This window comes from Anabrus simplex, chromosome 7 (genome assembly GCF_040414725.1).
Source record: "Anabrus simplex isolate iqAnaSimp1 chromosome 7, ASM4041472v1, whole genome shotgun sequence".
Classification (NCBI taxonomy): Eukaryota; Metazoa; Arthropoda; class Insecta; order Orthoptera; family Tettigoniidae; genus Anabrus; species Anabrus simplex.
Window position 1 is genome coordinate 118,883,301 of NC_090271.1, and position 60,948 is coordinate 118,944,248.

Genomic DNA, 60,948 nt, shown 5'->3' on the forward strand with positions numbered 1-60,948 from the left:
ATATAGGGAACCATTGACTTTTTTTTTGTTAGTGGCTTTACGTCGCACCGACACAGAATAGGTCTTATGGCAACGATGGGATAGGAAAGGCCTAGTAGTTGGAAGGAAGCGGCCGTGGCCTTAATTGAGGTACAGTCCCAGCATTTGCCTGGTATGAAAATGGGAAACCACGGAAAACCATCTTCAGGGCTGCGGCAGTGGGATTCGAACCCACTATCTCCCGGATGCAAGCTCACAGCCTCAAGTCTCTAACCGCACGGCCAACTCGCCCAGTGGAACCACTGACTAACATTATGGGGTGTCTCACTGCAGCAAACCCTCGCATAAGGAAGTGTGTTTTCCTAACGAAACTTCGATGCCTCGATTGAGCAAAAGTTCTTTCTTATTCAAACTTCGAGTTTTTGCTTTGCTCAATGTGCTCAAACGCTCTCGTACCAGATGTTGAGATATTAGCGAAGAAAAAATGAAAAAAGATGTTAAAATGTAAACGCAGGTTCCCCTGGTCGGCTGTTTTCCTCAGTGAGAGTACCGGTGTCCGCCTCTGTGGTGTAGTGGTTAGCGTGATTAGCTGCCACCCCCGGAGGTCCGGGTTCGATTCCCGGCTCTGCCACGAAATTTGAAAAGTGGTACGAGGGCTGGAACGGGGTCCACTCAGCCTCGGGAGGTCAACTGAGTAGAGGTGGGTTCGATTCCCACCTCAGCCATCCTCGAAGTGGTTTTCCGTGGTTTCCCACTTCACCTCCAGGCGAATGCCGGGATGGTACCTAACTTAAGGCCGCGGCCGCTTCCTTCCCTCATCCTTACCTATCCCTTCCAATCTTCCCATCCCCCTACAAGGCCCCTGTTCACCATAGCAGGTGAGGCCGCCTGGGCGAGGTACTGGTCATACTCCCCAGTTGTATCCCCCGACCAAGAGTCTGAAGCTCCAGGACACTGCCCTTGAGGCGGTAGAGGTGGGATCCCTCGCTGAGTCCGAGGGAAAAGCCGAACCTGGAGGGTAAACAGATGATGATGATGATGATGATGATGATGAGAGTACCGGTATCTGTATTGAAAATGTAATCATTAGTTCTGTCGTTATTTCTTCATTTCTTTAGCGACAACAGTATATTAATTACGCTAAAACGACGGTTGATAACAGGTAACTGTCACTCATTGTCCTTTAGGCGATGATATTTGTTTTCTCTAAGCTGGACATTGGAATTTATCGACGGTAGTTACGCACGTAATATCATACAAATAAACAAGAATGTATAAATACGAGTATTATAGATTTTGCATTATTCACACCTGTCCATTAAAAGCACCACACAGTGCCACGGTCCATTGTACTACAGCTTCAGCTTTAATGGTATAACACCGTGGCTAATCGGTTCGTGTCCCGTTGGTGGAAAAGAATCACTATTACAATGTTGATTGGCAGTAGGAATAGTGCTATATATAATCATTGGACTCCAAATCTCTCCGTAGTGTTCATATGGAGTGAGAGAATATGACACGTCGTTGGTGATACATGGCCAAAGAGAAGGCGCAACATTCTAAGTGACCCGCCCCAACCCTTCAGCGTGGGGTATGAAAACTTGCATTCGGATTCGATGGTGATTCGTCGGTCGGTTGGGGAAGTTAATCCTTGAGCAGACCCCTTGGTGTTATTCGACAGCAGAAGGCCATGTGCCGACACCAGGTTTCACCATCAGCAGCCCTAAGAAAGGTCTTCCATGGCTTTCCATTTTCAAACCGGGAAAATGCCAGTACATTTCACATTTCTAGTCCCTTCACTGCCCGGCGTCACCGAAAACCTGTGTGAGTTAGTGCGACAGTAAACCACATCCAACTCGTTTGGTTTGGTTTGACGAAGTTCTGTTGCTAAGATTGTACTGAGTGAGTTGCTGCGCGCGCGACACGGTTTAATGTAGTTACAGATTCGAACCCCACCATCGGCAGCCCCAAACGGTTTTGTGTGGTTTACTATTTTAGGTAGGCCTATCTTAATTGGGATCACAGTGGCTTCCTTCTCACTCTTAGACCTTTCCATTACTAGCTCTGCCAAAAGTCTACCATGTCAGTGCGATGTTAAACAGTTGACAAATAAATAAATAAATAAATAAATAAATAAATAAATAAATAAATAAATAAATAAATAAATAAATAAATAAATAAATTTGTCGAAGTACCTACAGCGGCTAATAGAATACGTCTGTGCAACAAGGAAGTAGAATATTGTGTTCCGAACTTAGTCATTCTATTCTGCTGTGGGTGGGGGCGGTAGAATAACACCCACGGTATCCCCTGCCTGTCGTAAGAAGTATCTTAAAGGGGCCCCAGAGGCTCTCAACTTGATAGCGTGGGTTGGCAACCACGGGGCGCTAAGCTGAGTCCTGGCATTGCTTCCACTTACTTGTGCCAAGTTCCTCACTTCCATCTGGTCTATCCGATCTCTCTTGATCAACTCTTGTTCTTTTCCGACCCCGACGGTATTAGGTTTCCGAGGCCTAGGGAATCTTTCATTTTCACTTCCTTCGTGTCCCTTGTCTTTCTTTATCCGAGCCCTTCATTTTTCGAAGTGTCGGGTCCCTTCCAATTTTCCCTCTGACTAGAGTGAATAGAGGATGGTTGCCTATTTGTACTTCATCCTTAAACAACAATCTCCAGCGCCACCTTCCACTTACTTGTGCCAGGCTTCTTACTTAAGCCTCTCCTATCCGACCTCCCTTGATCAACCCTTGTTCTTTTCCGACCCCGACGGTATTAGATGTCGAGACCTAGAGAATCTTTCATATCCATGCCCTTCATGGCCCTTGTCTTTATTTGGCTTATACTTTAATTTTTCAAAGTGTCGGACACCTTCCATTTTCTCCTCCTCTGATCAGTATGAATACAGGATGGTTGCCGAGTTGTACTTCCTATTAAAACAACAATCACCACCACCACCATCAGTCATTCTACCAATGAGACGGAAAAATGAAATTGTTAACCCATAATTTGTCCACTACCGGGCGAGTTGGCCGTGCGTGTAGAGGCGCGCGGCTGTGAGCTTGCATCCGGGAGATAGTAGGTTCGAATCCCACTATCGCCAGCCCTGAAGATGGTTTTCCGTGGTTTCCCATTTTCACACCAGGCAAATGCTGGGGCTGTACCTTAATTAAGGCCACGGCCGCTTTCTTCCAACTCCTAGGCCTTTCCTATCCATAAGACCTATCTGTGTCGGTGCGACGTAAAGCTCCGAGCAAAAAAAAATTGTCCACTACTCCATTGCTACGATATGAAATTGCCGTCCTTAATTACACACGGTTGTTTCACGAGAAATTTCATTATTGACTTAATATTATATTGGCACTCCTGAAGCCAAATACATAAACTTTATTCAAGTTTGCCATTTCGATTTTTAACATCGTTATTGAAGTTTTCTTTCCTCGGGCTGGGTGACTCAGATGGTAGTTCAAGTTGGCGGGATTGATTATGGCTCAGCCCAGTAGTATTGAAAGTTTATGGAATACGCCGTCCTCGTGTCGCTAAATTTATCATATGTTAAAAGAATTTCTACAGGACAAAATTCTGTCAGCCCAGCTTCTCTGAAAACAGTAAAATTAGCCAGTGGGACTAAAACCTTTAACATTATTGTTATTATCATCTCTCTATTTAGATAAGGCCAACTAAGGACCACGATATTTAACTTTTTTGCTGGGAATGGGTTTTGAGGTTTGCCAAGTACGTGCCCATTCTCTGGCTATGTTTCTCCTTCCTCTCCTTTATCCAGAGGGCGCCAGTCTTCTTACTAGGCGGATTGTCCTGGGATCTCTTCTTGTCTCATAATACTTCTGAGTAAACGGTCTCTGATGTCACTTGGAACTATTCCTAGTTCCTGAAGATCTTTATCCACTTCCGTTAACCACGGGGACTTAATCTTTCTCTTCTGCCGGTAGGATAGAATACAATTTATCATCCTGGCAGAATTCATCCTTGATATGTGCCCATAGACGGTCAGAAGTCTCTTCCTGGCCACGTCCGTGATATTTTCTATGTAGTTAAAGAACTCCTGATTGTGTCGCCTCCTGTATTCACCCTCTATTTTGACTGATCCTATTAGCTTCATGAGAATCTGCCTTTCTTTGACCTTTAGTTTTCAGCTAGACTTTTCCTATTAAGGATCAGACACTCGGAGGCAAACAGGGCTTCTGCTCAGATGACAGCAGGGTAGTGTCTCAGTTTAGTGTTGCGGGAGAGACACATTTTGTTGTACGTGTTCTTGGTCGGATGGTATGCCAACTCCGGCTTATTAATTCGGGTTGTTAAGGCTACACGTTCTGACAGATTATTATTGAAGTTATCTTGATATACTTCTCCTTCAAGAGCACGGAAATGCATTTATCTTACGTAGAAGATACGTATCAATTCAGATTATATGCTGAAAATATATCACTCTATCGAGTCTGGCGACAATATTGTCAAAGTAAATAACAAATTGTTAACTGCAAAATGTCTTATTTATCAGATTTAAAGTGTAAAAGAACACATCGTTTTTGCTTGTTTCAACAGATTTTTTGAAAGGGACCGTTTAAAAATCTCAGAATAAAAGATCAAGGAAGAAGAAAATAAAAATGAATTGTAGCATTTATATTCACAAGTATTTTTACCTCCTCCATGTATATCCTCCTAACTGAAAATAGAATAATATATTTTTAAAATGTTCTAAATAAACCGGCACGTCAACGAACCATAACTTAAGATATGATGAAAATCTCAAACAGGAAATATCTTATAGTTGTAATTTCCATGGGGTCAATTCTTGTTCTCTTCCGACCCCGTGGGCATTAGGTTTGCGAAGCCTAGAGAGATGTTCATTTTCACGCTCTTCGTGGTCTCTCCTTTTTTTTTGCCAATATCTTCATACTCTGAACTGTCGGATTCCTTCCTTCTTCTCGTCTGATCAGAGCGAATGGTGTCCGGCTCCAAAGCTAAATGGTTAGCGTGCTGGCCTTTGGTCACAGGGGTCTCGGGTTCGATTCCCGGCAGGGTCGGGAATTTTAACCATCATTGGTTAATTTCACTGGCACTGGGGCTGGGTGTATGTGTCGTCTTCATCATCATTTCATCCTCATCACGACGCGCAGGTCACCTACGGGTGTCAAATCGAAAGACCTGCATCTGGCGAGCCGAACATGTCCTCGGACACTCCCGGCACTAAAAGCCATACGCCATTTCATTTCAGAGGGAATGGTTATGTACCTAAATGAATGAATGAATGAATGAATTAATTAATTAATTAATAGGAGTACGCCCATCCCCTAGTTCCGGAATTAAGGGAGAGAGCAGTCTTTTATTGCAATTTGTTCAATTTTGATACATGCCTTACATTTTACATTTTCCTCTTATATTTGTTTAAATTTACTAAATATAATTTGTTACGTCCTAGACGTTAACAATGCTATATTGTCTAAGACAACATGTATCTTAAACTTAAAGCAAAAATGATAATTATTAAACATACAGTCCTTCTCTGTGGTGTAGTGGTTAGCGTGATTAGCTGCCACCCCCGGAGGCCCGGGTTCGATTCCCGGCTCTGCCACGAAATTTGAAAAGTGGTATGAGGGCTGGAACGGGGTCCACTCAGCCTCGGGAGGTCAACTGAGTAGAGGTGGGTTCGATTCCCACCTCAGCCATCCTGGAAGTGGTTTTCCGTGGTTTCCCACTTCTCCACCAGGCGAATGCCGGGATGGTACCTAACATAAGGCCACGGCTTCCTTCCCTCTTCCTTGCCTATCCCTTCCAATCTTCCCATCCCTCCACAAGGCCCCTGTTCAGCATAGCAGGTGAGGCCGCCTGGGCGAGGTACTGGTATTCTCCCCAGTTGTATCCCCGACCAAGAGTCTGAAGCTCCAGGACACTGCCCTTGAGGCGGTAGAGGTGGGATCCCTCGCTGTGTCCGAGGGAAAAGCCGAACCTGGAGGGTAAACAGATGATGATGATGATGATTAAACATACAATGTAACTACTCACCTCGCAGCAAACTAACAACAAAACACACACTTCTACTACACAGCGCCAACGGCCGTAGCCGTGTTGAAATACCGGATCCCGTGAGATCTCCGAAGTTAAGCAACATTGGGCGTGGTCAGGAGTTGGATGGGTTGCCACGCGCTGTTGGTGAGGGGTAAGGGAATGGAGGAGCGGAAAGGAACTGGCCACCCTACCGCACGTAAACTCCGGCTCAGGAACACCTCTGCGGAGGTTTGGACCTGCCTTCGGGCAGAATAACACGTACGTACGTACTACTTCACAGCAGAAGTAATTTAAATAATTGTAAATACCCACCTTTCAACAGATACTACATATTATCTAAAAACTTTTCAGGCAAGACACGAAAGCGCCTTCACAGGCATTTAAAGAGCCTTTTCAGGTGTAACATACTATTCCAATGCTTGCTTAAATGTCACCATGTATCTTACATTTACTATTTTTGACGCAAGTATTTGTTTAACAGTAACATACTTTTAGTTAGTGCTAATCTCTTTTCATTTCCTTCTGCCACATACTTCTTACAATACAAAAAACTCTGCTGTTCTTCCTGGAGTGATCCATTCTTTATTTAACAATTTAGCTATTGTATAAAATTCCTTCTCTCTTTCTACTTTTAATTTATATTCATCACTAAAATATTTAGTTCTCAGTGCATCAGTTCCCCTACATACTCTCAATAGGTGAGCCTCTTTCATTATTCCTCCACAGAATAAACAATGGTTTTCATTATAGTTCTCTCTGAAACCCTTATTTTTATATATCCCCATTAGCCACCACACCACATCCCTTAGTTCTCTATTTGGGAGTCTTTCTTTCCTTATTGACATATTTTGAATAATTCCACAAAATTCTGATAATGTTCTTTTGTATGTACCTGTACTTTTCCATAAAATAATAATTACTGAGCGAGTTGGCTACGCAGTTCGAGGAGCGTAACTGTTAGCTTGCATTTGGTAGACAGTGGGTTCGAACCGCACTGTCGGCAGCCCTGAAGATGGTTTTCCGTGGTTCCCCATTTTCACACCAGGCAAATGATGGACTACGGTCGCTTCTTTCCAGTACTATCCCAAAAACTTCTCTGAGTCAGTGCGACATAAAACAAAAAATTAGCTTAATTACCACCACTTCCCATCCATTTCAGTCGGTACTGAATCCACTATCTTGGGTTCTGACGAACTAACTGAACGCACCAACGAGTTCGATATTATTATTATTATTATTATTATTATTATTATTATTATTATTATTATTATTATTATTATTATTACCTAGAGGGCGGGCTGGTGCATTGATTTAGCCATTTCAACCTAAGTGTCCCAGGTTAAATTCCTGGTGACTTCGGGTGGAATTTTCACTTGAGTCAGTGTGTCGTGGCAGAAAAGCTATCCAGCCTTAGGCGTCAAGTCCTACATTTCTCCTGTACCGACCTCATACGAACATGGGAAGGTGATAAAAATGAATTGGTACTCAGAAATAAGAAATCTGTATATATCCAATTTGTAACACACTTGTGTTTTTGAAAATTACAACACCATAAAGAAGTCATGAGAACAAATTCAAAAGTATTCTTCATAGTACCAGTACTAATAGTGATATGCACGATTAAAGTTTCAGACTAATACACATGAAAATATCAGTATTTTGTGAAACTTCTTCGAGCCACAATGAAATCTACTAAATTATACGCTGTGGCCTTGAATCAAAGAGGCCTTGGTTGTTTCCCTGGGAAATTGGTTGCTTTTATGCGAGTCCACACTTCACTGATGCTGGCTACCGGAGGACTTTGACAGGTTAGTTCTCCATGGACCACACCTCATACATGAAAAATAAGCGTCATGTCTGACAAACTACTACTACTACTACTACTACTACTACTACTACTACTACTACTACTACTACTACTACTACTACTGCTAATAATAATAATAATAATAATAATACTATTAAACCATTTCCTAGATGGTAAGGCCGTCCCTCAGGCCAGGGAGATTTGTTACGGTGAAGGAGATATCCGTCTCCCAAATACAGAGGCGTAGAGCCACGGTAGAGTCGTGGCCATCCGTCCTCTGTTCGGTTGGCCGGTCGGAGTGCAGAGCTGTCGGACCACAGACCAGCCGAGACCCACTCTGCATCTGCCGACCGTCTGGCAAACCAGCAGAGCACAGAATCCATATATACTGCTCTTCAAAGAAAGCTTGAACATTCCTGATGAAATGTTTCCGGTCGTTGTCTTGTAGCAATATAGTGTCAGGAGTGCGCTGAAGGAATAATATGACTTCTGCACCTACTATTTCCCTGATGTACGGGTTGCTAGTTTACGTAGCAGCCGAGATCGTGAACGATACTCATAGGTGCCTAACGCCATAACACCTGTATCACGCTGGACAGTGTGCATACTGGATAACACCGCTCACTACAAAATCGTTTAATGCATACACGGCTATCATTGTACTCCAAGTTAAAGCAGGACTCGTCCGAAAACATGCGAGTTGTCAACCTGCACGACATCGTACGTGTAACCTGTGACGTCCATGGTCCATGGTCAAGGGACTTCACCGCGAAGGAGTGCGTGCAAACAGTCCTCTCCAAAGTAGACGTCATCGGGCAGTGGAAGTAGAAGAGCTGCACGTTATGGTAATACTTGTAGTGAAGCTGTACGATCCGTCACTGCAATGTTGACGAAATGCCTTCCATACTGTGGTATCGTCACAGTTCGTGATCCACTGCTGGATTTTCGATGCGTCCGGTTGTCTTCAGTCCACTGTTTCCACGCTTGCGTCCCCCTGTTGGTGGGGGCGGTAGAATAACATCCACGGTATCTCCTATAACACTCGTAAGAGGCGATTAAAAGTGGCCCCAGGAGCTCTTAACTTGGGAGCTTGGGTTGGCAATCACGGGGCCATTAGCTGCGTCCTGCCATTGCTTTCACTTACTTTTGCCACGCTCCTCACTTTCATCTCTCCTATCCGACCTACCTTGATCAACTCTTGTTCTTCTCCGGCCCCAATGGTGTTAGAGCACTCGAGGCCTAGGGAGTCTTTCATTTTCACGCCCTTCGTGGACCTAGCCTTTCTTTGGCCGATATCTTCATTTTTCGAAGTGTCAGACCCCTTCCATTTTTCCCCTTTGATTAGTGTTAATAAAGGATGGTTGCCTAGTTGCAGTTCCGTTAAAACAACAATCACCACCACCATCACCTTCCACACTCGCATCACTGTTGTAGCATCACGTCCAACGCGGGCAGCAATATTGCGTCTGAAAATACACTTCACGCAGGCCGATCATTCGTCCTCGTTCAAACCCTGTTGTTTGTTTATACTGCATCATTTTAGCGCGACAAAATATAACTTAACTCTTTACAGCCTGTTGACTCTGACACACTAATTACTTGACTCCTCAACAGCCCTATATTTGTAGTCTACCAAGACAGTCCATGCAAAACCACTATACAATTCTAATCACTTGCTTGTCATACTCTGCTTTACCTTGACTACAATGTTCATACATAATTCTAGCAAATCAAAGTCACCTCCGTACAGGCCATGAAGGCCCATGGAGGAGTGGAAGGTAAAGGCTTCCACCATTGTTAACCTCGGCACGTGATGGGGTAGAGTGGTTAGCTCTACCCCCGGCCGCCTTTGCCCCCAGGAATTAACCTGGTACTCATTTTTGGTGTAGGCTGAGTGCCATATGCACCTCCGGAAGTGTAAATCTCGTTTCTTAAATATTACGACTTCCTGACGGGGATTCGAACCCACGTCCTTCCGGGCGAACCGAGCACGCCTTTACCGCCTCGGCCAGGCAGCCCCTTCATACATAATTCTACGTTTCTTGATGGTGTTGCAGTTTTCATAAACATGAGTGTATTGAATTCAGTTCGCCTTCATCCTCTTTTTTAAATGTTTTAAAAATTATTTTCAAACTTTGTAATAGCTGTTTTAAGAAATGGAGTGTTAAGGTGAGATGAAACATAAATGAGCGACAATTACAGTTGGTATTAGTTCTACATATTTAGATAATCATGCTACAAAATAATCTGATTTTTAATAAATTGGAGTGACTTTGAAGATTATTAATTGATTGATTAGTATCTATCCCTATTTGAAATTATTCTATGGAAACTTCGGCATTTTCAAACCCAATCGATAAAGCAGGCTGTGGTTTCCACGAATTACTGAGAGAGCCTCATTTCTTATGTTGTGTTATGTTAATAGCCTTGTCAGAATACGCCTAAATACGACAGCTTACTTTGTTTGTTATACAGATTTTCTTTGGATGAATATTCACAATGAATTTCTTCAAACCTAATTTTTATCATTTGCCATTTTCAACGAAATATTCCACAATCTACTAAGCGAATAATATTATAACATTTTTCAGTTCTTTATAAGAATGAAAATGAGCCACAGAACCAAAATGTTATCAAGAAACATACCCATCATCTGAATTAGACGCATTTTATTTCAAGGTCTCAGAAATGTACAGTATTCGGGAGATAGTGGGTTCGAACCCCACAGTCGGTAGCCGTGAAGTTGGTTTTCTGTGGTTTCCCATTTTCACACTAAGGAAATGCTGGGGCTGTACCTTAATTAAGGCAATGGCCACTTTCTTCCCACTCCTAGCCCTTTCCTGTCCCATCGTCGCCATAAGACCTATCTGCGTCGGTGTGACGTAAAGCAACCTGCAGGAATGTACAGTACATGAAGTACCGGTACGCAGTTTATATCATTTAACTGAAAAAACTGCATAATTAGAGTGAATTTGAGCCTTTTAAAAATGTAAACTAAATTATAAAATTTAATGCAGTGAAATAAAATTGTATCATCATCATCATCATCATCATCATCATCTGTTTACCCTCCAGGTTCGGTTTTTCCCTCGGACTTAGCGAGGGATCCCACCTCTACCGCCAAGGGCAGTGTCCTGGAGCTTCAGACTCTTGGTCGGGGGATACAACTGGGGAGTATGACCAGTACCTCGCCCAGGCGGCCTCACCTGCTATGCTGAACAGGGGCCTTGTGGAGGGATGGGAAGATTGGAAGGGATAGGCAAGGAAGAGGGAAGGAAGCGGCCGTGGCCTTAAGTTAGGTACCATCCCGGCATTCGCATGGAGGAGAAGTGGGAAACCACGGAAAACCACTTCCAGGATGGCTGAGGTGGGAATCGAACCCACCTCTACTCAGTTGACCTCCCGAGGCTGAGTGGACCCCGTTCCAGCCCTCGTACCACTTTTCAAAAAATTTCGTGGCAGAGCCGGGAATCGAACCCGGGCCTCCGAGGGTGGCAGCTAATCACGCTAACCACTACACCACACAGGCGGACATAAAATTGTATGCCTTCCTTAAACATAAGGATATAAACGTAGGGCCCGGATTTTTTAAAAATGCATATGCGCATATGCAATTGCATATTTTGACATATTTTGAGGGTTAGTGCATATTCTAGACGTAACAGCATATTCCGGTATATAATGTCTGAATTTAAGGATAATTACAAGAACTACTAAAATAAATCTGTTTTGTACATCACTAGCTAGTTGCCTATTTTATGTGCATCCCTCGCTAGTTGGTATTTTCGACTGTCTGTGTAACGGCACTTTACTTTCACAACTGACAATGGCAACAGATAGCTTAGGTGTGGGTAGACAGGCTGGACTTCACTGAATTCCTTGGTCAGGACAGAAGTATCTTCAGTTCACTAGTTACGTTCCATTTTAATGCCCTGCATCTCATTTCTAAAAGTGTTAGTTTTTCAAAAATGCCTCAGGAAAAGAGCAGCAGAAGAGATTTACTAAATCAGTGGGTGTCGGGTAATAGGGACTATTCAACAGATGGTGTCATCGTGTACTGTCAAGTTTGTTCAAAGGAAGTGAAATGTGAAAATAAATTTCAGCTTGAACAACATTCAAAAACAACTGCACATATTAAAGCAAAGGAGGAGAAGAACAGCACACCACAACAACTACTTCTTACACAGGTAAAGCCCAAGTCCTGTAGTCTTAATACATTTTCAAATGATCTTTGTAGGGCTTTCGTATGCAGCAACATTCCATGGAATAAATTAAACAATCCAGTTCTGCGATCATTTCTCGAGAAATATTGCGTAAATCAAAAAATACCAGATGAATCAACTCTTAGGAAAAATTACCTACCTCCGCTATATGAATCTACCCTGGAATTGATCCGTTCTGATATCGGAAGGAACTGTGTCTGGATATCGGTGGATGAGACAACGGATTTGTGTGGCCGTTACATAGCAAATTTCGTGGTTGGTAGATTACATCCAGACGAACCCGGTAAGCCACATCTTCTTGCTTGTAAAGTACTAGAGAAAACCAACCATAGCACAATAGCAAGATTTGTAAATGATTCTCTGCGACTATTGTGGCCATCTGAAATTGAGACTAATTGTTGTAAAGTGCTTGTACTGCTCACAAATGCAGCTTCGTATATGTTGAAAGCAGCAAAGGCCCTCCAAGTATTTTATCCAAAACTCATACACGTAACCTGTTTAGCGCACGGATTACACCGCATTGCAGAAGAAATACGCGCACAGTTTCCAGCTGTTAACAATTTAATTGGATGTGGGAAGAAACTGTTTCTGAAAGCACCAGCTCGTGTCCACCTCTACAAAGATTGTCTACCTGAAATTCCTTTGCCACCTGAACCTGTCCTGACTAGGTGGGGGACATGGTTATCTGCAGTATCATTTTATCAGTAAGATTTTAAGTGAAAGAAGTGGTTAAAAAACTTGAAGATGAACATATTGCGTGTGTCCGTGATGCAAAAGGTGTGTTTGAAACCGCTACTGTTTATCAAGATGTGAATTTCATTCATGCACATTTTTCTGAACTTCCAAAAGCCATTGAGAGCTTAGAATCTTCTGGTACTCCCCTCCATGAATCACTTGATCTCGTTGAAAAAGCTGCATCTTCGTTGAATTACGCTCCAGGCGAAATTGGAGAGAAGATTAAATGCAAGTTAGAAAAGGTGTTGAATTCGAACCTAGGACTGAAGAAGATTAAGTTAATTAGTCAATACTTTAGTGGAACTAGGGTATCCTTGCCAGATGTATGCTCCGAAACGTTGGTGCCCACGTATAAGTACTGTCCAATTACGTCCGTTGATGTAGAACGATCATTTTCAGCCTATAAACTCATTTTGACGGACAACAGACATAGTTTGTCTCCAGAAAACATTGAAAGACTACTAGTTACCTATTGTGATGCTTCTTTTTGCATTAAATGATACCTGTAAATAGGTAAGTGAATAAAATTGCATGTTTTTAAGAGCATATTTCCTTATTTTCCGTGCATATATTGTAAATTTTTAGTGCATATTTGCATGCATATTTTCAGGTTTTTAGTGCATATAAATCCGGGCCCTAGATAAGCAATATATCATGTATTCAACTCCTTTCCCTAATCCCCACTTTGCCAGAGGGTACATCTAATATAAACAATAAAATGTAGATCTTAACTGTAAAACAGCAGATCGACTGGCTTGTCATTTTCGCTAGTTTTCCAAAGGGGAAACGACATGCCATTTAATTGTTAAAGTGTTAAAATGTAATTGCCATAAATATGAATCTATACAGAAGCAAAGGAAATGAGTAAATGTAACATTTATGACGCAGTCAACGTGGAGGTCGTAAGTGTGTTAAAAAGTACTCCACCGAGCTCGATAGCTGCAGTCGCTTAAGTGCGGCCAGTATCCAGTATTCGGGAGATAGTAGGTTCGAATCCCACTGTCGGCAGCCCTGAAGATGGTTTTCCGTGGTTTCCCATTTTCACACCAGGCAAATGCTGGGGCTGTACCTTAATTAAGGCCACGGCCGCTTCCTTCCCAGTCCTAGCCCTTTCCTGTCCCATCGTCGCCATAAGACCTACCTGTGTCGGTGCGACGTAAAGCCAATAGCAAAAAAAAAAAGTACTCCATGGATTTTCTGTGATTTGTCATGCATTTTCGGTATAAGAAATATAGAATTCATATAGCTTTCTGTAAAAAATTGTACCCTCGAGTCTGAAAGGAATATAAATAGTTCCCCTTAAAAATGCTTTTCGTAAAAGGAAATCACTAATCTTAAGCAAGACCGTGGAGGTTCAGTAAAGATATAACAGATGCCAAAAGATAGATCTAAAAGTTTCACTCATCTGGACAAGTTTTAGATATACCGGGTGTCCCTGAAAAATATTTATAAGTCTGACGCGCAATTCATCCTTGTTAATGAACAGGAGAACTGCCCATCACAGGAAATGCTGGAAACCGTGATTTCGATGCACCAATCGGTTGCTGTCACATGTTTTCGCATGCGCATCCCCGCATCTCCCGAGTATGTCACTGTGCTATTACGAGCGAGTGCGTGAGAGGAGCAGACGTGTTTAATGACCAGTTGAATGCAACACAAAATGGTGCTCACGATAAAACAGTGCATGTTCATTGTCGAGTCTTATGCGAATCACGATTTGTGGAAAACCTCTGCGGAGCGGTTTGTGCAAGAGTTTAAGACTGGACGTGTTTTGAAAAAACCATCAGCAAAGTCTACAATGCAAAACATGGTGGCAAAATGGCGTGAAACGGGCTGTGAATCGAATAAAAACCATAACTATAAAAATAAAAAAGAGTTTGAACACCAGAAAGCTTCGCTCGAGTGAAGGAAAGCTTGGAACGAAGTGCGACGAAATCTCAACGCCGTTTGTCTGTGAAAAGTGGGAATTAAAAGATTGTCGTGTCGAAACATTGTCAAAAAGGACCTGCATCTGTATCCTTGCAAATTTACTGTTGTGCATGCGTTAAAGCGTCCAGACGAACCTTCGCGTGTTGAGTTCTGTCGGTGGTTTCTAAGTGAAGTGGAGTCAGGACTCTTGGATCCTCAGCTTTCCATTTCTTCAGATGAGGCCATTTCCAGCATCTTCTGTGATGTTCATTAACGAGAGTCAGTCCTGCGTCAGTCCTATTTCCGGGCCAGTTTGACTTTGCCCACCCGGTATAAGAACATAAACTCGTTAATTTTAACTTTGGTGAGATTGGGCACTCCTACTTGCCTAACATTGCAAGGATAAATATATTTCTGTTGTACATAAAAAGAATAAGTGAACGAAATCTACGACACTAACATGCTCTGTTTCTTATTTTCATTTTAGAGCAGTTTAGTCATGCCTGCCGATAATATGTTTCCTGGTCTGGGCTTGTCAGCCCACCAGGCAGACCCCCTCGTCCTGGGTACCATGGCGGGCCAGAAGCCAGCGGAGACTTCTCTGTTAAGTTCGCCCAGTAAACCTTCTCCGACGGAACAGCTGGCACCGGAGTGGCAGCAGCGAGCAGCTGACGAACTCAATGAGACCCCGGAGACAGCTCGCCAGGAGCTCGAGTCCTTCCGCAATATGGTGGCAGGTACGTAAACCTAACGCAGTGTTATTGTTACTACTTCCCTTCCATTACTACTGAAGATAGTGCTTTATACATTGCCCAAAAAAGAAAATTCGTCACGTCCTTAGAACGCATAGTGGGATGGGGACTGGACTATTACAACAGTAACATGTCCTATTTATTCAAAAGAGGGCTCCATTATTATTCGGATGTTTGGGATTTCGAAGTGTCTATCAAAGTTAGTCTGAGTCGCAGTCATACAGGGTGTATCAGAAGTACAGTGACAAAAAATGATGCAATCGGATTGGCGGAGAAAACTTTTGTTTTCGAGAAAATGACGTCACGTCGTTACTTCCGGGCGCGTGATTTAAATTGCCGTATTTACTATGCCAGAGAGCCAGCCACTGGCTGTTGCTGTGCGTCAGAGGAGAGAGGGAAGGGAGGGGAAGTGTGAGACAGTGGTAATGCTCGGTGCGAATGCACAAGTTTCCCGTTTGTTTCGCATAGTCGCTTCCCAGCCGCAGTAGGCAGTGTACAGTTTGTTATGCACACATTTACTACTGTGCGAACCCCGTAGAAAGAGAAGATGTCCTTGTACCAAGAATACAGACAGCTTTCCAGGTCGTTTGCGACACACCACACATCCTGAAGTGTCCAAAGGTCACTACTACACCGTTATGGATTGTGTATCGAAGTAGGAGGAAGGGCATATTGAACATCTATTTTAATCAAACCATTGGGCGTATAGTTTCCTTCTTCTTATTCTTATTCTTCTCTATATATTTAACCTCCATGGTCGGTTTTTCCCTCGGACTCAGCGAGGGGTCCCACCTCTACTGCCTCAAGTGCAGTGTGCTGGAGATTCAGACTCTGGGTCGGGGATACAACTGGGGAGGCGCCGAGGTGGTCTCACCTGCTATGCTGAACAGGGGCCTTGTGCGGGGATGGGTAGATTGGAAGGGATAGACAAGGAAGAGGGAAGGAAGCGGCCGTGGCCTTAAGTTAGGTACCATCCGAGAGATAGTGGTTTCGAATCCCACTGTCGGCAGCCCTGAAGATGGTTTTCCCTGGTTTCCCATTTCCACACCAGGCAAATGCTTGGGCTGTACCTTAATTAAGGGCACGTCCACTTCCTTCCAACTCCTAGGTCTTTCCTATCCCATCGTCATCATAAGACGTATCTGTGTCGGTGCGACATAAAGTCAATAGCAAAAAAAGTAGAAGTTAGGTACCATCCCGGCATTTGCCTGGAGGAGAAGTGGGAAACCACGGAAAACCACTTCCAGGATGGCTGAGGTGGGAATCAAAGACACCTCTACTCAGTTGACCTCCCGAGGATGAGTGGACCCCGTTACAGCCCTTGTAACATTTTTTCAATTTCGTGGCAGATCCGGGGATCGAACCCGGGCCTCCGGGGTTGCAGCTAATCACACTAACCACTACACCACAGAGGCGGGCCGTATCGTTTCCTTCGTTCAGTATTTCATTCCATTCACAATGTTGAGTGAAGAAATACACAATAGTGGGGCGGTAGCGTTGCATCTTCAAACATGTTAAATACATTACTGCGACCAATAGACGAGAGAAGAAATGATATCGTGCATTACTTGACTGACAAGTGTGTCTTAATTACATTATGTTCTTGTACTGTGTGTGCAGTTAGGGCTGTTTGATAAACAAACTGTGGATATTGCCCGCAAGAGACAAGAACAATCCTGTGCGAGTCGAACGAGGAAACTTATGCATACGCGCGGGGCATTATCCCTGTCTCCATCATACACTCCACTCTCCCTCCCGCTGGGCTGAGTGACTCAGACGGTTGAGGCGCTGTCCTTCTGATCCCAACTTGGCAGGTTCGATCCTGGCTCAGTCCGGTGGCATTTGAAGGTGATAAAATACGTGAGCCTCGTGTCAGTAGTTTCAATGGCACGTAAAATAAGTCCTGCGGGTCTAAATTCCGGCACCTCGGCGTCTTCGGAAACCGTAAAAGTAATTAGTGGGAAGTAAAAAGTAACATTATTAACATTAACTTTCACTCCCTCCCCTTCTCTTCCATGAAGCATGGCAGCAGCTTGTGCTCTGGCATAGCAAATACGGCGAGTATGTCAATTTGAAACGCGTGCCCTGAGGTAACAAAGTAACTTCATTTTCTCGAAAAGAAACATTGTCTCCACCAATCCCATCTCACTATCGTTCTTAACATAATACGAAGGGCATCCCTGGTTTTGTTTGTCAGTATAGTTTTGATACACCATGTATAGTAAATAGATAGGCAGAACTCTATCTCGTAGTATTGGTGCTAGTGAAGCCGGAAGCTTGCGCCCGCCGCCATTTATGTCACTACAGATACATACCGGTAAGTTACTGTGCTGAAGCTTTGGTTTCTGTTGTTTTAAGCACATTTCGAATATTAATTAATTAATTAATTTATTTATTTATTTATTTATTTATTTATTTATTTATTTATTTATTTATTTATTTTGCTAGTTGCTTTACGTCGCACCGTCACAGATATGTCTTATGGCGACGATGGGGAAGGAAAGGGCCAGGAGTGGGAAGGAAGCAGCCGTGGCCTTAATTAATGTACAGCCCCAGCATTTGCCTGGTGTGAAAATGGGAAACCACGGAAAACCATTTTCAGGGCTGCCGACAGTGGGGTTCGAACCTACTATCTCCCGAATACTGGATACTGGCCGCACTTAAGCGACTGCAGTTATCGAGCTTGGTAAATAATTTTTCAGCAGATTACATAGTGACATAATAATGAATACCTGCGTAGTGCTTAAGTGTAACTTTTCCCATTCGCGAAGAAAGAAGAAAAGAATAGGATTTTCAGTACACCGATAAGTGTCTTACTTCTGCTCCTCAATACCTGTTGAATAGTTATTAATATAATTACATATACCGGCACTTACTATTAGTGATGCCTACTTATGTAGGAGACAGGGACCACATACTTCTGACTTACTTGTTCATGTGTGCAGATTTACTAACAAGGGTACCTTTACAATCAATCAATACTGATCTGCATTTAGGGCAGTCGCCCAGCTGGCAGATTCCCTATCTGTTTTTTTTCCTAGTCTTTTCTTAAATGATTTCAAAGAAATTGGAAATTTATTGAACATCTCCCTTGGTAAGTTATTTCAATCCCTAACTCCCCTTCCTATAAATGAATATGTGCGCTAATTTGTCCTCTTGAATTCCAACTTTATCTTCATATTGTGATCTTTCCTACTTTTAAAGACGCCACTCAAATTCGTCTACTAATGCCATTCCACGCCATCTCTCTGCCGACAGCTCGGAACATACCACTTAGTCGAACAGCTCGTCTTCTTTCTCCCAATTATTCCAAACCCAAACTTTGCAACATTTTTGTAACGCTACTCTTTTGTTGGAATTCGCCCAGAACAAATCGAGCTGCTTTTCGTTGGATTGTTTCCAGTTCTTGAATCACGTAATCCTGGTGAGGGTCCCATACACTGTAACCATACTCTAGTTGGGGTCTGACCAGAGACTTATATGCCCTCTCCTTTACATCCTTACTACAACCCCTAAACACCCTCATAACCATGTGCAGAGATCTGTACACTTTATTTACAATCCCATGTATGTGATTACCCCAATGAAGATCTTCCCTTATATTAACACCTAGATACTTACAATAATCCCCAAAAGGAACTTTCACCCCATCAACGCAGTAATTAAAACTGAGAGGGCTTTTCCTATTTGTGAAACTCACAATCTGACTTTTAACCCTGTTTATCAACATATCATTGCCTGCTGTCCATCTCACAACATTATCGAGGTCATGTTGCAGTTATTTAGGTAGACAGCTCACGGATTATATTCCATACTTACTTCTACTGTAGTACGTGAAAATGTCCCCTCAAATATGAACGTCCTAAAGCCATTGGGCTAGATATCCAGGCATTCTACAGAGAATCGGGTTTGAAAAATGTCAAGTGCCTTATGTCTACTAAACGTCAAGGAAGTGGCAAGCGGGCGCGTAGCTCATTCGATAGCGTCGGAGTCTAGACATCGAGGGATCGACGTTTCAATTCGAGCTGGGTGCATGTGTTTCTTTCTCTTTCTTGTGCTTTTTATGTTTCATTCTGCCTAATTCTATGTAAGAATATTAGGAACAGTTTGGAAAAATTTGGGGAGGAAATGAAAAGTTTAATTTCGCTTTGATATGCCAATTACAAATATTTTCAAATTCATACCAGACATGTTTCGTTTTTGAGCCCAACTTTTGAACCATTATACATGTTATTACCTCGGCTATACGTATAATGAAACATATCAACGGGGAAAGAGGAAGAGACAACCATGCAGGCAGCGGAAATTGAACCAGTGATGCTCTTATTACAAGACTCGAGCACTGCCCAGTGAGCCACGTGCTCGTTTGTCATTTCTCTAACGTTCAGTAGTCACAAGTCACCTGGATAAAGCCTGAATATCTGGCCTTTGGGATATTTTTATTCGAGAATTCACCTTGAGGAAGACTTCTATTATTATTATTATTATTATTATTATTATTATTATTATTATTATTATTATTATTATTATTATTATTATTATTATTATTATTATTCTGTGTGCCCTCCAGGGTGTGTTATTTTCCGCGGACTCAGCGAGGGATCCCACCTCTACCGCCTCAAGGGCAGTGTCCTGGAGCTTCAGACTCTAGGTCGGGTATACAACTGGGGAGGATGACCAGTACCTATGCCAAGCGGCCTCACCTGCTATGCTGAACAGGGGCCTTGTGGGGGATGGGAAGATTGGAAGGGATAGACAAGGAAGCTGCCGTGGCCTTAAGTTAGGTACCATCCCGGCATTTGCCTGGAGAAGTGGGAAACCACGGAAAACTACTTCCAGGGAATCAAACGCACCTCTACTTAATTGACCTCCCGAGGCTGAGTGGACCCCGTTCCAGCCCTCGTACCACTTTTAAAATTCGTGGCAGAGCCGGGAATCGAACCCGGGCCTCCGGGAGTGGCAGGTAATCACACTAACCACTACACCACAGAGGCGTAGATTATTATTATTATTATTATTATTATTATTATTATTATTATTATTATTATTATTATTATTATTATTATTATTAATCAGTTTACCGTCTATGATTGATTTTTCCATCGTACTCAGCGAGGAACCCCACGTTGCCATCAGCGACTATTGGGATAATCAGGCGTTCTATGATTATAAAATCGTAATGAACAGGACGACAAATAATTTAAAATAAAACACGGTATACTCCCTGCAATATAAGGATACAACCTTACTCTCTCTCCCCTGTTAATACTGAAGGTAGTGATTTATAGTTATTTTCTACCTGTTGGGTTAGATTCAGTGTCGCTAACCGTACAGTTTAGGGACCCTGCTTACAGATACGACGTCTTACAGTTCAATCGTGCACGTTGACATGGTTTTTATCTTGACTTACGAGATGTACGTATTGTCACTACCGCATTGACAAAATCACTAGAGTTACATTTGTGGGTACAACTAAAGCATATTTTCTTTTTCTGTAGGATTATAAACCTTTTTGGGTAATACCAATTAAGTATAATTGTGGCATGTACGAATAGCTCTAATGCATTTAATGATGTAGTTGGTATTAAATGACGAACGCAGCATTTTAATAATACGGTCCTTTTTTTCGTACAGTTTGTGTGTACAGAATGCAATTAGGATGTATGAAAAGCAAGAAAAATCTGCAAGAATTCCTCCAGAAAGGAAAGCAACATGACCTCCTCTATAAAGATAGTTAATTTGTAATGGAAGGAAATGTCGTTGTCAACCTAACCTTGTCTTCTCACGACTTTGGTACGGTTTGCAGATTTTTGTTATAGGAGTTGGAAGGAAGCGGCCGTGGCCTTAATTAAGGTACAGCCCCAGCATTTGCCTGGTGTGAAAATGGGAAAGCACGGAAAACCATCTTCAGGGCTGCCGACGGTGCGATTAGAATCCACTATCTCCAGGATGCAAGGTTTGCAGCCTTAGCTTATGTGTGTTCTTATTGACTTAAGGCATATGTGCATGTAATATATTTGCGTATGTGTATTATTACAGCGTGGTTTGACGTAAGTCCGACAAGTAATGGCAAATTTCAAGAAGGGAGCTGAATTATTTACACCAGGCAAACACCGAATTATACGGTTATAGCAATGCGTATACCAAAATAAGGGCAGAAATATATAACATTAAGTTAAATTAAGTGAGGGTGAAAGAGAGTGTGTATTTCCTTAATTCCTCATTGAGCTTGAGAATCGGCTTAATTATGAATATCTTGTTTGATCAGGGAATCCCCATTATTGATACATTGAGGTTAGTTTGTTGATGGTTATCTCTCGTGATGTTAATATGTATCTAGTCTAGTTGGCAACAGTGATGAGCCATTAAACAAAAAGAGAATCGGGCGGCGATATTTGCTTTTTAGTGTACAGCCATGCGTGATAAATACTATATTTACTTTTCTGTCGCCATTAAGGACAATGTAATATTGGCGAAATAATCACAAGGAAGGGGAATGAGCATTTTATATATTTACTAGTGGTTTAACATCGCACCATAACAAATAGAATAACGAGTGTGACGACTCTGTCTCGATCACGTTCTGTAGTCCAGGGCTTGAATGTTCTCTGCCACCTGCAGTGTTCCGTTCGCTACCAATCGAAACTTGGCCCATTATTCATAGCATTTGATACGGCAGTTAATTATTGATCGCTTTATTACATGCGCGACATTCCTTTAATGTTTTCGTAATACGGGTTTTTTAAAGTATACTATCGCCCGTACAGGACTTGTAGTGTGGAATACGCGGTTAAAATAAGCGTGTGAAAATGCCTTCGCACTGTGATGTTCCAGGCTAAAAGTCAGGGTACGCAAAAATTTTCCGTTAAGCAACAAACGTTTTATAGTGACCTACATTTTGCAAATGAACAATTTCATAATCATGACCATTCCACTATTAACGGTGAGGTAGTAGAAGTGCCAAGACCGAGGTGGAAGTTGGACCCTTCGGCTGTGCCACACATATTCCCCAAACTTCCAAAGCATATGTCACGGAAAATTTTGGTAAAAAAAAATCTTCATGTAAAAGGGTATTTCAGAAAAATATTTATTTAAAGTGATACACTGATTAATGAAAAGAATCTCCCTCCGAATTCGCCATATGTTTGCTCTCTATCATTATAGGACTCGCGTGATAAATCAGCTAAAATCAATTAAAATCACACTATTGTTTTCTTAACAAGGAAAACTAAATTTCTTAAAAGAAAAGTCAGCATTTTGGATGATACATTCAAGAATGAAACATAGGAAGACTGATGAGCTTGCTACGTAATTTCAGAAGACCCAATCCTTCAAAGCACACGTTAGCACCGACAGACTCGGCAGGAAACACAAGGTAATAGTAGTGTATGCCATTATTTATAAAATACGTTGAAAAATATCATAATACATTATAATAGTGAACTATTATTAGAAGCTCTTCTGTCAAAAAAAAAAGGCTCTGAAAGGATATAAACACTACATACGACATGAACATGGTGGTAAGGGATGCTTTACCATCACCATCTAATCTCCGCAACTTGTTGAAAAGCCTTAAATGCACTTATGCCATTAACATGCATTCAATGAATGTCATAACTAAACACAATTGACATGATGATGACAATGACAACAATAGGTTAGGTATCCTGATATTCGATGAGGTTAAATTGAAAGAGGAAATACGATTCAACGGTACGTTTTGAAAACTGATGGATATGTAGATTTTGACCCTCTCACATCTGAAGAATGCCAAGGGAAATTTTCAAACCATGGCCTCGTGTTCAAGTTTGTTACACTTCTGAAAAACTGGGCTCAACCTATCGCGCTGTATGTAAGCATAAATTCTACCCCTAGCGATATACTCTCTAAATTTCTTATACACGTAATTATTCTGTTAGGAAGTGCTAGGATTAAAATAGTTGGATTTGTGTACGATGGAAGTCGGTCTAATAAATCTTGACTAAGGAATTAGTGGTAAAACAAACAACTTTGCAGTTGGTTTTCCAAATCCTGTACATCTTTCAAGAACACTCTGGGTATTTTGTGACGTACTACATCGATTGAAATGCATCAGAAATGATTTCCATACCATCAGATTCACGTACTACAAGCTTGCGTATGAAAATGATAGCGGTGTGGGTTCTCCAGGTTTGAGAATATGCCCTAAACTCACCTCTTCCCACACCAGTCCCACCACTTTTCAGAAGATGAATGCCCGCTTAGCATTTCAGCTGCTAAGCAGAAGTATGGTAAATGTCATAGTGTTTTTCAGAGAAAACTGTACCGCTGGATCTGAAGGGAGAGAAGTTATAGTTGGAACGGTGAACGTAACCCCAGACGGCAACTTCTGATCCCAAACGTGGCCCGCCCTAGTGATAATGAGGGTTGTCAGTCGGTTTCTTTCCTCTGGACACAAGGGGCGCTTGTTGTTCAAAAGGCAAGTGATCGTTGTCTAGACAATGATTATCATATTTTGCAGTCTCCACATTATTGCATGAAGCTAAGTGAGAAGTAATACATTGCAAAAATATTAATTAATGAAGCAAATATTACAAAACTTCCAAACAGCGAACAAAGCAGGTGCGATTGTCTGAACTGAAAAAAGAGACTGACGTCTATCGTAATAGGAGGTGCATTGGCGACAGAATGAGAACTTCCGTTTTAAAGTCCACTACTGTCATAAATTAGCCCCTGCTGGGCAAGCGACGGGCCAGGAGATCAAATGTAAGCCGTTTTCTTTGCTGCTCGCTGAGGATCGGTTGCCGGTCTCAACTTTAGAGAAATCTCCACTAGAGGCATAAATGGCCTTGCTGATGCTACCAATGCTCGGACACCCAGTGAGGCTCAGTTTGCTGTTTGTGAAAAGTTAAATAATTGGTGTAACATGAATGAAAATATGAAGGACGCCTTTGATAGAACACTTGAATCTCTACGAACACTACAATGCACGATAGAATTTAGAGAGTACCTATAAAAACGTGGTTTCTCGTATGTACACAATTCCAAATTTACCAACAACTTGGAGCGACACTTTGGTGTTTTCAGATCAATAAGTTGTGATGACCATCCCTCTTCGGTGGAGTTTTTTCATCTCCACATGCTACAGTCTGTTTACGTCCCACTAAAATGCACTGCCTAAATGAGATAACTGCCAACCTGATATAGATGTACCCCTAACCTCATTTGGAAATCAGATGAAAACAATGCAAAAAGAAGTAGCAATACAGACATTATTGTGAAATTAGAAATTAAGCTGAACATGAAAACCGTGAAAAACTTACCTTTGAAGAGTCCCCATCACTCGGCTGGGAATTAGAACAACCCTTGTTTAACCACCTGAAAATGAGTGTCCTTCATTACTTCTGTAGTTACATAGTCTGCCACGCTAAAACTTTAACTAACTGTGACGCATGCATTAATTGAATCGCTTCAGAATAAAGTTGCATAACCCATTTTGTTGAAATGGAGTTAATGTTGGAAGACGTTGCATATTCCATACCCGATGGTGTTGCGGTGGTAGAAAGTCTAAATGTTTACTGTACAAAGAATTATGAAGCCGCTAAGTTGGCGGTCCCTAGAAAAACGTTGCATATAATTGACAATATGGCATTCACAAGTAGCATTTATGTGTCTGGAGGGTCCATAAATGTCATAAAAAAAGGAAAAAGAAGGTCGCTAAATATAAATGAGTGGAAGGATGTGAAAAACAATACACTGAGGAACAGCGGAAATGCATATATAGCAAGGTGAAATCTTATAAAACCACGACTGAAGCCTCCAAATGAAGTAAGTATAAAAACGTTTTCCATGAGGAAAATCAATACTATATGCCATATCCTACGTCATCATTAATGTAACACGTAATTGATTGTTTTAGGAACGTACCCGTTCTTTCATACAAAATGAGTGCCAGAAGGTTACTCCCGACGGGCGACGCCATGATTTTACGGAGCTTTATAAGATGAACTATAATGCTCAAAGCAAGGATCTCGCCGAAAATATGATCATTGACCATGTGCGTCGCCGCGTTGCAGGGGATATCTCCAGGAAGACTTGTTCATTTCGGTACTACGTTGTTGTGAAAGGTACACGATATTTGGCGTGTCAAAACACATTGTGTGTTTTTTTCGAATTTCACGTCGTCGCATGCAGATGCTACAAGTAAAATAAAGAATGGTGTGACTGATTTCGATGACGGAAATCGATGACGGAAATCGATGACGGATTACTCAGAGTAACAGACCACGAAAATTAAGTGATGGGTTACGAGAGAGTATCCGTGAATATATAAACTCTTTCCCGAGACAGCCTACTCATTATAGCCGCCATTCCAGTTCCAAAGACTGTTTGCATCCCGACTAAAGCGTCGCTAGAATGCATGCAATGTACTGAGATCAGCATCCCAATTCCACAGTAAAGCTTAATTATTACCGTGAAATCTTTAATAAAGATTTAACTAAGATTCGGTGTGCCACGATCATATTATTATTATACTTGTGATGAACTGTATATCCAGTTATCTGCAGAAAATGACGACGAACAACTCCGTGTGAGTGTACAAACTGAGTTGCATCACAGGAGAGCAGAGAAAGCATACGAAGCATTATATCAAGACATTGCTGTCGCTAAGGAAAATCCTTCAGTAATTGTACTCTGCGTCGACCTGCAACAGGTTCTGTATTGTCCTACAGTGACTCCCTCCAACAGCTTCTACCAGCGTCAATAATCATCTTACAATTTTGCAAACTGTAATGCCTCAGGAGCTTGTACGATGAACAGCTGGTATGAAAGTGTTGCAAAAAGGGGTTCAACGGAAATATCTTCGTGCTTATTTGGGTATGTACGCGAACATTATCAACCTTTAACTGCTACAGTAGGTCAGGGAAGGAAACTTATATTGTGGTCCGACCGCTGTGTAGGCCTGAAAAATAACTAGCGAATGGTAGTGATACTGCAGTACTTCATAGGATTTAAGATTTTTACAGAAGTTAATAAAAAACTCCTGTGTAGTGGTCATAGTTTTCTGTCGTGCGACAGAAATTTTTCACTGGTCAAGAAAAAGAAAGCGAGTCTGTCCAATATATATTTCTCAGCAATGGAAAAGTATTATTGAGACTGCTCGTCCAAGCAATCCATTTGTGGTGAAGGAGATGGATAGGGAACATTTTCTGGATTTTTGTATTCTTGAACAAAATGTGCAGAAAGACCCGAATTGTAAAATCAGCTCGGCACTATGGTTACAGGTATCTTCACATAATCCTTACTATTATTCAGTCGAGGAGAGGGCATAACATACTAGAACACTGGAGTATGTTCAGTACCGGTACTACTAAGCGCCAAAGAGGAAAAGGGAACATGTACGAACCACATCACATCGTTCCAGTTGAATAACTCCGTCCTGTATATAGAGACAGTCTTCCAATCAGTAAGGAAGAGAAGGCTGACCTGATAGCCATGAGTGACTTTCTAGAACCACAGTACAGGGAATTTGATCGCAATTTGAATGTCTAGGAACACTGGTCCATTTCATGCGACTTCAAGGTGAAACAGACTAGTTATAATTTCAGTTCCTCACGTCATTGTAGAAAGAATATTCACCTTATATTCTGAAATGTAAAACATGCAATGCAGCAGCACCGACTTTTTAGTTTTTTCAAAGATATGCAACGTACTTATAATTTTGAAGCGTATTATAGGTATATTCACTTAGAAAATTTAATTGGTTGGCCTCATGCATTATGAAAGAAGTATCAATAAAACAATTTAAAGTTATTTATAATGCATACTTGTGAAACATTTTGAGCAATATAGCTTTTACCTTCTCCTGTAAAGTACAGTAGATGAAATGGATTATGCGACGATATTCTGTGGAGCTATTCAAGTCACTTCAAGATAGTTCAAAAGAACCAAGAGAAAATACATTTTCGGCATTAACAAGACTAAGAAACTTTTGACATTACCTTCTTCTGTAGAGAAAACGGTAGTTTGGAGTTTCAGTGTACCAGACTAATCATGCTGGGTGGGGGGGGGGGGGGGGGGGGCGGACATATTTCAAAAGTGCCTAGTTACCAGTGGACTAGGGTGCAGTTGTGAACATGGGTAGGATATTATTCCACAACTTATTTTCTATTACTTCAGATGCCACTTTTTCTTCCAAATCAAAGAACTGACAAAAGAATTGCAGCCTGTAAATCCTCTAAAGCGACCCGAAGGGTGTCAAAGATTTTCAAGAATGAATTATTAAAGCGAAGTAAGATTCTGCATAAAGGGCTGTCGACGATGGGATATGAACCCACCATCTCCCGAATGCAAACTCACAGTTACTCGATCCCAACCGCGCGGCCAAATCACTCGGAGAACAATTTATAATGAATACAATGCACTACGACCGTTACAGACTGTAAGAAATGTTAAACGACGGCAGAGTTGCAAACTCATAGCTAGGAAAAGTCAGAGATCAGCACTGCAAATATCTCTACGCAGCAACACTGAAGCAGCCGTGGACGAAACACGCAAATGTTTTCGGAAGTCTGCCGGAAAGAATAAATTGTCCCAGTGTCTAATGTTTTATACGTAGGTCGAGTCATAAGTCATGGCAACTATTATTTTTATCGCGAACAGAAGACAACACGGAAAATCTACGATATACATTTGGAAACGTACGATATGTACTTGCGTATGATGCCACTAGATGGTGTATATAAACAACAGTGTGGGTCTAAGCATGCCCCCAAGTTCAGAGTGTGAGTGAGAGCGTCACAAAATGGAAGTCAACAAGCAGGAGCAATGATCGTACACTAAAATAGCAGTTCTCCGCGGCAGAATGTACGCGGGAAGCATTACGTGTGCATGCCATTACGTGGACAATGGTTTTTTCACAAAGAGGACATCGTAACAGCATTTCGGAGAGAGGTGTCACACGTTAACGATACACATGCAGCGAATGGTATTCAGCGCCTGCCCCACCGCTGGCAACGCACAGTGGAAACCTTGGGTGATTATTTCGAAGGTCTGTAACCAGTGGAGACCTGCCCTTTGTACGTAGTCTTGTGTATTTGCTGTCTATACCATAATAAAACAATGTTTACCAATGGCCTGTGTTCTGTCACTTTCCTACGAGAATCTCATGAAGTCAGAATTTGTCTTCAGGCACGATGCATAAGTACATGCCTTATATTTCCAAATGCATATCTTAGATTTGTTGTGTTGTCTCCTGTTTGCGAGAAAAAAAAAGTTGCCATGACTTACGAATCAACCCTCGTATCTTCACTAAAATATTTCGCCACGTATAAGACTGTAACCGTACTAGTGCCATTTTTTGTCAGCGACAGAATTAATTTCCGTAATGCCATCTGATATCAGTTATTGGAACTGATTGGTGTGTCTTGAAACTGCTTTGTGAAGCCCACAGAAAGCTTCGTCCGAATACTGAAAACTCTTTAATCGAAAAACGCAGTGATTCGGAATGTAGAAGTATTTATCTTTAATTTACATTAAAGTAAACAAAAGTGAAAAGAGGCCAAGTAGAAGTCTCTTACGGATTTTAGATTAGAAACCATACTTGTAGTATGTGGGCGAATAACATAATACACATATTAATTTCGTAAAATACCAATTATGGTTACTAGCTAAGGAGCCAGAAATCAATTAAGTTTACAAAATATAGCACAAAAAATAGGACTCCTGATATCACTTGAAAAGACTTGCGATAATAGTAACAGATCCACTAGTAATAAACCACATAACAGTAAATAAGAGGAAAGTAAAAATATAGAAACAATGTAAATGCATAGGAGAAATTATAACATACAACTTGGACGAGAAACCTGCATGGCAAGAAAAAACTAATACAATGATAAAAGCTCAAAAATTAACATGGTCTACATAAAATAAAAAATGTCTATCGATCGAAACAAAATTAAAACATTACAAGACAGTGGTTCAACTAGAGCTGACATACACGGAAGCGAAACTCTTTTCAAAGTCACTCAGAGAAACATAATGGACAAAGTCCTAAAAGTAGAGAGAAGATTAGCTAGAAGATGCATAAATTAAAAATATGAAAAAGATGGACAGTTTGTTGTACAGAGAACTGTAGTTTATCGCAGATAATATACACTGACTGACAGAGCAAATGCAACACCAAGAAGGAGTGGTTAGAAAGGGATCAAAGTTGGGGAAAAAAACAGAGACGGCACGGACGAATAATTGATGTTTATTTCAAACCGATATGCAGGTTACACAATGCGCACGGCATCGACTCAGTAGGATGTAGGACCACCGCGAGCGGCGATGCACGCAGAAGCACGTCGAGGTACAGAGTCAATAAGAGTGCAGATGGTGTCCTGAGGGATGGTTCTCCATTCTCTGTCAACCATTTGCCACAGTTGGTCGTCCGTACGAGGCTGGGACAGAGTTTGCAAACGGCGTCCAATGAGATCCCACACGTGTTCGATTGGTGAGAGATCCGGAGAGTACGCTGGCCACGGAAGCATCTGTACACCTCGTAGAGCCTGTTGGGAGATTCGAGCAGTGTGTGGGCGGGCATTATCCTGCTGAAACAGAGCATTGGGCAGCCCCTGAAGGCACGGGAGTGCCACCGGCCGCAGCACATGCTGTACGTAGCGGTGGGCATTTAACGTGCCTTGAATACGCACTAGAGGTGACGTGGAATCATACGCAATAGCGCCCCAAACCATGATGCCGCGTTGTCTAGCGGTAGGGCGCTCCACAGTTACTGCCGGATTTGACCTTTCTCCACGCCGACGCCACACTCGTCTGCGGTGACTATCACTGACAGAACAGAAGCGTGACTCATCGGAGAACACGACGTTCCGCCATTCCCTCATCCAAGTCGCTCTAGCCCGGCACCATGCCAGGCGTGCACGTCTATGCTGTGGAGTCAATGGTAGTCTTCTGAGCGGACGCCGGGAGTGCAGGCCTCCTTCAACCAATCGACGGGAAATTGTTCTGGTCGATATTGGAACAGCCAGGGTGTCTTGCACATGCTGAAGAATGGCGGTTGACGTGGCGTGCGGGGCTGCCACCGCTTGGCGGCGGATGCGCCGATCCTCGCGTGCTGACGTCACTCGGGCTGCGCCTGGACCCCTCGCACGTGCCACATGTCCCTGCGCCAACCATCTTCGCCACAGGCGCTGCACCGTGGACACATCCCTATGGGTATCGGCTGCGATTTGACGAAGCGACCAACCTGCCCTTCTCAGCCCGATCACCATACCCCTCGTAAAGTCGTCTGTCTGCTGGAAATGCCTCCGTTGACGACGGCCTGGCATTCTTAGCTATACACGTGTCCTGTGGCACACGACAACACGTTCTACAATGACTGTCGGCTGAGAAATCACGGTACGAAGTGGGCCATTCGCCAACGCCGTGTCCCATTTATCGTTCGCTACGTGCGCAGCACAGCGGCGCATTTCACATCATGAGCATACCTCAGTGACGTCAGTCTAGCCTGCAATTGGCATAAAGTTCTGACCACTCCTTCTTGGTGTTGCATTTGCTCTGTCAGTCAGTGTACGTAAGAAAAGGATCTTTTTTTTTTTTGGTCACACTATTACGGCACCAGAAACCAGATTACCAAGAAAAATTATAGAGAAACTCTGGAATCTGAAGCAACAAGTGGGGTGTATTAAGGAAATTAGAGGGGATATGGAAGAACTAGAAATAACTCTGCACGATTTGCAAAACAAAATTTAAAGAAAGTGAAAAACATAAAAATTAGATTAAACCAAAAATAGACAAACGACATACGATGAAAAAGGACATTTACAGATGAAGAACAACAGAAAATATCAGAACGAATGAAAAGCTACTGGGCAATTCGGAAAGAAAACCTGTTGAAGAATATGACCAGAAAATGATTGACGGAAGTGGTCCAATGAGGCCGTAAATAATAATAATAATAATAATAATAATAATAATAATAATAATAATAATAATAAGTTTTGGCACATATACATGTAAATGAGTTTCATCGAAATCATATTTCACAAAAATCGATCCAGTGGGAGGTTGCTGGCGGATTGCAGACAAAACGCCTTGCTTTTTCAATATTTAGAAGAAGATGGATAGTCATATCACTGTAGTCTGTGTCAGTATGAGGGTGCTGTTTGCCGGTACAGTATTCAGTGCCGCTCCAAAAAAGATCTGGCGGGTTGCCTACCTAGTCCCTTACCGACTGAAAGTAACATGTCTCTCGTTCCAACAGCATAGAATGTTCACACTCTAAATAAATAGATTACGGTTTAGTACAATTACATAAACAATTTTAGGTTAATTCACTTAAGTAGACATGTACATATGTACATAAATCCCTACATAGAGTGGAATAACACTGCGAACACAGCTTTATTAATTGTTTCCTTTTAACACATTCCTGGGCACCGGGACTGTAAGATATCCACATTTATAATTAGAAATACCAAATTAAACCAAACTAACCAAACGTTGCATAATCTAAGAGGCTCAGATCAATATGGAACGTAAAACTAAATCATTGGGTTTTCAAACGCTCTTCAAGTGACATCAGTTGTAAAGCGAGATTTTGGTTCCGGCCCAGCCAGAGGTCTAGTGGTGCGTATTCTAAACGCACGATTATTTTCGGACATCACAAGCTTCTTAGATCATTTACTGGCAGAGTGACATTGCACATATGTAAGCTTGAATACACAATCATACAAAATATCGGGCAGTTATACTTTCATGAAGCACTGACGAAAGAAAGGAAAACATAAAAAACATTAGAAACACCAGTTAATTTTTTACAAGTTGCTTTACGTCGCACTGGCACAGATAGGTTTTATGGCAGCGATGGGATATGAAAGGCCTAGGAGTGGGAAGGAAGCGGCCGTGGCTTTAATTAAGGTACAGCCCCAACATTTGCCTGGTATGAAAGAGGGAAACCAAGGAAAATCTTCAGGGCTGCCGACAATGGGCTTCCAAGCTCACAGCTGAGCGCTCCTAATCGCAAGGCCAACTCGCTCGGTCAATGTACTTTTGATTGTTCAGTCCAGAATAATTATTCCTCTTTTTCTCCTGTCCCGGTCTAGAAAGCCAAGAATAATGGCCGAGAGGATCCGTCGTGCTGACTACACTACACCTCGTAATCTGCAGACCTTCGGGCTGAGGAGCGGTCGCTGGGTAGGCCATAGTCCTTCTGGGCTGTTCCGCAATGGGATTTGGTTTGGGCTTTTCCCCTCTGCCGTCTCCTCACAGAAGGTCGCGGAGATTTTCCTATTTCGTGTTTCCCGTATCAGAGTTGCCTTCTATGATCCTATCAGGCTGCATTTATCATTTCTGAAAATGTGACCAAAATATGCCGCTTTTATGCGTTTTGCGAGGGGTGAGTCTCATTTCAGAAGGCCTACAGTCGGTTCATTGACGAAGCTTTCATTACCCATCTTTCGACACTGGAAAGAAGCACCGATAATACACAACACTTCAGGACTCGCCGACGAGTTTCAAATCGGACGTCATGGTTGCACATAAGATGTTTCAATTTCAGAAACACATTTGCAGTGCCGATTTTTGGATTTTTTATTTCTACAGGGTGTACCACGTCTATACCGGCAAAGAATTAGGTATGCTCTTCGTGCTATGTTAAGAAAGATTGTGCAATCGCATTGGTGGAGAAATGTTTTTCTTTTCTAGAAAATGAGGTTACCTTGTTACTTCCGGGCGCACGATTCAAATTGAGAAAACTCGCCGTATTTGCTTTTTCAGAGCAAAAGCCCCTGCCGTGCTTCAGGTAAGAGAAGGGGAGGGGGTAAGTGGAGTGTATGATGGAGACAGAGATAATGCTCCGCGCGTATGCACAGGTTTCCTCGTTTGACTCGCACAGGATTGTCCTTGTCTCTTACAGGCAATATCCACAGTTCGTTTATTAAACAGCTGTAACTGTACACACAGCACAAGAACACACTGTAATTAAGACACACTTGTCAGTCAAGGAATGTACCAGATCGTTTCTCCTCTCGTCTATTGATCGCATTAACGTTGCCATTGATGCTTTCACGGCCCGTGAACGAACGCTAGCGTTGTGCAACGTCCTGGGAGCCATCTGGTGGCGAATGAACGTTCCATTTCCACTTCTATTATAAATCTAAATTTTAAAGAATCATTGTTTAGGAAGCCTTTCTCGTAGACAGTAGAGATTTCTTCTGAGGACGCAGGGCACAGTTCCCTGCGAAACGTAAAGAATTTCACCTTATTTTCTTGACACGGCATAAGCCCAAAAGCCTATACATCACGCATTAACGTGCTTTATTACTTAACATATTTGAAGATGCAACGTTACCGCCCCTATGATTGTGTATTATTTCACTCACAACATTGTAAATTGAATGAAATACTGAACGAAAAAAAGAATACGCTCGATTGTTTGATTACAGTAGATGTTCAATATGCCCCCCTCCTACTTCGATGCACAGTTTACAATGGTGTAGTAGCGACCTTTGGACTCTGTTCAGGATACATGGTGTGTCGCGAACGATCTGGAAAGCTGCCTGTATTCTTAGTACAATGTCATATTCTCTTTCCATGGGATTCGCATAGTAGTAAATTTGTGCAGAACAAACTTTACACTGCCTGCTAGGGCTGGGAAGCGACTATGTGAAACAAACGAGAAACTTGTGCACTCGCACGCAGCATTACCTCGTCTCCCACTTCACCTCCCTTTCCTTCCCTTCCCTGACATACAGCAACAGGCAGTGGCTGGCTCTCTGGCATAGCAAATACGACAAGTTTGTCGATTTGAATCCCGCGCCCGGAAGTAACAGAGTAACTACATTTTCTCCAAAAGAAGAACTTTTTCCACCAATCCGATTACACTATCGTCCTTAACATAACACGAAGGGCATCCCTGATTCTTTTTTCAGTATATTTCGATCATATGCTTCCTGTGAACTTGATAGTGACACCCTTTCAATGGAGTTTCCGTCCAGGGTGATAACAGATTTGATGAGTTTCTGCTTGCTAATCTACCATGAAAGTTGTTTTCTGAATGTTGAGCTTAAGGCTATACTACTTGCTTACCTTGTTGATGTCCGGCTTCATGGCTAAATGGTTAGTGTGCTGGCGTTTGGGCACAGGGGTCCCGGGTTCGATTCCCGGCAGGGTCTGGAATTTTAACCTTAATTGGTTAATTTCGCTGGCATGAGGGCTGGGTGTATGTGTTGTCTTCAACATCATTTAATTCTCATCGTGACGCGCAGGTCGCCTACGGGTGTCAATTCAAAAGACCTGCACCTGGCGAGCCGAACTTGTCCTCGGACACTCCCGGCAATAAAAGCCATACGCCATTTCATTTTTTCACCGTGCTGATATTGTTCTTTTGGGTTTATGCCATGTTAATTTGTACATCTGTAGGAAAACTTGACGTGTCCTCAAAAATCTTGCTCTGCCCCCTCAGGAATAAACGACGACAGTTATAATAATACCAAAGGATATTTTTTATTTGCTTTACGTCGCACCGGCACAGATGGGTCTTATGGCGACGATGGGATAGGAAAGGGCTGGGAGTGGGAAGTTTTGAGACTACCTTAATTAAGATTCAGCACCAGCATTTACCTGGTAAACCACGCAAAACCATATTCAGGGCTGCCGACAGTGGGGTTCGAACCCACTATCTCCAGAATACAACATCACTGAAGTATTTGAATTGATTCGTACATTTGATGTATTGATTGTTCACGTCTTACGAAGCGACACGTAAAGTATTTCCTGAAATTGGTCTAATTTCGCACTGCAGAAACTCAAGAGAGTATCACGTCTATGGATCAATATAATTGGATACTGTACTGTTTATGGTCATAAAAAATACAGTAATAAAGGAAAATTAGTAATTTTTCAAAATTAACATAACATAACATATTTATTGATGAACAACACAGGCGTTTAGCCCCAATACATGTTCACAATAGAGTCTTACCTAAGCCACCCTACAACTAAATAAATAGCTGAATAAATAAACAAATAATATAATAATAATAATAATAATAATAATAATAATAATAATAATATAATAAAACAATAATAATAAAGGAATAATAATATTAATAATCAACTGGCCAACGGTAGATTCCCTCGAACCGTTTGCCTTACTTGCAATATATCTCATATGTGATCCCGGGGCAAGACTACACCTTCCACCAACTGTCCTTTCTTACTCAGCACATTCCCACACCGCCATTGTTTTTCTGTTTGACCTACTCTGCTTTGTGCTCAGGCCAACCATGCCTATGTTTACCTTCAGCATTTTCATCAGCTTTATTGTTCCTTGACCTACTCCAAAATAAACTACCACAGCAACGTTACACAAATACATACCAAACCAGCCAAAATAACAACAATATTCCGTCATTACATTCCAATCCACCATACCACAACTTTCACAAAACCTCGGTAATATTGCTTCATTTCATTTCATTCCTTCATAACACTCCATAATAACATTGAAATTTCGGCAATCATATACCAACACCTCTCCAACAACATATTTCTTCGTCCCTTCTGCACAAACAAACCAAAATTTACAAAATGATAATAAATCATCTCTCTCCAACTCTAAAAATTCAATACTCATACCAGACACAATACCACCTCCCAACTCCTACGAATTCAGCCGTAAATAAACCATCTCAATACCAAACCATACATCACCTCATAACCACATTTCCTACACCTCATTTCTATATATACCACTTCTACTTCTCCGACAATTACACTCACACAATCTATTTAACAGACATATCACATATCATAACTTATTCAATTTACCATACACTCATACTCCTCCTATTACCCATCATAATTACCTACCGAAAACTCCATCTTCCACCAAACCAAAATTTACAAATAGCCAAATTACATTACTACAACTTCATACTTTTCCAACACCACCTTTCAACATCTACAAATACCACCCACTCGTATACCATCATCACATTCAATACAACTTACTCATGAGTACTCCACCACTTCTCCATACCTTTCCAACACCACATTTCAACATTTACCACCTCTACTTCCAACACCACATTTCAGCCCTAGCACACACTCGTCCTCACAACATTTAATAACTTACTTACTCGCTATATTACAAACAAACCTAAATTTACAAAATGATAATAAACTCACCTCTCTCCAGCTCCAAAAATTAAATAGTCATGCCAAACACCAATACAATAAAACCACCTCCCAACTCCCACGCAATCATCCGTAAATAAACCATCTCAATACACATAATAGCAAACCATACATCACCTAATCATAAATACTAAGCTTCCAGCCCTAACACACACTCGTCTGCCATCACTCCGCATTTATACCAGTCACCAATACAATACAAAATGATAATCAATTACAACTTCAACTCCACCTAATAAAACACCTCAAGACAATTATTCAAACAAAAACACCACTTCTCCAGTCTTATCCCTTTCCACACTTAAAATCTATTCTTACTTCTAGTAGTTATCGACCTCTCATCCCTTATCTCCATATACCGTTCCATGTCCTCTGTATCTTCCATCCCTTTACGTACTTTTCCCCATATGTCTTTTAAGCTCCTACTTCTGACTTTACTCATAATTTTTTTACCTTCCTGTCGATCTGTCTCCTCGTGCCCTTTCTTGTCCACCTTCCTCTGTCCTTTCTTGCTCACTGCAACACTACACTCTACTCTCCCAGTTTCTTGCTGCTCACTCTCACCGTCCACTTCACTACCCCTTTGTTCTTCAGCCTCTCTCCTGCCTTGTCCGTCCACTGCTCTTTCCTTACCTTTGTTCATACTTCCACTTAGCACCTCGCTCTGTCTCTCTTGACACTTTCCCGTACTACTTCCTATAATTACACTTACACTGTTACTTCTTGTATTTTGTCTATCCTCTCCACTGCTCACTGCACTGCTCCCTTCTTCTTCAGCCCGCTTTGACTTCATCTCTAAGTCCATACTAATACTGATATCACTCCTCACTTCCCTACCTTTCGTTGCACTACTCACTTTTTCTTCGTCTTCTTTTATCCTCCTGTCCAAGTCAATCAGTCCATTTACAGTCCAGATTTTCTTCCAATTTCTGCCTGCTACCACTAGCTCTTGCCCTTTAATAGTCGCTCTCAAACCTTGATTAATTGCACGCATCTTGTGTTTTCTAAGTATTTTCTCGTTCCTAATCGTCTCCCATCCAACGTCTCTCTTGATCCATATTTTCTCTCTCTGCATATTACTCGCACTTCTTACCACAGCATCAGCCATCAACGTAGAAAACAGTTCCAGTTTGATAGGCCTTTTGCCCCTAATTTTTCCCACCCTCTGCACATCATCTATATCTACTTCACTAAAATTATGTTTCAACTTCCCCTGTATTAAGTCCACAACTTTGTAAGTTGTCAGTACTTTGTCTTCTCTCAACTCTTCCGGCACACCATAGATAAATAAGCACTTCTTTCTTCGATATAAAGTATTGGCTTCCACTTCTATTTTCAGCTTCAAGTTCTCCTTTTCTATTCGTCCTATTTTTTCCCTTAATGCTGCCACTTCTCCGGTGTTATGTCTCACTTGTGCTGTTATGTCTTCCGTTTTTTCTCTTAACCATACCTCCATTTTTTCAAATTTCCTGGTTTGTTCCTTAATCATATTTTTAATTTGCTCAAAAGGGCCAACTTCTTCCACCACCTCTTTTACGGCTCTTTTGAATGCGTCCATATTCTCCCCTTCTTCATTCCTACTAGGGGTCGGGCCTGGGTTCAACTCGACCCCCCCAATACATAGCAAAATTATAATCACCGCCGCTGATAGCAGTAATTCACCTTTTCTCTCCAAATCCATATAACACCTTCCTAATTTCATTTCTTCTTTCTTCATTCTTCCCTGCCATCTTCCTACCGTCGCCCTGTACTGCTCTATACTAATCATTGTACTTCTCCACAGCCTTCCAGCTCTCGGCACTTTCACCCACACCTCCCACTCCCGGGACCCTCCGCTCAACGCGACCTCACTCGTCCGTGGCTTAGGCAAGACTGTTTCAAAATTAACAGGTAAACTCTTCTCCGTACAGGCAATAAAAAATTAAAATGTCGTATGGCTTTTAGTGCCGGGAGATCCCAGGATGGGTTCGGCTCGCCAATTGCAGGTCTTTTGATTTGACTCCCGTAGGCGACCAGCGCGTCGTGATGAGGATGAAATGATGATGAAGACAACACATACATCCAGCCCTCGTGCCAGGGTAATTAACCAATGATGGTTAAAATTCCCGACCCTGCCGCAAATCGAACCCGGGACCCCTGTGACCAAAGGCCAGCACGCTAACGCCAGCATGTAGCCGAACACAAGCAATGAAAGCCATTGAGGAAGTGGCTCTTTCCCTAACCTCTATGGCCGACTGCCTTTGTCCCTAGGTACTAATCAGTATTTTTTTAATTACATTACACCGACACAGATAGATCTTATCGCGACGATGGGATAGGAAAGGTCTAGGAGTGGGCAGGGAGCGGCCGTGGCCATAATTAAGGTACAGCCCAGCATTTGCCTGGTGTGAAAATGGGAAACCACGGAAAAACATCTTCAAGGCTACCGACAGTGAGGTTCGAACCCATTACCTCCCGGATGTAAGCTCACAGCTGCGCGCCCCTAACCGCACGGCCAACTCGCCCGGTAGGTATTAATCAGGTACTCGTTTCTTTGGTAAGCTGAGTGAACCTCAGAGACATACGCCCCTCCAGAATTGGAAATGTCGCTTCAATTTTTCTACTTTCTGCCTGGAATCGAACCGATGCCCTTCTGGATGAACCGAATACTCCTTCACTGGCTCCGATAGACAGTCCTCTTTTCAAAACTGTAGTAGGTAGGCCAACTTTAAATTCCTAATTGTTAGAATAGTAATTTTAGCAGATAAGTTTTGCAATGGCTTACAGACCTTGTTATTTATATGTGATGACTTCACGAAGCCCTAAATTACGTGATTTCTATAAAATTGTTTTTTCCCCATGTATAGTAAAGGAATTCCAATTCCTTTTTCAGCCGAAGCTAACCTCCATGTAAGGACTGACGATGCCTTTCTCCTGAGGTTCCTGCGGGCCAGGAAGTTCAACTGTACAAAGGCATTCCATATGGTGAGTTAACATGGTGCATTTGAAAACCAACTAATAAGAGTGCGTTGCTATTCGAGTTACTTCCAGTAAACTGTTAATTACCGAATTAAAAGCATTCATTCATTCATTCTTTCTTTCTTTCTTTCTTTCTTTCTTTCTTTCTTTCTTTTATAATCCATTTACCCTCCAGGGTTGTTTTTTCCTCAGACTCAGCGAGGGATCTCACCTCAACCGCCTCAAGGGCAGTGTCCTGGAGCGTGAGACTTTGGATCGAGAGATACAACTGGGAAGGAAGACCAGTACCTCGCCCAGGCGGCCTCACCTGCTATACTGAACAGGGGCCTTGTGGTGGTGCGGGGGGGGGGGCAGATCGGAACGGATAGACAAGGAAGATGGAAGGAAGCGGCCGTGGCCTAAAGTTAGGTACCATCCCGGCATTTGACTAGAGGGGAAGTGCGAAACCACGGAAAACTACTTCGAGGATGGCTGAGATGGGAATCGACCCCCCCCCCCCTTCTACTCATTTGACCTCCCGAGGCTGAGCGGACCCCGTTCCAGCCCTCGTACCATTTTTCAAATTTCTTGTCAGAGCCGGGAATCGAACGCGGGCCTCCGGGGGTGGTAGCTAATCGCACTAACCACTATACCACAGAGGCGGACATTAAAAGCATTTTGGAAAATTTTATTTCGTAGTCTGTATGTTTACAAAAATATTAATGTAATAAAAATTCTGGGAGTGACCGTAAGATGTTTATATCAGCCGGGCTAAGTGGCTCAGATGGTTGAGGCGCTGGCCTTCTGATCCCAACTTGGCAGGTTCGATCCTGTCTCAGTCCGGTGGTATTTGAAGGCGCTCAAATACGTCAGCCTCGTGTCGGAAGATTTACTGGCAAGTAAAAGAACTCCTGAGGGACTAAATTCTGGCACCTCGGCGTCTCCAAAAACCGTAAAAGTAGTTAGTGGGACTTAAAAGCAATTGTATCCGCGATACGACTGGTTTGATGCGTCATGCTGGGTTGCAGCTCGTGGCAGCTGGCAGGGGACTGCGCTGGTGGGAAAGGAGGGAGGTCGAACCGGCTGCTACTCATGGCGTTCTGGCTAGTGCTAGGCAGACGATAGTATGTATTGAGCAGCCTCAGCGGACTGGACCAGGACACCTGTCGCATAGGGTAACATCGTATCGCTTGAGAATTGGGAGCTGTATCATGTATTTTCATTCGCTTCTACCCCAGGTTAGCATAGAATTGATCTGATCCAGAATTGTGAGCCCAGTGCAGTCTCTGCATCGCTGATGAAGATACGCTTCGCATTATTCTCGACTGCCTCATTGTACTGTTTATGTTATCCCATGGTATGGTACCCACCTGTTCCCACAGCGTTGTTCTCGAATGCAGGCGCAGCTGTACCACAGGATCAAGACTATTAAATTATTGAATAAACCCTCTTTGGCGTAGTGGTTAGTGTGATTAGCTGCCACCCCCGGAGGCCCGCGTCCGATTCCCGGCTCTGGCACGAAAATTAAAAAGTGGTATGAAGGCAGAAACGGTGTCAACTCAGCTTCGGGAGGTCAACTGAGTAGAGGTGGGTTCGATTCCCACCTCAGCCATCCTGGAAGTGGTTTTCCGTGGTTTCCCACTCCTCCTCCAGGCAAATGCCGGGATGGTACCTAACTGAAGGCCACGGCCGCCTCCTTCCCTCTTCCTTGTCTATCCTTTCCAATCTTCCCATCCCGCACCAAGGCCCCTGTTCAGCATAGCAGGTGAGGCCGCCTGGGCGAGGCACAGGTCATTCTTCCCAGTTGCATCCCCCGACCCAATGTCTCACGCTACAGGACACTGCCCTTGAGGCGGTATAGGTGGGATCCCTCGTTGGGTCCGAGGGAAAAACCAACCCTGGAGGGTAAGCGGATTAAGAAAGAGAAGAAGAAGAAGAAGAAGAAACACTAATATTCACTAATACGATGATCATTGTACTGTAATGGCGTAACCCAAGCACCCTGCATCTCGTCAAACCAGATGTAATCGTTCCTATCAGGCTGAGTAGCTCGGGCATTAGAGCACTGTCCTTCTGAGCCCAACCTGGCAGCTTCATTCCTGGCCCAGTCCCGTGGTATTTGAAGGTGCTCAAATACGTCGGCCTCGTGCCGGTAGATTTACTGAAATTTTAAAGACAAAATTCCGGCACCTCAGCGCTTCCAAAAACCGTAAAAGTAGTTAGTGGGACGTACAAAGTAAAAGTAAACTCGTGTCCTCATCCTGAGGTGGTGCAGCTCTTTTCAGGCACACCCCCATTGGAGGTGAGCTGCATGTACCACTTCAACCACATACCAGCCCTCCCGCCAGTTTTAAATTCCTGGCAGTACCGGGAATCGAACCCGGGCCCCCGGGACGGCAGCTAATAACACTAACCGTTACGCTACGGAGGCGGACAGTGGGACGTAAAATGAATAACATTATTGTTAGTAATTGCTCCTTCACCCAGTAGATTGGAGGATTTAAATACTTGATTTGAAGTTGTATACACGCAGCAGAGGAAACCATGCGTTTCTGGGCACGGGTTCCTGTTCGAAATGTTATGTACACAGTCTCTATTATAAGCTCTAGAAGTTTCTGGTAGGAGATTTTTAACATCCTGTATATGATATACTGTATAAGTGTGGTATAAATCAGTGTTGTGTATGAATAGAGGCATGACTTTTTCGCATTAACGATGAGCGCGACAAGAAATATTTTGAAGCGATTTTGAGATATCTTAACGAATCATATGAATCTGGTTAAGAAATTCGTTATTTCGATTTCGCGAATTACAGCGAATTTAAGCGACAAGCCTACTTTAAAGCGAAGTTTACTTATTTTGGGATAAGTGGAAAATGTAGCGAAATTCATGGAAAATAAAGATCTTGAAATTGTATTCCAATATTATGTGTGTGAAGAGAAATAGAAGACAGAATGAGAATTTCTCATTTCGACAGAAGTATCTCTTCGTATTAATCATCATCATCATCATCTGTTTACCCTCCAGGGTCGGCTTTTCCCTCGGACACAGCGAGGGATCCCACCTCTACCGCCTCAAGGGCAGTGTCCTGGAGCTTCAGACTCTTGGTCGGGGATACAACCGGGGAGAATGACCAGTACCTCGCCCAGGCGGCCTCACCTGCTATGCTCAACAGGGGCCTGGTGGAGGGATGGGAAGATTGGAAGGGATAGGCAAGGAAGAGGGAAGGAAGCGGCCGTGGCCTTATGTTAGGTACCATCCCGGCATTCGGCCTGGAGGAGAAGTGGGAAACCACGGAAAACCACTTCCAGGATGGCTGAGGTGGGAATCGAACCCACCTCTACTCAGTTGACCTCCCGAGGCTGAGTGGACCCCGTTCCAGCCCTCATACCACTTTTCAAATTTCGTGGCAGAGCCGGGAATCGAACTCGGGCCTCCGGGGGTGGCAGCTAATCACGCTAACCACTACACCACAGAGGCGGACTCTTCGTATTAATATTCTATTAAATCCCTTAATAGTATGGCCACGTAGTCTGAAAGGGTAATTTGTTATGTAATCTTCATTAGGGCTATATTATAGTTCTAATCGAGATTACATATGGAATAATGAATGATTATCAATATTGTTTCTCTTTATTTATCTATCTTTCACATAAATAATTCACAAATCTTACGAATTAAACCTTTTATTAATAATTATAGGAAATTATTAACGCGAAATTAAAGCGATGTGGCCAGCCCTATTTCGCGAAATAACGCGAAAAATTGTTTCCTTTTCGCGAAATCGAACATAAATTAATGCGGAAAAATCATGCCCCTATGTATGAATAACTCTATCGCGTGTATGTGAGAAGTCTGTGTGTACATTAATAGTATCTAGACTTAATTTCATCGTAAGTGTTAAGCCATGCGTTATTCTTAAGTGTAAAATGTTCTATTTATTGCCATATCTGCTGTTACAGTTGCAACGGTACTACGTAATGAAGTTACGCAGTCCCGAACTCTTCAAGGTCCCCCGGCCCTCAGAAAAATCGTACATTCTAGAAATGCAAGTTCAAAATATGTTGGAAGACCGAGATAGCTATGGACGACGAGTTTATATATTTCGTGTAGGTAAGTAACCAGGGCAAGAGAGAACTATAGAACGTAAAATGTAGAAGTGAACCACTCTGTCAAAATGAGGAATTGTGGACACAAACTCACAGCTAATATTTTCAGATGTATTGTCATAGGAAATATTGATAATTTTCCATCAAATACAATTAAAGTGACTATAAGTATTGGTTCTTTTTATCAAAATCGCAACAACCACGACAATGTTGAACATGGTGGAATAATTCGTATTTTTGAAATCTTGCGGTGGTGTGTGATGGAGTGAATATAAGCTTTCTCCGTGAGCACTGAATGGAGTGTATTTATCTTTCTAATATAAAATATGTAGAATCTGTCCATACGTTCATTTTTGGTTGCGATTTTGAGAGAGTTGATAGTATGCATGATGGAAAGACGATATCCGTCACGTTAAAAAGTTTTATCTATCTAAAATTATGTTTAAATTGAATAAACGCAGAAACTGCAAATTCATTTTCATGAAACGTATCAGTGTTAAAGTAGAGGCATCCACAATTTTCCCTATACTTATTTTTACCTCACCTGCTATGCTAAACAGGGGCCTTGAGGTGGGGATGGGAAGATTGGAAGGGATAGACAAGGAAGAGGGACGGAAGCGGCCGTGGCCTTAAGTTAAGTACCATCCCGGCATTTGACTGGAGGAGAAGTGGGAAACCACGTAAAACCATTTCCAGGATGGCTGAGGTGGGAATTGAACCCACCTCTACCCATTTGTCCTCCAGAGGCTGACTGGACCCTGTTCCAGCCCTCGTACCACTTTTCAAATTTCGTGGCAGAGCCGGGAATCGAACCCGGAGCTCGGGGGTGGCAGCTAATCACACTAACCACTACACCACAGAGTACATTGCGCCTACTAAATCAAATTCATGATACTTACACTTGAGTGAATGGATCTTAGCGCCCTTCCCTGTCAAACTAAATTTCCCAGTATCTTACTGCCAGCGTCCGATAGTGATGTTTGGTCTTGGGGTAAAGCTCTGGAATATGGATGCTTAGCAGTGCAGTTCGAACCCCAATAGGACGGAGAATTTTTACTGAATAGTAAATAAATATAACTCTCAGTAATAGAGTACCAAGGATGTGAGAGGTGCAGAGCATCCAATAGGAATAGCTGAACAAAAGGTGTCATGGCGGCAACATGGATGGCTTCAAAAACTTACAAGCAAATATCTGAAATATGGCGGATGAGAAAATATGAACTAAGGAATTATGAAAAATGACAATGTGCAGGAAATGGTTCAGAAGAAATACTATATGAGTAAGGGAAGTTGTTCGAGGGTTGAATTGAAAATGGGATAGTGCCTGCGAGGTAGGTAACCCACACAGCAGAGGTTAACGGCCTACTTTTATATAAACCGACATACAGTCCTACCTGTATTTTAGACAGCAGGGGTAATGGCTCCGATTTTCACTCTGGGGTCAGCCGACCGCTGCCTTCGCTGTGTCCCAAACCACTAGCCTGCCCTTAACACTACATTTATCAACAGATCAGAAATCCAAGATTTGGTTCTGATTACTGATTACATGATTAGTTGTAAGTGATCACATGCTAACGCATGTGCACTACTGAACACTTGGACTTTGCATTCTTTATTGAGAAGTATTTTAAATCTCTATCTCATGCAGTCTGTGTAGTTATTTACATATTTATTTCATTTTTATCCCAGTTACTCAACCATGGATATATGAGCATGATGCTATAAAAGTCAGTAGCATAGCCAGGATCATCCGATGAGGGGTTTATAGTTAAAAATTTATGGTATAACATAACAAATGTGCTTGTGCGCATGCATGAGTATCTTTATAGAGATACTGGTAAAAGTGAATTATGTCTATATTCAGATTGCAGTTCACTACAAAATCTTACATCAAAATACAGAACGAGAACAATTCGATCAATGTCAACAGTTTTACAGCAAATGGTATGTTCAGGTTACAATCTAAAATCTGACTTCCAAGGCTTCTTAGCAAATAGATTCAAGAGATATCTTGGTTTTACAATTATGTCTCTGTGAATGTTCAAAAGAGCCAACATATAGAGCGGACTTCCACTTGTCTATTGTCAGTTTCCGTTTATTTTATTTTGTAAAACTTCCATGTGGAGGTCTAATCCCCAGTAATCCCCCCTTGGCTATGTGCTTTATTGGTGATATACAGTAATACTGGTGGCCACTCATCCCCTTTATGTCACCTTTTATGACAGGCAGAGAATACCATCGGTATATTCTACAGCCCTAACTCATAGATTTTTAAGAAAGACTGTCTTTTAAAAATCACTACAACTTTCATCATAATTGAAACAAGAGTACAATTCATTTTATATTAAATCAACTGTAGAGCTGCTTTGCTTATCTGTTCATTTAATGCTACTAACAGAGATTATACTTTAAACAAATTTAACTAAAACTACAATATTGACAGTACCAAAAACAAGACAAATGACAATAATTGAAATGTACCACTAGCTGACCTAAATTCATATTTTAGCTCACGATCCTCTCATATGGATGAACAGACCAAAACAGCAGCAATTAACAGAATATCCTCAAAAGTAAGACATAACTGTGAGCAGTTCTACTTTTTTCATGTGACCCCCAGTGACGTTAGGAGCGTCTTCAGTGAAATAAAGTCAGGGTCCATTGGTCATGATGGAATCATCTTGTCTCTTTTAGAAAGAATCATCGACATCATATGCAATTGTCTGACCTTTAACTAAAAGCAACAACCCCAACAGTCCCGAAGATTATTATCCTGTTAGTATCCTTCCTATATTAGGAAAAATATTGGAGAAAGTAGTACATAATCAAAGGTGGACCCTTTTAAGTTACCTCTCTTACAATGAGAAGGTTGCGAAGATCGTGCATATCTTATACATTACAACTTACTTGACAAATATCAGTCAGGGTTCAGACCAAACTACAGTACTACCACGGCATTAGTTAAAATGACCGAAGTGAAGCCTTCAACTGTGCAGAGAGACATATTACTCAATAAACTCAAGACGCTGACATTTTCTTACAGCACTTTATCCTGAGTCAGCAGCGTGTATCGGTGGGAAATGATACTTCTTCGTGGTAAAGCACTAAGGTGGGCGTGGGACAGGGTGGAGTATTGTTGCCGCTTCTGTTCTCATTATACATCAACGACTTATCTGAGATGCTGGCCGATTGTAAACATTACCTATATGCAGTTGATATTCAATTATACACTGACTGACAGAGCAAATGCAACACCAAGAAGGAGTGGTTCGAAAGGGATGAAAGTTGGGGAAAAAACAGAGACGGCACGGACGAATAATTGATGTTCATTTCAAACCGATATGCAGGTTACACAATGCGCACGGCATCGACTCAGTAGGATGTAGGACCACCGCGAGCGGCGATGCACGCAAAAACACGTCGAGGTACAGAGTCAATAAGAGTGCGGATGGTGTTCTGAGGGATGGTTCTCCATTCTCTGTCAACCATTTGCCACAGTTGGTCGTCCGTACGAGGCTGGGGCAGAGTTTGCAAACGGCGTCCAATGAGATCCCACACGTGTTCGATTGGTGAGAGATCCGGAGAGTACGCTGGCCACGGAAGCATCTGTACACCTCGTAGAGCCTGTTGGGAGATGCGAGCAGTGTGTGGGCGGGCATTATCCTGCTGAAACAGAGCATTGGGCAGCCCCTGAAGGTACGGGAGTGCCACCGGCCGCAGCACATGCTGCACGTAGCGGTGGGCAATTAACGTGCCTTGAATACGCACTAGAGGTGACGTGGAATCATACGCAATAGCGCCCCAAACCATGATGCCGCATTGTCTAGCGGTAGGGCGCTCCACAGTTACTGCCGGATTTGACCTTTCTCCACGCCGACGCCACACTCGTCTGCGGTGACTATCACTGACAGAACAGAAGCGTGACTCATCGGAGAACACGACGTTCCGCCATTCCCTCATCCAAGTCGCTCTAGCCCGGCACCATGCCAGGCGTGCACGTCTATGCTGTGGAGTCAATGGTAGTCTTCTGAGCGGACGCCGGGAGTGCAGGCCTCCTTCAACCAATCGACGGGAAATTGTTCTGGTCGATATTGGAACAGCCAGGGTGTCTTGCACATGCTGAAGAATGGCGGTTGACGTGGCGTGCGGGGCTGCCACCGCTTGGCGGCGGATGCGCCGATCCTCGCGTGCTGACGTCACTCGGGCTGCGCCTGGACCCCTCGCACGTGCCACATGTCCCTGCGCCAACCATCTTCGCCACAGGGGCTGCACCGTGGACACATCCCTATGGGTTCGGCTGCGATTTGACGAAGCGACCAACCTGCCCTTCTCAGCCCGATCACCATACCCCTCGTAAAGTCGTGTGTCTGCTGGAAATGCCTCCGTTGACGGTGGCCTGGCATTCTTAGCTATACACGTGTCCTGTGGCACATGACAACACGTTCTACAATGACTGTCGGCTGAGAAATCACGGTACGAAGTGGGCCATTCGCCAACACCGTGTCCCATTTATTGTTCGCTACGTGCGCAGCACAGCGGCGCATTTCACATCATGAGCATACCTCAGTGACGTCAGTCTACCCTGCAATTGGCATAAAGTTCTGACCACTCCTTCTTGGTGTTGCATTTGCTCTGTCAGTCAGTGTACATTCACACAAAGCCTAATGACTTATACAATTCAATCATTAAGTTAAACAAAGACCTAGCAAATGTTAAAGACTGGACTAGCAGAGATGCCTCAAAGTGAACTTATCAAAATCACAGGCCATAATAATTGGTACTTATAAACTACAAAATACATCTATACCCAGTGTTATGCTCATTAGAATACCAATAACATTTAGTGATCATGTAAAGAACCTTGGAGTAGTATTTGATAAATTTTTAAGTTGGCTGGAACATGTTACAAAAATTTGTCAAAGAGTATTCTATTCATTACATTCTGAAAAATAGATGAGGGACTTCCTTCCAAGAAACACAAGAAAATTATTAGTTCAGAGTCTAATATTCCCAATATTTAACTACGGAGATGTAGTTTATTATAGCATGAGCAAAATACTTTCATGTTGACAATGAGCCTGCAGTGCTTGTGCTTGATTTGTATTACCGTAAATATCCCAGTCCAAACTCATATTAGCCCTTTCCCTCTCTCAGCTGTCCTGGCTAAGATTGAGCAAACAATGTAAATACCACTATGTTTCCATCCTCCACAGTGTTCTGGAAACAAGCAACCAGACTATATCAGATTAAACTTCAAATACCTCTCTCCTTCTGATAGAGCTTCCTCAGGGTCATCCATATGATCCCTCTTGCCCATTCCCATTCATCATAGTAACTCATACAACAACTCATTTATACCTGCTACCATACGTCCCTGAAACTCAGTCCCAGCTGAAATTAGAGGCATAGGCAATCCAGGGGTATTGAAAAGGAAATGTTAAATCTGGTACTCAAACCTGTAAAAATATCTCAGTAATGTAACAAAACCAATACGGTATTTAGTTCTTAACTATCTATAAGGATAACAAAATTACAGAGATTAAGTAAATTAATTTTACTGATATTTAGAAATATGATGTTTAACTAATGATTATATGTATACTATTCACATTATTCTATAAACTGTATAATGGTATTATATAATATGGTTTGCCATAATAACAGGCTTTATAGCCTGGGCCCTGCCATATAAGAAAGGCAATAAACTAAACTAAACATACAGTCATTTTAAAAATTGGAGCATTTGGTGTACAGTTTACAATTTGCACCATATGCAGAACAAACCAGGAAAATTCTGTACTTCTTCCGTTCCCTCTATCTGACCCCTTGCCAGACGGGGTAATGAACCAGTAACCACCATCTCTGCTTGTTCTTCTACCATTAGTCTCTGAACACTCTGGCCCAGTTCACAGTTCTACTCTCCACTGCTTGCTCTACTTTGGTTATCTACCTCTTCCTTGGTTTCTCCCTCATTTTTGTTTCAGTGGTTTTACAGTCCATCATTGCTCTAGGTGTTATTTTTCCATCCTGCCAATGAGGCCAAACCACATCAGCCTAATGGTCTCTATTCTGTTTTGTAACTTCTCTGTCCCAAGCCTTTCCCATATCTCTGTGTTCCTTATAGAGTCCATTTTTATCTTTCCGAGCATGCTTCCAAAGAACTTCATTTCCACTCTCTGGATCCCTCTTTCCTCTCTGGACGTTATAGTCCATGTTTGTGTTCCATACGTCAATCATCATCATCATCAATTCTCTCCCTATCAGCAGGTTTTTGCATGCATTTTCCAAGCCTATCTGTCTTCTGCTATTCTTTTAGTCTTCCAGCATCTACCATTAATTTTCACACTGTGCATCATCAGATACCTCTTTCTTCCTCTCAACCTTCTCTCTGCAACTTTTCCTTCCAGTGTCTGTGTTAATAAATATTTCCTTCATAAATAGTGACCTAACAAATTCTTCTTTCTCTTTTTAATGGTTTCCAGTATTGTCATCCTTTCTTCACCTACCCTTTCCAATACTACTTCATTCCTCAATTTGTCTTGCCAGTTGATCTTCTCCATTTTTTTCATACCCACATTTCAAAAGATTTCTATCTTCTTTATTCCTCCCTTCTCAAAGTCCAAGTCTCAGACCCATAAAGAGCAATGTTCCATACAAAGCACTTCACTAACCTCTTCTTAAAGTCCATGTTCAGTGGCCCACTCATCATTACACTTTTTCATATTGTATGCTTCCTTGGCCATTGCGCTCCTGCTCTTCACCTCATCCGAACAATATAGAACACTTCTGATTGTGCTTCCTGAATATCCGAATGGACATACTTGTTCTATTTCTTCACTTGAGAGAACTATCTTTGCTGTTACATCCTTCTTCTTATTCATGATCATTGCCTTTGTCTTCTTTCTGTTAATTTTCATACCAAAGTTTTCACACGATCTGCTCAATTTTGCCAGCATGGTATTCATCATTTTCTCAGTTTCTGCTAGGAACAACATGTCGTCAGCAAATCTGATGCATTCAATTTTCTTTCCTCCCACATTAACACCTTGCGTACCTTTGAATTATTTTCTCAAAGTATATATTAAACAAGGTTGATGAAAGACAACAACCTTGTCTAACCCCTTTACAAATCTTGCTTTCTTCGAACAAATTCTGTCCTAGTCTTACCTGTACTGTTTGATTTATTTAAAGATCAGTCTTCTTTCTTTCCAATCTACTCCTTTTTTCTTCAGTATGTCTATTAATTTCTCCCATTGTACTCTGTCAAAGGCTTTTTCAAGATCAATAAAATCCACAATCACCAATCTTTCTTTTCCAGTATATCTTTCTCCAATGGTTACTGGTTTAATGAGGTTTTCCTATAAGCGGCTCATAACACGAACTGGAAAGGTAAGGGTTCTGACATCTCAAAGTACTGTATAAGCTTATCCCATAGACAAAAAGAAGGATCATGAAACAAGGAACTGGAAGGCTGTGCCTTGCTTAACCATCTAGTAACTAACAATTTATGAGAAAAGTTTGTGATGCCATTTAATTTATCTATAAATGATACATTTTAATTTGAAATTCACAGAGAAATGTGATGCTGCTGCTGTGTCGATTGAAGATATCTTCCGCACAAATGTTATGGCTCTGGAGCATATCGTCGAAGAACCTGAAACTCAAATTGCTGGTCTCACTGTGATTGTGGATATGAATGGCTTTGGTCTGCAGCACGCGAAATTCCTGTCACCCTATTATGCAAGACGCACAGTTGAGGTCATACAGGTGCGTATATCAAGTAGTTCTTAAATAAATAGCAAATGACAAATGAGAAAAAACATGACTCTCATCAGGCAATGAATTCCTGGAAGGCACTTTCTGCAATATCCCTGTCCATAAACACCCAGTCTTCCAGGAAGCAATTTAGATGCATAAACATGTGGTTGTCCATTGGTACGAAGTCAGGACAATATGAAGGTGCTAAGACAGGACAATTACGAAGGTGTGGGAGAACATGTTTCAGCTTACTTTACTTACTTATGGTAGTTTATCATCACAATAACTTAGATATCTTTGGCAATGATGGGATAGGAAAGAGAAGGAAGCAGTTGTGAACTTAATTAAGGTATACTTCCTGGTGTGAAAATGGGGAAGCATGGAAAACCATCTTCAGGGCTGATGAAGATGGGGGTTCAAACCCATTATCTCCCAAAGCTTTCACCTGCACAGCCCATAGAGCTTAACCAACTTTCTCAGTGGCTGATTGCTCTTTATGCATCAATTTCCACTCAGTACACAATAGAAGTAATGGTTCCATTAAGGGGAAAAAACTCTGAATGGATAACATCCAGTGTTGTCCACTACACTAATAAGACCTACTGTAGCATCAGTTCTGGTTTTGGAAAATATTTGAGAATTTCATTACCATTCAATCACTGCCCTCTTCACTTAATGCTTACAGTAACAACTAACAATAATCATCAATGCCCAGCCTTATGAATGCCAAAGGCAGCACATAAACTAAAAAGACCATTGCGTCGATGGATAAAATGAAGCAATTTTTCAAGAAATAGTTAAATTAAGTCAGATTTTAAAAATGCATTTACAGTGAGAAATGACAGTTTTCTCATCATTTTGGGAAGGAAACCAGGTAGAAATTTTTACTACAACCTATAATATGAGTTTATGAAAGAAGAGCTGCAAAATATGCATTGGTCTTCTTAGATGTCCTTTTATTAAAAATGCCTGCTCATAAAAATGTTTAAGATTATCATACAAAATCCACTTTTTACCACGTCACAATACAATCTAACACCGAGTAAGTTAGCCACATGCTTTGGGTCATGTTGCTGTGAGCTTGCATTTGGGAGAAAGATGGGTTTGAACTCCATTGTTGACAGCCCTGAAAATGGTTTTCCATAGTTTCCCATTTTCATACAGGCAAATGCTAGGGTTGTACTTTAATTAACGCTACAATAATTTCCTTCCCAATCCTGGCCCATTCCTATCCCATCATTGCCATAAAACAACAAAACGATCTAATAAGGTCTCATTCTGATGATGAACCAACAGATTAATGTAGCAGTTCATGAGGTATCTAGCTGTCCATCCTTTTATTGTCCTTTCTTTGCTGTAGATAATCAGAAAAGGTTGCAAAGGAAATCAATTACTGACATGATTGAGATGTACAGTACTGAACAAGTAAATAACCCTCTCACTTGACCTCTTCTAAGAAGCTGTCTTGTTTATCACTCATTTATATCTGTTTCCATGATGCCTCTGTGTGAACTGTCAACACAGCCACATGCAATACTGTGGAGAAACTCTTATATTCTTTCTTCACCAGCTATTATGATTCTTTTTTTCTGTTTTCAAATACAGTATAAACTACTCATTCAGAATTTTACAACGATAAGTACAATCTTAGGTTTTCAACATTTTATTTGTTTCCTTAATTTTAATCCTTCTCCTTCCACCTTTTTTCAATAAGTGTGCCATTCAAATATACAGAGCTTGACAGACATGTGGGCAAGTGAAATAAATTGCAAGGTTTCTGGAATCTGAAGATTACACGTTGAACATCTTGATACAAGGTAGGATCAAAGAATTTACAATATACGTATAGTATATAAATCCCCTTGGATTACTTTATACTTTTGCCTGTGTTAGTAAAGCTTCTGGTAACGCTATTGAAAGCTTTTATTTTTTACAATTATTTTACAATTGACTTTACATTGCACCAACACAGATATGTCTTATGACGACGATGGGATAGGAAAGCTAGGAGTGAGAAGGAAGCAGTCGTGGCCTTAATTAAGGTCCAGCCTCAGGATTTGCCTGGTATGAAAATGGGGAACCAAGGCAAACCATCTTCATGGCTGCCAATAGTGACTATTGGAAGCCATCTTTTGTAAACTTCCATTCTTCTTTCAGCAATGCTGTTCTTAGCTTATTACAAAGGGCACTAGGAAATTTTTGCAATGTGAGTGAATGCTTTAGGCTTTTCAAACTAATTTCCACCACACTCAATACACTTCTCCATACGTCGAAACCAGTCACTGAACCAACTCTGTCACTTTTCTTCGGTTACATTTTCACACTCTTCATCCCATGCTGCCAGAAGCTCCTCGTCAGATGCAAAATGCCGCCCTTTCAGCTTTATCTTCACTTCTGGGAAGAGCGCGAAATCACATGGGGCAAGATCAGGACTGTATGGAGGGTGATCAAGCACAGTCAACCCTCATCTGGCAAGAAAATCCATTGTTAATTAGCATGATGTGCTGGAGCATTGTCGTGATGCAAAGAGCCAAGTGTTGAGCCGTGACCTTGGACGGAGCTGCTTGAGAGCCTGGATGACCTGAGGCAGACAAGTCTCACTGTACCACTTTGCAGTAACTGTCCTTTGTGTTTCTAGCACAATCCGAGTCAGGATGCCCCGTTTAGTGAAGAATACTGCAATCATCCTTTTCTTCACTGATCTTGACTTTCGCACAGTCACAGGAGTACCCTCATCTTCAAACAGCCACACCTTGTTCTGGGATTTTGTTGGGACATCGTAATAATAAAGCCAAGTTTCGTCACCTGTAACGATGCTATTAACATTACACAAATTCCCATTTTCAAACTGTTTTAGCATTTCTCAGCACCATTTCACTCGATGTCCGCTTTGTTCCTCTGAAAGTGAATGGGGCACCCAAAGGGAACAAACCTTTCTAACATGGAGATGGTCAAGTAGAATTGAATGTATAGCTGGTGCAGGGATGTGGAGGGTCTCTTCTACCTGGTGATATGTCAACTGCCTCTCTTGCTGCAACATTTTCCTCACAGCTTCAATGTTTTCCTCAGACACAGATTCAGATGGTCGCCCAGAACGAGGATCGTCTTCAACCCCAAAATTTCCCCTCTGGAACTCTTTGTACCAGCGGAAAATTGTTGTTCGATGTGGACAGTCTTTCCCCAGCACAAGAGTCATTTCCCCCAGTCACTGGTCAACAGCTAATCCACGAGAAAAACTGTAGCTGATAATTGCGCAATATTCACCTTTAGACCACACTGACATCTTAACTTGCTTTCAATCCCACTGCTTGGTAACAACTGGTGTGAAGGTCGTGCCTTGCTGTCTTCTAGACCGGTTTTCAACCCTCTTTTCATCCCTCACTATAACAGGGGTGTTCAGCCAACCGTTTTTGCATATTGCAAAACTTTCCTAGTGCCGTTTGTATGCTAAAGTAAAGTGATATCCCTTCAGATGTCTTTCTATTCTTGGAAGAAGTAAAAGTTGCAGGGGTCCAAGTCATGTGAATAGTCAGGGTGATGAAGCAGTGAAGTTTTAGCGTAGACAAGAAATTCTGAGACCATTGGGGGCTGATGTGCAAGTGTATTTTTATGGAGAAGGTACCATCTCCACTTCGTCACATCTCAGGCTGCACACAATGGATGGATTCTGACAAATGATGTAAGATATCAAGGTACATTTCCTTGTGAGTTGTTTAGCGCCCAGAAAAGAATTCTGAATGGCCAATTCTTTCATTCTCAATCCTTTTCAAAATGCACTCAAACTCTACAAATGTCACCACCATAGAATGACTGTACACTACCGTCAATATTGTTTCTCAAAAAAATTCCCAAACACTGGTAAAATTTAATATTTGCATGCTGCTTTTGAAAATCTAATTTTCTTATTATACAAAGAATCATGATCAACAACAGTCAGTATAGTGACCTTCGGTTCAGAGAGACCTGGGTTTGATTTGTGGTTGGGTAGGAAAGTTTAGCTGCATCTGGTAATTCATCTGGTTTGGAGATTGTGAGGTTGTCTTAATCTACACCTGTTCAGTTACACACCACACACTGCATTACCAACCACCACAGAAATACTCAATAGTGAATACATCCCTCCATTTAAGGTTGGCATCAAGAAGGGTATCCAACTATCAAATCTGCATGTAGTGTCAACCCCAAGAAATTTAGAGAAGGCCAGGAAAGAAAAGAGAAGAAGATGTATTCGTGAGCCACTGTTTAACAGTTTACAGTGCGAAACTATTCTGATTATGGAGGGGAAGGATAGTAGGATGCAATGTTCACACCGTTGCTTTAATTATAGGCTTGTGGATTTATGGGTATATGCAATCCTCAAACACTTCAATCCTACTTTGTAAATACAGATGTTTAGCAAGATTTGGAGTGTCTATCCATTATTTTGATTTTGAGCAATAGATGCTGGAGAACTATAAATAAGACAGAGATCTTATTTTCAGGAAACATTTCCACTACGCTTCAAAGGTTTCCATGTCATCAACCAGCCTTTCTACTTTGATGCAGTATTTGCAGTGCTCAAACCATTCCTCAAAGAGAAAATTCGAAGACGGGTAAGATTAACTTTAAGAATAATACACTTTCTAAGTACCATACTGGAATAATTAATAAGATCAGTATAAATGTCAGGTAGGCCTATGGGTCATAATTGTTTTTATGTAATCCTGTATATCATGATTTGGGGTGAAACAGAAGAGGAAGTACAGACCAGACTCAACGTATGGAAATCTCAGTTCCAGGAATATAACCTCAACATCAGCGAGACCAAAACAGGAAGGGTATCCAACTACCAAATCTGCATGTAGTGTCAACCCCAAGAAATTTAGAAAAGGCCAGGAAAGAAAAGACAAGAAGATGTATTCGTGAGTCACTGTTTAACAGTTCACAGTGTGAACTGTGTAAAACTAGGAGACCACCAGCTAGAGTGTGTGGATAGTTTTCCTTACCTTGGAAGTGTAATCTCCAGTGATGATTTGGTCAGAACGGAAATTACAAACAGAGTGCAAAAGGGATCAGAATTCTACCATCAAGTAAGAACACTTTTATGGGATGACATGATTCCAAAACTGGCCAAACTGATGATGTTTAACAGCTATTTCATACCAATATTGACCTATGGTATTGAAGCGTGCACCCTCACAAAGAGAGATTCATCAAGACTGCAAGCATCAGAGATGAAATTTCTTAGACCCACCATTCAGAATACCAAGATGGACAAGTTAAGAAATGAGGAGGTGAGGAAAGAAGCCAGAATAAAGACATCTCTATTAGACAGAATCGGCACATCCAGACTATGGTGGTGCGGGCATGTGATGAGGATGGAGCCTACAAGAACAGCCAGAATAAATTTGGAAAGGCAGGTGGAGGGAAAAAGACCTGCAGGAACACTTAAAACCCGATGGATGGACATGATCAAGGTTGATCTAGTTGCCAGAGGATGGACAGTGAATGATGTTCTCCATAACAAGTTGTATATGGACAGGAAGATGTGGAAGAGGCTCATTAACAGTACCCGGGAAACTGGAACTGTACAATGATGATGATGAACATAAAATATGTAAAGTATACATATACACTAACATTTACTGCTAATTCTATAGAAATAGCAATAAATATGTACTGTAAAGCACACCAAATTAATGACATATTTTTGATAGAATTAGGTTGTTATAGGATATTACCACTGTTTCTAAATTTTAAAGATTGTATTATTTCTATTATAATGCACCTTCCAATATATTAACCTTTAACAAATCTAATTATAAAAAATAAAAAAAAGACTGTCTATGATAAATATACCAACTAAGGAACATGAACTATTCATCAAAAGATATCATTGTCACAAAATATTTTAACAAATATTTGTTTCTATTAACAGATTTATTTTCATGGTCGTGACCTATCATCTTTACACGCATTCATTAAACCAGACATCCTTCCAGCCGAGTATGGCGGCACTAAACCAAGCTTCGACAATAAGAAATGGCGCCTTTCCCTGCTGGCTAATGAGCAAAAGTTTGTGGGTAAGTATTTATCTGTTGTTGTTGTTGTTGCTTAGCTGTAGTAGGCAGTAGCCACCCTTTGGATAAATGAAAATATGCTTAATACAAAATAATCATCAATCATCTGCATTTAGGACTGTCGCCCAGGTGGCGGATTCCTTACCAATTGTTTGCCTAACTTTTTCTTAAATGTTTTCAAAGACCTTTTTCCTTAATAAATTATTCCAATCCCTTTTCCCTCATCCTATAAATGAATTTTGCCCCAATTTGTCCTCTTGAATTCCAGTTTTATCTTCGTACTATGATCTTTCCTACTTTCAAAAGCTCCACAAAAGCTTATTCGTCTACAGGTGTCATTCAAAAGCCACTGACAGCATAGAACATACTGCTTGGTTGAGCAGCCCGTCTCCTTACTCCCAAGTCTTTCCAGCCCAGAGTTGGCAACATTAGACGTAAACATGATAAAAATGAAGGTTATTTAAAATTTAGATCAATGAAAATGCCCATTCACTATCTTCAGATAATTTCTCTCCTTGTGTGTTAATTCTGTATTGCTGTTTGAACCTTGTTAGCTAGTAGTGATATAAAGAATGCACCAGCAATTTTTTTTCTAGAACTAGGGCTGGCACTGAAGTAACAGTGACGGTACTAGTGGCATTGTCTAAAAAAGAAATTTGCAAGGAATTAAAACAGGTAATAACAAAATGCATTCACAGCATAGCACTATGCTAACTTATTATCTATAATGTGACCGAGAGTGAGAGTGCCAGTGCCTGTGCCTATGACGTTCGTGAGCAAAAACACCCTGTCATATTACACAGCCCATGGTCAATACACGCACAGGGTATGGCACCAGCACAGGGTTGAAATAGCGCTAATACAGTACAATTGAAATGAGCCTCCACAGCGACCTTAGCCGGCGGTGATACTGGGTATATTGGCAACACTCCAGCAGAACCAAGTGGGATGTAATGCTGGTAAAGTGAAGATCAGGTGAGGTGGTCAGTAGTGTGTAAAACTGAAGATGCTTATTACAGAGGAGTGAACGTTGTTAGTGGAGTAGGTTTTCCCGGGAAGTGACAAATATACGGGCGCAGTGAAAAGAAGATTTTATGAATGCTTTCCCAACTCAGTTCTACCACATCATGCTACGGTGCCATATACAGTATGATGCTTTGAAGAGCAGTTGACCACCAATTTCAATGGAAGAGAAATGTTTTGATATTTCTGACAGGCTCCTTTGAAGTCCATCAAAATCCATGCAGAAATTGGCTCAGCACTGGCATATCTGTCTTCACAAAGAGCAGCAAGAAAGAAGCTAAATATCTGTATAAAATTTCTGTCATTCAGGAGTGGTGGACTCAGAGAAGAGGATTTTTATTGCGACTGGTTTCATTGGTTTGTTAATCTTCATGGAAAGGAAGTGTTAGACAGAACATTTTTTACTGAAGAAGCTTTGTTCCATTTAACTGGTTACATAAACAGTCAAAATACCCAACTCTGGACTCCTGAAAATCCACGTGCATTTCGTGAAACACAACTTCATTCCCACATTGGTGTGTGGACTGCAATCTTATCTTCACGAATTATTGGGCTAATATTTTTTTAACAGCACGGTAGATTCAGAAATTTACTGTAGTGAAATCTTCCACCTGTTCATCGAAGAACTGAATGAAACAGAAATTATGGGCTCATTCTTCCAACAAGATGGAGCCGCAGCTCATACCTCCAATTGCTCCATGCAAATTTTATGTGGTATATTCAAGGAACGAATATTTCCATGAAGGCCCTGGACTCCACGTAGTCCAGATTTGTCACCTCCTGGTGTTTTTTCTGGGGTGCTGCGAAGTTCTCAGTTTACCAGTCTACTGCCAGAACAATGGAGGAATTAAAAGTACCCATAACAAATTTTGTACACTCCTTGTCAAAGATTTTGATAATGAGTGAAAACATGCTGCCCTATGCTTGGAATTTTGCGCTAAACATTTTCAACATCTGCTGTGAACCTGGTAAGTGTACAACAATCATTAGGCTTACAATACACTCCTTTTCAGGGGACTTGGGTTTGTTAACAGTCTTTGTTAATACAGAACTGTTGTGCTTGTAATCTCTCGATTGACGGTGTTGAGCAATTTGCCCACTTGCATCTGACTCTGAACAGACATTACTGCCACTCGAACTGTGCACTCTGATATGCCACAGCTGCACTGCTTGCTGTGGAGACTCAGTTCTAACGCACTATGCAAAACAGTGCTGCTCTTATCCATGCCAGACTGCCAGTGTCATTCCACTGAGGGTATGTATATCGTGCCACGCTGTGCTGTGCTCTCTTTTACGTTTACTCCTACTGCGACTGTTACGTTTAGTTATGTGAAATGCCGGACAGATGTAAAACTGCCTTACATCACTTATGATGGTGAGCAGAGTTTGTGGACTCTAAGCTTATTTCACAAGTATTCAAAACATCTTGAGGAAAAGAAAAGTTCCAAAGTTAATCTGCAGACCAGTTAATCTGCACCTAGATAATCGGTGACGCAAGGATCGGAAAGGGCTAGGCTATGGCCTTAATTAAGATACAGCCCCAGCATTTGCCTGGTGTAAAAATGGGAAACTGCAGAAAACCATCTTCAGGGCTGCCAACAGTGAGATTCGAAACCACTATTTCCCGGTTGCAATCTCACAGCTGCACGCCCCTAACCGCATGGCCAACTTGCCTGGTAACTCTACTTTGAAGAACCCCTGGTGGTGAAAGAGTGAAGCTACATGTAGTAGAAAGCCATAAGGGGCTTAATTGTGCATTCAAATGTTACCAAAATATGAAAAGTTGAATTTTAAGACTTTGGTTCTCATTGCCTCAAATTAAAAAGGTAGGACTTAGTGCTCAAACTTGTCTTAACTAATGATGTAATTCTATTGTTTCAGAGTTGGAATCATATGGCTACAGGACTGAGGAACCTCAGAGTTAGTGTCAGAAAACTATAGTGGTTCAGTACAGATACATACAGCCTTAAACATTGTGGTGGTTTAATTTACCAGTATTGTTACATCTATAACCTTGAACTTCCCTGTGGTAATCTGGGCTTGGAGTATTGTCATTTGGGACCATGATGGTTTATTCAACTTCTGATGTGAAGAAGCGAGCAAGTGGACTACATAATCAAGAAACTTGAGAATAATGTTACCAAAATAGCAGTGACCAGGCACTCTCAGTTTTCATAAAAAACAAGAACACAAGTATAATGCAACTCCAATTTAGTACATCACTACTGTATTCCTACAGTTGGTGTACGTTAATCTTTTCCAAGTGAGTTACCTAAATGTGATTAATGTTTCACATTATTTATTTAGTTAATGGGTTATGAAATAGGTATTCACTGAGTACCGGTACATGTCATATTGATGTCCAAAATAGACCAGTTCCCTAGGAAAGAAGAGGGAGGCTTTTGGGTTAATCCCGGGTTTGCCATTCCAATTTAGTGCTTTACTAAACAT

General features: G+C 41.8%; 1 protein-coding gene across 1 annotated transcript; it reads left to right on the top strand.

The window, feature by feature from the left end:
- The first annotated feature begins 8,556 nt into the window (after nt 1-8,556).
- On the top strand, nt 8,557-60,551 carry LOC136877737 (clavesin-2-like). Its single transcript, XM_068228729.1, has 8 exons — nt 8,557-8,652; nt 15,161-15,410; nt 39,484-39,575; nt 43,511-43,661; nt 51,231-51,424; nt 55,897-56,007; nt 57,333-57,477; nt 60,379-60,551. The coding sequence occupies exons 1-8, from the start codon at nt 8,557-8,559 to the stop codon at nt 60,420-60,422; spliced, it is 1,083 nt and encodes a 360-aa protein (XP_068084830.1). The 3' UTR covers nt 60,423-60,551.
- Nucleotides 60,552-60,948: the final 397 nt, after the last annotated feature.

What these genes read in the sequence shown, in the direction of transcription:
- LOC136877737 (XM_068228729.1), top strand. Translation starts at nt 8,557, where the DNA reads ATGGTCAAGGGACTTCACCGCGAAGGAGTGCGTGCAAACAGTCCTCTC. An exon ending in CTTCCGCAATATGGTGGCAG is followed by an intron (nt 15,411 to 39,483) that starts GTACGTAAACCT and finishes TTCCTTTTTCAG; the next exon opens with CCGAAGCTAACCTCCATGTA. An exon ending in GTACAAAGGCATTCCATATG is followed by an intron (nt 39,576 to 43,510) that starts GTGAGTTAACAT and finishes CTGCTGTTACAG; the next exon opens with TTGCAACGGTACTACGTAAT.